A 69,625-nucleotide genomic window follows, 5' to 3' on the forward strand; every position below is an offset into this window, starting at 1 on the left:
AGAAAACTGAGTTTTGGACAGAACCAAAGTATTGTATGGTCCTCGGACTCAAACCTATGGGGAAATCAACTACTTAGATGAGAAAACTGAGTTTTGGACAGAACCAAGGTATTGTATGGTCCTCGGACTCAAACGTATGGGGAAACCAACTACTTATATGAGAAAACTGAGTTTTGGACAGAACCAAGGTATTGTATGGTCCTCGGACTCAAGCCTATGGGGAAACCAACTACTTAGATGAGAAAACTGAGTTTTGGACAGAACCAAGGTATTGTATGGTCCTCGGACTCAAGTCTATGGGGAAACCAACTACTTAGATGAGAAAACTGAGTTTTGGACAGAACCAAGGTATTGTATGGTCCTCGGACTCAAACCTATGGTAAGGTCGGCTACTGAATAAAGATTCTAAGTTGCTCAATCCTCAGCTCAAATACCATAAAAGGTTAAAGCTATTAAAGTTGTTAGGAAGATGGTAAAACACCCTATTACTCAGCAACCTAGATGGGCTGTTCATTTCCGGGTTATATGTTTTCGGATGATTACCTCCTGCATCGCACCTAGCATTCAGTTGTCATCTCGGCTATTTTGGGGTAAGTGTTGTTTTCACAGGTCGGTAGTGTTGTGCCAAGCAACTTTGTTAAATTCATGATAATATCTTTTCCTTAGCAAAAGTTTTTGACCCTAAGTGTCATTAGTTCAAGTCTGTATTATTGTGCCGAACAGCACTCGTAAGTTCATAATAGCGCATTTTTCCTTGATAAGGGATTTCAGCCCTAAGTATTGTGCTCTAAGGTCGGCGGTATTGTGCCAGGCTGATTCAATAAGCTCATCATAATGTCCTTTCTTTTTCTTCCTAATAGGGGTTTCAGCCCTAAGTATCACTTGTTCGATTCAGTATTATTAAGTCGGATAGTTTCTATAAACACAGAGCAAGATCTTTTTATTAACTAGGATGTCGGTCCTAGACGTCGGTCAAAGTGTAAAAATAAAAAGAATTTACAAGATTGTATGTTTATTCACGGCGTAATCATTTCGGAAATAAAGAGATAGAACATGTGAAATAAAACAATAACAACTTTTATTAATACAAAGAGGTATTACAACGTACAAATAAAGGCTTAAACAAGCCTATACAGAAGGTGGATTACAAAAATAATAAAAGGAAAACAACAACAATATAACAAATAAACAGTCCGATGTCTTTTTAAACTCGTCTCCGAAATCCTTCCAAACTCTGCCCCAGTAGTGCCCATATTGAGAGGAGGACCTTCTTCAGAAGAAGATGGAGGAGATGAAGAGAAAGAAGGAGGAGAAGAAGAGGAAGAAAGAAAAGCGTCAGGATGGATCTGGCGGTGGAAAGAAGAAGAAAGAGAGGCAAAAGGAGGCACCAGTGAAGGAAGAGAGAAAGAAGCAGGGACACTTTATCCCTGCGTCAGTCCTGACTCCTAACACGCTGGTCCATGTTAGTTATGCTCATAAGAGAGCGGCTGATACTGATAATAGGTGACCCCAGCTCAGTCGCGCCGAAAGTTTGACGTGACGAGCCCCTGCTTCGGATTTTGGCTGAAAGGAAGGTAAGAAAGATCTTGAGTCTCCACCATCCCTGCCCTGACCGAGCCATTTTGAGCTTCATAACAATATAGTGTTTCTGGGAGAGGTATGGCTCCTTCATTACTTATTACCATCTCAAACGTATCACGATTTAGGGTGTAACTAGCGAGTAAAGTAAACTCTGAAGGAGGATAAGGGTATCAGATTTCAGAAGGGTGAAAAGGGTCTCTGTATAAGAGAAATAGCCTCCTGCTTTTCTTTTTATATGAAGGGCGAAACAGAAGATATTTAATCTGTTCAGATTTCCAAGAAAATCTGTAACGAGAATATACCCGTTCCACTTCCCCACATCGTCAAACAAACCGTCGAATTTAAATAGTCTCGTAAATGGAAGTCATTAAAGGCGCGTTTCGGATAATCAGACGGCGAGAACGCGTCATGAGTGAGTTCAGAGGAATGTCTTCTAGACCGGTACATTTCCTGGGCAGATGAAGAACTGCCAACATTAATGAAAGGCTAAATTAAATGAGTCGTAATAAAAGTTTGGTGTTACCAAAACCCCCCTCTCCGACCAAGAGGTCAGACAGCAGGGTTTTGAGGGGCTATTGTAGAGCCCAATAATTTGTGGGCCAGGTCCATTTATTCGTGGGGGTCCAAAGGCCCAAGCCGAGGAGGGTTATGGTCCAAACTCGATAATATAAGTACGAAATAGCCTTGGGATACAGCCGAGGACGATTCAGTCCTCGGCATGTCCGAGGTCTCACAGGAAGGAGGGACAAAAACGACATAGAGACAGCTTGGGGAAAAAATCTAAAATATCTGCGTCAATAGAAAAGGGTACGCTGGAAAGTATAACGACCAGGGAAAGCTGCCCTTACTGTCATTCAATACTCTGCACCTAACAAAGCCATACTCTCAGGTTTTTACAACCACCCCCAACCACTCTGGGTATGGGCTGATGGGACAAGTATCCGCCTTGGAATGTCAATCCTACACGTGGACGATGGATAAAAAAACACAGGCTAGTATAAAAGGAAAAGAAAGCAATTCAAAGAGGAGGCTGGGAGAAATGGCCAAAAACCAGAGCCTCCCAGCCCACCTCCAGGAGAAAGACTCCTAGGGCGAAGACGACTTAACCATGTATGGATATCACGAAAAACCCACCGTTTGGCGATCAAGGTCTAGCCTTTCAAACCCACGCTTTACAAATGATGTTGTTTGGGCCTTTTTACGTGCGAACCCAACACTGTTACGGTTCGTCACGAATCGTGTCCTTACAATAACTATTGAGAGCTTTGCTTTATTAATTTAAGAATTGTAAATTACTTTGTAAGTTTCGGTAACTATGCATTTGCAACTTAATAATGTTCAATGTTAGACAACACTTCTAAACTATGGAAAAGTATAGAAGTTAAATATATATATTTTTTTTTTCAAAGTCATTAGCTATTCCGTGCATCGCACATTATTATTATTATATATATAACATCGAAACCTTTGAAATTTCCACAATTTTCCACGTCAGCATTTAAAAAAAAAAAAAAACTGATTTAAAAATATAAAATTTCATCCGACTGAAACTGTAAGGCCGCAAAGCCTACTCCTCTCACACTTCTATTGAGAATTATAGTCGGAAACAAAAACTTGGTTCTCTCTTCCCTATTTGCAGTTTTTTCATCCGACTGAAACTATAAAGCCTACTCCTCATTGCTTTTGTTGATATCTAATTATGTATTATGCAGTTATGATTACGATGCAATTCAAATCTTAGTGCATGGTTTGTATCAGTTTTATATAATTATTTGTAGTTGTGATATAGGAATTTGAGTTAGGGAACATGCAATCCTTTAATTTGAAGTTAGGAATTTGCTTTTGATAATTATCAAGTGTGCTATTCATAAATCACAGTTGAATTTCCAATAAATCTCTACAAATTCTGAAGCACAATTATTTCTTATGATAATCCCCCTTTGGTTCTTAAATCTTTTGGTATGTGGTTATATATTTTCCACAAATTAAATTCATATACAAACTAAGGCACATTTATTTCTTATGATAATCCCCTTTTGGTTCTTAAAATCTTTGCTATGTGGTTATATATCTTGACAAGTTCTAAAATTATCTTGAGCTTCTTCAGTTTATGAATCTTTGTTTTCATGGTTGATTGATTTTTTTTCCCCTTTACAGGAAGGATTTTGCCTTGAACGTTGTTGGTGTAATGCTAGATGAACTACTTTGAATTTCTTCTTCAATTAATAGGTATGATTTTATGTTTTACGGTTACAGATATCAATCTAATTTTTATGCATGGTTTTGTGCCTGTGCTAGCATCGGGATGGCTCTTTGCATGAGGACATGTTACATCAATGGAAATAAATGAGGGTATTTTTGTTGGAACAAACTAAATTTAACTACTCTATTTATTTTTAGTTATATAGTGTCATATAGGAATTCAGTTTCTATGACTAATTTGATTTTAGACTTTTAGTTTATTCCCCAAGTTCGCAATTGCCTCCAAAATTATTAATCTATCATACCAGAAGAAAAATGAAAAACAATTTGGAGATTGGAGGTAAAACGATATATTTTTACCTTTCAAATACAGCATAGAAGAGCCTTGCTTGGATCTACTAAGATTTCAAAGCTTCCCCTTGATCCTAACTATTTAGTAGTCCTTACAAGCCATAATTGTGTTTGCATGTTGAGTTCTCTTTCTACTACAGATTACTATTTGCACATGTATTTGCACATGTATGACTTCTTGCGGGAGCATCCAAAATTTGGTCTTTAGGAATATTGATTATGACAAACGGCAAAAAAAAAAGAAAAAAAAAGAAGATTATTCAATTTTGGATTTTGCGAAAGCTTTTATGGAAGAATGGATGACAATGGCGATAGACATGGGATGAGTACTAGTTGTTTATCATTTGGAAGCCAAGTCCCCTAAGCTTCTAAAACTCTTAAAGCTTTTGCTTATAAATAATTAAATATAGGAACCATTCAGAAGGAGGGGTAAAACAAAACACTTTTGCATTCCATTATTATGCCAAATTTTTTCCAATTAAAACACCCCACAGCCACGAAATTTCCAAAGAGAAACTTCCAATTTAGCACAATACATCACAGCAGCAGCATTGTCACTTCGTGAAAGTCATGAGGTCGGCAAATGAATTAGCCATTTCGATTTGTTATACTCTAAAGCCATCCACAGTTAACATAAAAGGAAAAAGAAAAAGCCATCCACAGTTCCATACACACTCGAAAAAGTCCAAAGCCCCCATCTCATTCTCATGTGCCAAAGTCAAACAATAGTTCTTCCTTACCTGCTACTGCCCAATAGTCTCCAAAACACAAAACAACACCGAAATTCATAGGATTTCTAACCCTACACCCTATTTGTCAACCGATCAACAACAAAGCAATAAGGCACCAACCAATCACATTTCCTCTTGAAATTCAAGGAAGAAATTTGAAGAAAATAAATGATATGTTTTCCAATCTGTAGTGGCTTAAATGATCAACAAGTGTAGGGTCAAGATCATCAAAAGGGAACTATATAATGTAAGAGACCCTCCATGAAGAAGGAACGGGAAATTAGAGAGAGAAATCTAAAGAGAAACACTGTAACAGTCAGGAAATAATCGTGTAATCATACTTAAGATAAATATACAAGAACTGATCTCATCGGACCTGTCCTCGGACGACTTTCTTCAGTTGAAATCCATCTACCTTTCTGTTCTTGTCATTTGAGTCCACATTGTTTGCCATTCAACTCATTCTAGCCCAGTTTTCCAACTCACTATTTACAAATTTATTGTTTTGGACTTTTTAGGCCCGAGCCTATTCATTTTTTGAGCTTGGGATTCAAACTTAGTCCTTACACATTATATTAAAACAGTGTTCACTGGTATTATTTTTTTCGTCTGTATTTTGTACTCATGGTTTTTCTTTCTTTTTTTGGAAACCTATTTTCTTACTCATAGCTATGGTTCCCTTTTTCACATTGATCTATTTTCATAACTTTTTTTGTCAAAAAAAAAAAAATCTATTTTCATAAATTTTTTTAATTTAAAATTATTACATATGATATCTTTCTTCCCTCCGCTTTAATTAAATTGGTTATTTAATAGTACTATAGCAAGACCCACTTAGCTTCTCTATTGCATGCATTGGATACTACAAACTTCATCACAGAAAAGTTATTGCTGAGTTATTAAGTCACACATATTGTAGGTTTCTCCCAAAAAAAAAAGGTCACACATATTGTAGGAGCCACGCACCGCCAATTTAGGGTGCTGAATGCACAATCAGTACCTTATAACAAAAGGTACACTTAACATTAACACCACTGCAAATAGTTAAGTCGACCTATCCAAAAAAAAAAAAAAAAAATAGTTAAGTCGAGTTCTAAAATAATATTAGTAAAAGTTGAACTATATCAAGCATCACTAGTACATATTTGATAGTATTAGAATTTTGTCCTTTTTCCCAATTAAAAAAAATTGTCTTTCATTCATTTTTTTAGTCATAGTTAATCTCATTCGACACTTAAAAATTACATTATATTAGATTTAATAGAAATCAATAATTTAAAATTTCTCTTTTCTCTTAAAACCACTTTATCTAATTCCTTATATAAAATGATTCTCCCAAAAAACAAAATCCTTATATAATACAATTTTAGAAAAATGCTAAAATACAAGCAATTTCACACTTTCACTGTAAAATACTTAAAATTTGATATGACAATAATTGTGATTAGTGTTGTAAGGACGTGTTTTGGACCTTAGACCCAAAGTATGATTGGATCCAAGTCCAATAAGCCTAATACAATGAATGTGTAGAGATTAGGTTTGAAAACTAAGCTCTAATGAATGGGATAATAGTTAGAATGAATTTTAAAAGATAATCAAACATAAATGGACTGGAGTTATCTAAGTAAATTTGTCTTCGGCACAATCCGAGGAGGTCTGTTCTAATATATATTGATTGAAAATGGTTACAGATGTGGTTCAAGCTACTACAGTGCTTTCTTTTACAAATTTCTGATCCTCTTCTCTCATTGCTTCCTTCTTCTTTTATACTTTTTTCTGTTTTCATCTCCACCCTCCACGTGTAGGCCAGATGGTTGGTCTTGATATTTGTCCCATCAGCACCCTCCTAAAGTCTTTAGGTAGTAGCTGTAAGGCTGAAAGCCACTATTTAGGTATTACATTCACATTAATATGGCCAGAGAGTTAGTTGTAGAGTAATTAATGCAGTGGTAGCAGCTTTCTCCTTAGATATTTTAGGACTCTCCGTTGTCCTTTGTTTTTGCAATGTTTATCCGTGCCAATAGAATTTCCTGGAACATCCTCTTAGACGGCAAACCACCTCTACGGACCTCAGCTTGGGTTAGCCGAGGAGGCACTTATTCGTGCCAGTAGAATTTCCTGGAACATCCTCTTGGACGGCAAACCACTTCTATGGACCTCGGCTTGGGTTAGCTGAGGAGGCACTTATCCTCGACCTAACCTCTAGGGCCATTGTGATCAAAACTAACTTCTTCAATCATTAATACGGGTTCCCTTGACAATATTTTCCCTCCCTCGAACGACTCTTTATCCTTGACTTGGGCCTGAAGGCCAATATATACATAGATAATGAGCTCCTGGGCCCAATACCCCTACAAGTGTCATTTACAATATAATAAATATTTTCTCTAAGAAAATATAATTAATTAATTTCTTAATTTCTTTTTTGTTTGAAAGCTGACACATCCATTTCTAAGATTAATATATAGTTAAAGTTGCGATGCCTTTAGCATCACTCAACAATCTTAAGGAAACTTTTAGTAATTCTTCAACAATTATTATTCTATATCATTATAATTTACTTAAAATGAATTTATAGTTCCATGTTAAAAAGTTAAATGGCATTTTAAGAACGCAATTTGAGTCATAAGCCCAAAAGTTAAAAGGATCTCGGCCTAACGAGCCCAATACAATGAATTTGTTGAGAGTGAGTTGGAAAACTAGACTCTAATGAATTAGGTCACGATTATAATGAATCCAGATGACAATAAAATAAAAATAGATGGATTTTATCTAAAGAGAATTGTCATTGGCACAGTTTGAGGAGATTAGTTCTGGTATATAATTCTTGAAGTTGATTACAAGTATAATTCTTATTGCTACAGTATTTCTCTCTTAATTCTCTGATATCCTTCCTTCAGGGTCTTCTTTCTATTTTATATTCTCTTCCTCCCTTCATCTCTACCCTTCACGTGTAGAGTAGATTGCTGGTGTTGATCCTTATCCTATCAGCACATTCCTGAAGTTTTTGGTAGTAGCTGTAAGATTGAAAATTACTGTTTAGATATCACTTCCTCATTAATGCGGCCAAAGAGTTAGTTACAGAGCATTCAATGCGGTGATAGTAGCTTTCTCTAGATATTTTAGGACTTCCCACTGTCCTACGCTTCAGTGATACTTATCCTTATCAATAGAATCTCTCGGAACGTTGCCCTGAATGGCAGATCACACCTTCGGACCTCGGCTTTACTCAGCCGAAGAGGCATTCATCCTCGAACCACCCTATTGGACTCTTATGACCAAGACTCGCCTCCTCACTCACTAACAAAGACCCCCATGACAATGTTTGCTCGTCTTCGGACTACTTCATGTTCTTGGATTGGGCTTCCGGTCCAATATATACATATAGTTATATACCACTGGGCCTACCAACCCTACAGGCATTAAAAAGAAAAACCCTCAAACAAATAACCAAGGGCAAAGATATGACATTTAAGTCCTTTTTTTAGCTATGAATCATTATTTTCTATCATTATTGGCAGATTTCAAATACACACACACACACACATATATATTGAATAAGAAGGAAAAAAATTTAAGTATAGTGTTTTAGGTGTTGTACATTAGGTACCCTAAACACATATAACTGCATTGACCAATTAAACAAATGCAATGTTATTTTTTCCAAAAAATAATAATAATATTCCAATAGGACCAATACAATTATGTGTTTAATATATTGTACTTGTAGGGTCACAGTTTGCAACCCAAGCCCAAGATGTATGAGATCTTGGCCCAATGAACCCAGTACAATAGATTTGTAGAGAGTGAGTCGAAGAACTAGGTCCTAATAAATTTGACAACAGCTAGTATAGATTTAAAAGATGATCAAGCAAGAACAAAGAGAATAAAGCTGAATGAATTCATTGTATGAGGAGGTATTTTGTCATACAAATCAATAACAATTGGATACAAGTATAACTTTGATTGCTACAGTATTCTTTCTCTATTTTTCTGATCCCTTCCTCATGGAAAGTCCCTTACATTATATAGTTCCCTTTGGATTATCTTGATCCTTCACTTGTTAGTCGTCTGAACCCTTACTTGAGTACCTGTCCCATCAGACACCTTCTTTGGCTTTCTGTGAGTTGTGGTGGCTAAGGCAGCACTATTTAGGAGTCTTCTCCACATAAATGCAGCCAGAAAAGTAGTTGCAGTGCATTCAATGCTATGGTAGCAGCTTTCCCTTAGATATTTTTGGGTTGCCCTCCTTTTCGTATATTCATGATGCACGTCCCTATCAATGAAGCTTCTTAAAAGGTCACCCTGATTGTTGGAATACATATTTGAGTTGTACTTATCGTATCCGAGGAATTATTCCACATCGGACCAACTTCCCATTCATATCTTGCTCATTAAATCTTAAGCCTAAATCATTCACTACCATTTGTTCTTCTTCGGACTGCTCATTCTCTCGGTCAAGACCCAAGGCCCAATATATAATTTGGGCCCTTAACCATACAGTACTTAAGAAACTATAATTAAGTTTTACTTAAACAATAAATTTTTTTCTGAAATGGACAATGAAGTGTAAATTTATGACCTTTCGAAAAAAGGACATTACAAAATTAATTATGCTAAATTACAAATTATGCCCTCTAACTTTAACCGGTTTTCTTTAAATTTTTGGCCTTATATATTCATTTCTTTAACTTACATCTATTTTCAACGAAATCCTTTCATCTATAACATACACTATTAAACCCCATAAATTGACTTAGTTTACTATTGGAAATCAATGGGGAGTTTAATTAATGATGCAGTCTGAATAGAGATGTACATGATTTTATTGAAAACTTAAATGAAAATTAATGGAGCTTAATGTAAATTAAAGAAATGAAATGAAAATATAAAAAAGAAACTACGAAGACAAAAATGAAAATATATCAAAATTTATGACTACTTAATACAAAAGTTTATTATGAAATTATTAGTAATAACCATTGCATTTATAACTAGATAGGCTGCTTAAGTTCTTAACATAATTCTCACTTCTCAATTCTCACTCTTGGCGTGACATTTTACAAGTACAAAGTTTATGTGAGGTGAAGAGGGTAAGAATTGGAGTTCAATCCTCCAAAAGGGAGTTTCAAACAACTATACTCTTAGATTAGGTTATATAGTAGAATTTTTTATTTTGTATATATATTAAAAAGAAAAAAAAAAGATTATATGAGTGTAATCTTAATAGTTGATTCCCCCACTATGTAAGAGAACTACAAGACAACTATCTGCCTTAACCTTAGCAAAAATAAAAAATAGAAAATTATCTACCTTAACAACTTGAAAGTCACTCTAGTTACAACTCCTTTTAATTAGAGAATGATCATTTTAAGCCTTTAAATCTAGTTAATATCCACACACACATATATATGTCCAAATAATACCTCAAAATTTTCATTATTCTTGTGTTCTATATATTATAAGTTATAACCTCAATATTTTCTATATATATATTTTTCTCTTTTATCCCCATAATCATGAGAAGGTAGATGGTGGTGTTACTATTGTCACTCTTCAAAGAATTAGCCGCTCATTCAAATCCCATAATTTAATCTGACTAACTCCGTCAAAGATGGGATATATAGATAGCACCACCACCCATTAATCTCTATGATGATGGTTAAAACAATAAAGCATTCTACCTACCGAGTAAAAGAAAGAAAATTTTGGACATACATTATTTGGTTAGCCCTTTAAAGTTGGGTATTGATTATATTTTTTTGCTGTAGTGTTATCATCATTACGTGATAATCAAGTTCTTCCTTTTGCTTTCTAAGAATTTACAGACACCAAGTTCGATGTTACAACAAGTGGCATTAAGGGAGACAATTTGCTATTTTCTCGTGTGCTTTAAACTTTTCTCTTCACATGTCTACTACTTTTGTCATCTAACTATGTTTTTTAAGTCGAAAATTGTAAAGTTGGTTTGGTTCTATATATAACGATTTTTCTGGGCAGTGATTGGTGGTCCCTATAACTAGTAAGTGTTTTATTTTTTTGAACAAACTAATTAATTTATAAAGGATTGTTAATATTTTTTATTGAATTTGAATCTCTGTCACTTTTTTGATAGGATGTTAACCCGTCCAAGCAGCTGCGCTACTCTACAAAAACAAAATATACTTTTTAAGGTTCAAATCTTATTGTGTCTTTTACATAAGAAAATAATAAGAAAAAGCATCATGAAGATGAGTCAACCTCCTGGCAAATTGAATGTGTATAAAGTATACTGTTAGCCTTTAATATAAATATCATATTGATGGAATTTCACTATTTTGTTTAAGTTGATATTATTTTCTTAGTGCATATTTATACTTTCATGCCTGACAGAGATTTTGTTGAGAAAGAGATCTCTTTTAATAAAAAAAGAATAAAAAAGAGAAAGCATAAAACAATGAATTAAGAGGACAAAGTATGAATTTATTTTAATCATCCAAAGGGTACGAAATAATTTAATAGAGTGAAGGAAAAGTAACAGAATCAGAAATATATAAGTTATGTTGACATCATTTAGGTCATCATATAATTAAGTAAATTATTCATTTAATCTATTAAAAAAATGTGATTCTATTACATAGTTAATTAAGAATGAGGAATTTCTGTGTGTGCGCAGCGCTGAAGTTTGAGATTGAAAAGTATGTGATGGTTTGTTTTACCAATTCTTGATAAAATTGTTTTACATAATTAGGAAAATTTGATTTCTCTTCCCCTATAAATTTAGTGTAAGTCACATGCCTAAACAGAACGATTAGACCCATAATGGAAGCAAATGTTGGCAAATTCTGAAGATAATTGATAACAGACAAAGTTAGAGCTGGTATGATTATGCTCCTTTCTTCTTTCTTCTTTCTTCATTCACTTTTGTGAAAAAGTGAGCTTCTCCCAAATTGTTTTTTGAATTCATTCTAGAGGATTCTTAATAAAAATCTAGCCTCAGTATTAAAATTTTGGGATCATTCATGGATGCTTAACAAACTAATCAGAATTAACTACATGTATTCTTTTTTAATGCTGTAATTATCATATCCAATTTATTCTTAGAGGATTGTCCATAAGGAAATATATCAAAATTCTGGGATCATTTATAAATTCTTAACAAACTAATTAACCAAAACCAATTATACTTGTATTATTTATCAATGTTTTAATTATCATATCCAATTCGTTTTTAGAGGATTGTCCATAAAGAAATATTTAAAACGAGAGAATTAATTTACACATTCAGGAAAAACTAGAAAGAGTTCATCTTCTGTAGCAAGTTAGGTGAGCTCTTCACTCAGAGATCATGTACAGCATCTACAAAGACTACAGTAACAGCATATCTTGGAACTTTTACTAGGTCAACAATGGTGCTCAATTAACTGCTTGTCAGCTTCCTTTCAGTGGAGTTGGGTGGCTTTATATTTTGTTGTATTGTTGCTGTCAATTACCAGACAATATATATTTTAAGGCTCTCTTGTTTCTTCAAGCAAAAAGAAAAACATAAAATTCAAGAAGGAAAAAGAAATTGCATATCCGGGAACAAAGTAATAAACACATTTTAAATACAAACCGTTGGGCCACATGGCATTTTTAAGCATCATGTTCACCTACAAAGACTGCTAATCTTAGGGTTCTCAATCAATTGGCATATATGGCAATCATAACTTCATATATATAGCCCTATTCAAACCCTAATAAAGAGAAACACACACCAGAGTTAGGTCCCAGGACTCAAGTTATATTTTGGGACATGTATTTAATTAATGTGTGACTTTGTTGCCAAGAGTCCATTGCGCTAATGGCATCAACATTGATCACTTTTTTCATGGGATGTTTATTGTTTAGGGTTTAAACCATACTAGACGCGTTTATATGTGATGGGAAAATTCAAGATACTTTTTTTTTTTGTTAAAATAAAAAGCTTTTTTGATTTATAATTAAGTACATCAATTGCTAATAAGGCAAACCTTCAAGCCAAAACAATAGTATCAACATATTCCTTAACATTCTCAATATATATATATATATATATATATATTCCTTAACATAATTAGCATTTAGCAATAGCAAAAGCAACTTGATTCTCTTCCTTAGCTACATAGAGAAATAAGATCATGATCATTCCATCGCACAAGAGAGCCAAGCCATCTCACCAAGACTGATTCTATGACCATAAAAAAAAGGTTGATACTTCAGTTTAACTCAAACCTGTTCAATACCAATCTCTGGGTGCCTTGTTTCTATAAACAACAAAACATTGGGAACCTTTTTCCTTTGTTAAAGAAAGGATTAATTAGGACATCACTAATTCAGGATTCAAGATACTTAAGTACAAATTGATACTGTAGAAAAGTGAGGGAGTAGAGAATATTGGAAATGAAAAGAAAAGTTAAGACACTTTTATTGGAAATTTGTAATTATAAGTGAAGAGAAGTGAAATCAACATGAAAGGTAAGAATTTTTTAGAAAGACATTTTTTTTAAAATATCCTAAATGCTGAGAGAGAGAGAGAGAGAGAGAGTAAAAAATAAGTAATGTCCACCTCAAGTTTTATTTCTTTTTTTGAGAAGGATGTCCACCTCAAGTTTGTTGTGAGATATATATATATATATATATCTCTCTTTCTAGCTTCTCCCCCCACCTGGTTTATAAAGGTTCAGCATAAGCTATTCCTTACATTTTTCCTAAACTCTGTCTATACTTTTAAATAGGAAGGGTGGACTTCAAAGAATGGTGTTTTTCTTTAAAAAAGAAAGAAAGAAAAAGGATTGTTGTTTTTCTCAATTCTCTTTTGTATATTGCCCCCCACCTTCCATTTCTCCTCTTTAAAATTTCAATTGTCTCTCGACTTCTTTCGATAAGAGGGCACAATATGTTAAAGAAATTTTGCAATTATCACAACCTAGAATTATATATTGTTACATAATAAATGATATATTGTTACCATATTAAGATGATTGAAAAATTATACAATCAACATTTTTGCAATTGAACCCAAATTTGGGGTTAAAACGTGAGCCGGCAAAGTCTAATAAGTTAATAACTTGATCTCTTCTCAAAACTCAAAACGATCTCCAAAATTTTTTTTAAAAAAAAAAAAAAAAAAAAAACATTCACTTTGGTAAATTTTACTTAAGTCACCTTCTTTATTTTTTTAAGCTATCAATTTTAAAAATACACCCTACACCATTTATCATTATATTTTTTTCTAACTCTATTTGGTTGCAAGGATAGAAAATATTAGTTTTCTATCATGTGTGTTACGTAGAGAGAATGGAAATATGAAATGATGAAAAATAAATATAAAACTAGTCGAAAACTCATGTAATGTAAGAGAGTTATTTTTCTCTCTTTTATTTTGTATATAAATATGAAATTAATAATTATGATAGTTATTAATAAACATTTATTTTGATTGTGTTTTTCTATTAAATATTAAATTTGATAATTATGGTATATTTTTTAATAGTTATTTATTATTATTGTATTTTTATAAAATATATTTATTATGATAATTATTATTAATATATATTTATCATAATAATTAATATTTATTAGTATAGTTATGATAATTGTGGGGACGCGACCCATATATGTATTGGGCTTTGGGCTTGTCCGAGGAGGCATAATGATTCGAGAATAGATCAACAGTAAGGAAGAAGTAAGACTAAGGATATTTAGGAAAAATATCTCCTCGGCTAAGTAAAGAAGGGGTCAAAAGGTGAGCTCTATTATTTAGAGTGACATTCTAGGAAGCTCTGGTGATAAGGATATGCACTGTGAATGTACGGGACAATGTGGGAGTTGAGAAATATCTAAGAAAAAACTGCTACCGCCGCATTAAATGCTTTACAGCTAACTCTCTGACCACATTTATGTGGAGAAGACCCCTGAAAAGTGCTGTCTTGATCACTCCAACTCACAGAGGGCCTATAAGGGTGTCCGATGGGACAAACACTTAAGTGATGGCTTGGACGATCGACAAGTGGAGGGCCAAGATCATTCAAAGGGAGATATATAATGTAAGAGATCCCTGAGAAAATGGAGGGATCGAAAAGAAAAAGGAAAACAGTGTAGCAACCAAGAACTGAACTTATAATCAAACTTGAGAATCAATTTACAAAAACTGATCTTCTCGGACTACACTGAAGATAGTTTTCTTTAGATTAAACTTGTCCATTTACATATTCTTGTGATTTGAATCCACTTCATTTGTGGACTGATTCATTAAAGCCTAATTTTCCAACTCACTCTCTACAAATTCATTGCATTGGGTCTTTAGGACCTAAGTCCATCCACCATTTGGGCGAGAAACCCAAATCCGGTCCTTACAATAATTATTAGTAGATATTTATTATGATTTTGTTTATATATGGTACTATCAATTTTATTAATTAAAGAAAATATGATGTGAAAAATATTTTAATTGATGGTTTGAATATATAATATAATTTAAAATAAATTAAAAAATATATGTTAGAATATTGATGCGTAAAATTGTGAGACCTCAAAAAATTTATGTGGCAAAATATTAAGAAATTAATAAAAAGTTAAAATTTTTTAGTATCCATGCAATGCATAGGAAAATATAATAATATGATTTTTTCTCTTTTAATTTTTTTAAAATATTAAATTTGATAATTATGATAGTTGCTGATATAACAATTGTTATGATTGCATTTTTATGTGGAACTATGTATTATAATATTAGCATTTATTATGATGATGATTGTATATGAAGCATATATTATATCATTTAAATAAAATAGGAATGATGTCAAGATTCCAATGGAGGGTTTAAATATAGAATAGAATTTAATATTAAAATTATGAGGTGTAAAATTATGAGATCTCAAAAACTTATGTGGCACAATATCATAAAGTTAACTAAATGCCAAATAACTTTGGTTATATATAAATCTATATTATAAATTATTTTGTTTTATTGGAAAGAAAAATGAGATAGCGAAAAATGTAGTATGGCTAAATTTGCTATAATGTTAATATTATATAAGAAATATTATTTTAATAGTATCTCAGAAGTAATTAATTCATCTCACCACCTCTTCTCTCCATCTGCCATTCCCTTTTATCATTTTTTCTATTTTTACTCCAACCAAACATGGGATAGAGAATAAAAGGAGGAGAGAGAAATTTTGAATAAAAGATTATAAAAAAAAAAAAGTTTTACAGAGCAATACAATACTTTCCTAACTTAATTTTAACGTTTTGTATAAATTTGAATAGTATCTGGAGAGCTGGATGAAGGACATTTTTTTACTTCTGTGAATCTTGACTAAAATACTCTTTGTCTTTCATTTTATCTAAAAAATATTAGATTATCAAAAAAATATTTTTAAAGAGTCAATGTTAATGCTTTAGCTTTAAGGGGAAACAAAAGAAAAAGAAGAAGAAGAAGAAGAAGCTATCGTTGTTCAAAAACAGAAGTTAAACAATATTTGTTTTTTAAGCTTCTTACAATTTATTTAAGAATTTGAGTTAAGAAATAAATTGAGTAAAAATATACTTCTTCCTTTTTTCTTTTTTTTTTAATAAAAAACTTTGACTTTAAAAAATTAATTAATAAATAAAAGAATAATTTGTAATTTACATTCTTTGACTTAAAGTTTGGGGTGATTTTAATTTTGCCCCTTAAAATTTAAAATTTTGGATCCATAAAACCAAGAAATTGTTAGATCCATTAGAAAAATTGTTGAAGTAGTCATCATGATCCTTCTAACCAATAAAAGCACTGCTATTTATGCAAATGTGACATTACCGAGTGATTTTTAATTTTTAATTTGTGCTGATTAAGAATCTGATTTACACATTTATATAAGTAACATTATTTCACTAGTTGGGACAGCAATCCTCTAATGCACCTAATAACTTCTCCCATAAAACCAGCTTTGTTTTTTTTTTTTTTTTTTGATGGGAAAACAAGCTTTGTTTTGAAATTAAATGATACTTAACAACGCCTCGTCACAGCACATAAATAAAATGGCTTAAATACAAACACTATGAAAAGTATTGGACACATATCTAAGTTTGTTAGAAAACCATTTAAGGAACTTTTCTACTGGAAAATATAAAAGTGATTAATTTTTTTCAAATTCTTATAAACAATTTCAAAAAATGGGTAGTTAATATACTAACCAGACCCAAATCAAAATTACACCAAACTAAAAATAATAAATTACAATTTTTTTGAAAGAGTTTCAATTTATAACATCGATTTTTAATGATAGCTCTTTATCATTAGACTAAGATACCAATCAATTTTTGGTATAAGCAAAAATTAAATTTTAAAAGTCTTATTTAACTATAAAAAACTTTACCCTTAATTGAAATTCATAAATTATAATTTAATTAAAACTTAAAACTTAAAACAAACTGACAATAAATTAAAGAGGAAAAAAATAAAACTGATAATGTGTACGAAATCTCAGAGTAACAGCAATTTGTCGTGGGACCGTGAATAGTGTAAGAGATCGATGACTCCAAATTAATAATATTATTATAAATTTATTATACTATACAAAAATGAATAATAAAAAAATGAAAATGAAACTCCCTCTTTCTTTTTGTGTATCTATGTCTGTGTCTATGAGTGATATTTTTTTCCTTTCCGCCATTTTGAGTCAGAGAGAAAGAAAGAAAGTGAGAGGAAAGAAACAGTAGCTGAAGCTTTGGAGCTATAGTACCAGCAATAGTTGTGACTCTCTGATATTTCTCGTGATTTGCATTTCAACCCTTTCTTTTTTTTTCTCTCTCTCTCTCTCTCTCTTTCTTCATTCACTGCTAGTGCTTTCTCAACCTCTAACCAAACCCACTTTGCTTTCTCTCGTTAGCTCTAACCAGTATCCATCTTCAACAAAAATCAAGACCCCAGAAGAAGAACAAGCTTTTTGTTTGTCTGTCCCTTCCAAAAAAGCCTGTCTTTTTTTTTTTCTATTGTTTTTGAAGCTTTCTTTGTTTCCACTGCTTATTGATCACTGTGTCTCTCAGGGCTGTTTTGGGACCACTCTCTTTGTTTCAGGTTTGCTTTGCTTTTCTCTCTCTCTCTATCTCTATCTCTCTGTGTCTCAAAAAGTCTGTTTTGTTTTTCTTCTTGGTTGTTTTTGATTGTGATGCATACATAGAGCTCAATTTTTAGCTGACACCTGGGATGATCATATGATTCTATTAGCCTTTTCTTTTTGGCTTTTTTTATTATTATTATTTTTTTGAAATTTTGAATTTTGATTGTTGGGTTTGCTGTGGTTTAGTTAATGAACCTGTCCAATTCTTATCAAAAAGTTAATTTTCTCAACTTTTTTACCTGCATTTTTCAAAATTTTATATGTAATGTTTTGTATTGTAAAGAAAGAATTTTTATTGATAAAAAATAGAAGATTGGAGTGGATCCATTATCATATACCTGATCCTAACTGATGGTTTAGGTTGTGATCTTTTTTTGGGTCTTGGATGAATTATTTAGTGGGAAATATGTGTGTGAAACTCTTTATGCTTGAAACTTTAGAGGCAGGAACATGGATGCCTAAGCATGTGTTTTTGGATTTATGAATCTTTTGATATGGTGTGGTGGATAAAGGTCACAGATTCAAAGATATACCAGTAATTGATTTGTATTTCCCTTTTAAAAATATATATATATATATATATTTTTTTTAATTTTATGATGGGTTCTGGAATTAAAAGAAAACAAGAAGAAAAGGTAGATTTCACATGTTAAAAGTATGTCCTGCAGGAAATTTTTTTGTTTTTTGTAACTTGTATTTATTTTGAGGGACCAAATGGGTGATGGATACAGTTGACATAAATTGTTGTGCTGAGAGGTGTTGGCTTTGATTGGTTAGATCAAATTGAAAAGTCTTTAGCCCTTTGGTTATATCTAGGAGTATTTAACCCTTTGTGGGAGGAAAAGTGCATAATTTTATTAAATAAATTTAAGGCCTGTACTTATCTGAAATGTGGCGATCATGACAGGTTTGGATGCTTCATTTTTGAATTAGTGAAGAGGATTTAACAAGCCATTTGAATCTGTAAATCACTATGATAGAAGGAAGCTTCAGAGTATATGTGGTGTGTTTTCTAGATTCTGTGCTGGTCCATGTTCAAAATTCTTCTCTAGAATTGGGTTAATTTTTGCAAGGCTGAAACTACTTTTTGTGGAATTTTTATGGAATCAGCAAAGATGGGGACTCTACCCGGTACTAGTGAAATTGTGGAATCAACAGAAGAATCGGATTCTCAATATAAAATGGATGAGAAAACTGTAAACCTCTGTATGCAGGAATTGGGAAATAGATATTCTATAGAGGATGATATTAATCGCCTTTTTCAGCAAATTGACATTAAAACTAAAGCTAGAAGATTGGGTCAGTCGCATGAAATTGGTAGAGACCCTTTGCGAAAGAGTGCTCAGAAAAGGCCGATGAGAGTTAGTTCGTCTCATTCATCAGGAATTGGAATAGCAGAGCCTGTGAGTTTGAAGCAAGCCCTAAGAGGACTCTGCATCTCGCAGGCATCTGAAATGGCTGCCATGAAGCGATTATCTAAGCCACCCAGTTCACCAGGAGTCTCAGAAGCGGGAACCATCAAAAGGTTGTATAGGGCAGTGGTTGTTGAGGCAAATGGAACTGGCATTCCAACAAAAGAAGGTAAGGGCAATTTGATGGAAATCTCTCTTGTACCAGAAAGAAGCATGTCAAGATTTTCTGATATGACACCTGAATCCATGCAAATGCCCAATGCAGATTTATCAAACCATAGTGCTCATCCCTCCACTCCTTCAGCTGGTGGAATGATGCCAGATGCAATGATGACCAGATTACCATCACAGGATCAGATTGTTCCTTTGCAGACAGATGTTGGGAGTGAAATGTTAAAGGCAGAGGTCAGAAAACTAAAATCTGCAGATTCTTCAATCACTAATGTCAGCGAGAAGGTTCTGGAGGTGGATGCAGCTGCTCCCACTTCAGTAGAAGTTCCAAGCAAAACTTTAATGCCAGATGGGGGGCAGAAAGGTAAGTTGCAGTCTCTGTCCTCCACATCTAGCTCCAGCAATGCTAGTAGGGTAAGCAAATGGGCTAGCAACAGTCAAAGTTTAATGAAGCCAGTCTTCAGGAACAAGAACTCTATCAAGACAAAAACAAAGCAGGATTCAAGTTCTGCCTCAAGCAGTTCTAATCCTTGTAATGAAAAACTTGATGATGATTTGGGTCCTAGTACAAGTAATGTGGACAATCAGACACAAAGTTGTACTATGAAGCCTGATAGGAAACAAAATGAGAAGGCTTCTTCAGCATCTAGCAGTATGAATGTTAGCATTGAAGCCAATTCAAGTACTTTGGACACGGGTTCAAGCAAACCAGGTTTCAGTTTGAATTGTAGTAACAGAAGTAAATCTCTTGTGACAAAGACTGATGAGAGATCAAGGTCTAGAGAAAAGGGGGAGTTCTCCCAAAGCTCAAAAAGTAGCATTGGTGACTATAGTACTAGCACAAGCAATAGTGAGGAAAGCAATGTGTGTGGGCCTAGTCGCAGTGGCAAGAGGCCTCACATGTCTAAAGACTTGAGATGGGAAGCCATCCATAGTGTTCAGAAGCAGCAAGGAAACTTAAGTTTGAGGCATTTCAAGATGCTTAGGAGGCTTGGTTGTGGAGACATTGGGACTGTTTATCTCGCTGAACTAACTAGTACAAACTGCCTATTTGCTTTGAAGGTGATGGATAATGATTTTTTGGTGAGCAGGAAAAAAATGCCCAGGGCCCAAACTGAAAAAGAGATATTACAAATGCTGGATCATCCTTTTCTTCCTACTCTGTATGCCCATATTGCAACGGATAAGCTGTCATGTTTGGTTATGGAGTATTGTCCAGGTGGAGATTTGCATGTGCTGCGGCAGAAGCAACCAAGCAGGTGTTTCTCAGAACAAGCTTCCAGGTAGCTTTTCATGTTAATTTTGTTTATATGATATGGTCCTGCAATGTCTTCTTCAATGGTTTCTTTATGATTGAAGTGGTCATTCTCTCTCTCTCTCTCTCTCTCTCTCTCTCTCTCTCTTTCAAAATAATTTTCCTTATGTTTTATCCCAGGTGACACTTTCTATTATATATATTGGTCAGGTTCAAGTTAAACATGGTGTAATACCTTATAAAAGTTACACCACTGCAGGACTAATTAATATATTGAAATTTCATCAAACCTACTGCCATATTACATTTTCTCTTCATACCTGTCAAACTTGCCAATAGGTGAATGGAGATTAAGCGATAACTAATTTATTATTAATTTTTTAAAAATGGTTTAGTAACATTATTTGCTATTTTCTTAAAACAAAATAAAAAGATGAGTTCATGCATAATAGATTGGATGGTAAATGATATCCAACAAATGTAAAATTTTACATGCAAGACAAGCATGAGAAGAACTTGTGTATCCAACCATTTGTTTTGGCAAAATTTTATTTTAATGAAAAGTTATGTATTGTGGTGTAATATTTACAAAGTTTGAAATGAAATGTTGTTTGATCCTACCCCCATATATACAATTTTCTTGGATTTTGCTACCTTTTCTATTAAGCATACAATTAAGCTGTTGTTTGGCTGAAATTCAGAGCTTTTGCCAGACATTAAAAGACTTGATGGTTATGAGTGAACTTGTTTTATTGATTTAACAGATTATTATATTTAATTGTTAACATTTAATTTTTTTAAGTGGGTAATATTATGGCGTAAACCTTAATCTGCAGTTCAAGGTCAGAAGAAATTTCCTTGCAATGATTTGTGGCCTTGTACCTGCCATTTTCCTTAGGTTAATATGCCTTAGCAAATCAGTGAAGCTATGCTCCTGTACTTACATCGGATGGACTGGAGTCAAGAGCTTGGAGCCAAATAATTAGACAATAGGTAAAAAGGTCTTAAGCTCACACTCTAGAATTGAAACTTCGTTTTTTAATTGATGAGTGGATGAAAATAAAAGTATGGTCTATACTTTAGGACTTGGGATGGCAAAAGTTTAGGTGCTAGTGTAGCACCAGAGCAAATGAGAGGAAAGTGAGTGGCTCCCAGATGTTTTGGATGTATTGATTAACCCTCAGCTCTGTAAGATTGTGTTTATGGCCAAAGTTGAATTATTTGCACTTCCAGCTCATACTTACTAGGTAGATATTGGGTTCCTATCAACTTATGTATGACACTGACTTCTGGGTATCCCTTACTAGGTCGATTGGACGCATGTAGTGTCAATCAGAATTAAAATGAGTCGGCAAAGTGGCATGTATGCTAATTGTTTGTTTTTGTTTGTTATCTTCTCTTGGCAAAAACTGTGCTGGAATTTTTATGATAAATCAAATTAGGTGAAGGAGAATCAAATTCCATTAATAAAAAAATCTAGGGGGATTTGCTACATCATCTGTCTTCCATAATTGTTACTCAGACAGTTCAATATTCTTTAGAATAATTCAAGCCATCACACATGCAGGTTTTATGTTGCTGAAGTTCTCCTCGCACTGGAGTATTTACATATGCTTGGAGTTGTGTACAGAGACTTGAAACCAGAAAATATCCTGGTCAGAGAAGATGGTCACATCATGCTCTCAGATTTTGACTTATCACTGAGATGTGCTGTCAATCCGATGGTGGTTAAATCTTCTTCTCCCATCCTGGAACCCGTGAAAAAGATGTCAAGTCCATGTACCGAATCTAGCTGCATCGATCCTTTTTGTCTCCAACCATCTTGGCAAGTCCCATGCTTCACTCCTAGACTTATATCTGCTGCAGCAAAAGCTCGGAAGATAAAAGCTGATCTAGCTGCCCAGGTCAGCCCACTCCCACAGCTTGTCGTGGAGCCAACAAGTGCTCGATCAAACTCCTTTGTAGGAACCCATGAATACCTTGCTCCTGAGATCATCAAAGGGGAGGGTCACGGGAGTGCTGTTGATTGGTGGACGTTTGGAATTTTTCTGTTTGAACTGTTATATGGTAAGACACCCTTCAAGGGTTCAGGAAATGAGGAAACACTATCGAACGTAGTGTCACGGAGCCTCAAGTTTCCAAATAGCCCTATAGTTAGCTTTCATGCAAGAGATTTGATAAGAGGCCTTCTCATAAAGGACCCCGAAAATCGGTTAGGATCTGTGAAAGGGGCTGCAGAGATCAAGCAGCACCCTTTCTTTGAAGGCCTTAATTGGGCTCTAATACGGTGTGCAGTACCACCGGAGCTGCCAAAGTTCTCTGATATTGAAAGTGCTGCAACAGCCGCACAGAAAAAGGAGAGTGCTAAGTGTAATGAGCTTGAGACTACAGGAGGAGAGTATGTGGAGTTTGAGCTATTCTAATTAGAAGAGGGTTTTCTTTTCTTAACTTTTTCTTCCTTGTTGCAACTGATAATATAGTTTATAATGTAAATGTTATACAATACTATGGCGGCATATTATAGAGTTTTACATATAAAATATGAATCAGTAGCTGAGAGTCCAAATGGGAACCAAGGGGAGCCTTTTTCTCTACCCTTGTTGGTAGGTTTTATTTCATGCACTTGTACCTTAATTGGCCAAGCTCGTGGGACATTATACATTAAACATATTCACTTTCATGGTCTTTTATGGCTACTCAGAGAGTTGTCTTCCATTCCATTCCATTCTACCTATTATTACAATGTCAAGCTCAAATTCAAAGGCATTTTTACTTTTTACTAAGCTTCTTGGACAGTGTCGTCCATGCATTCATTAAACCAAAATGTGTTTTCCTTTTTTGTTGTCATATCTCAACCTATCACCACCACATATCATATCAGCGAGACTACATCAGACATAGGAAGAAGGATGTGACGTAACGTACAACATGATAATGGAACAGATCTTATTTTGAAGGGACATGGCATAGAATTTTAAGCACAATTAATGTTCTACTATGTTCTTGCTGGCATCCATGTCCGCTGATGTCTGAGAATCTTGGAATCTAGTTACTCACAAACAAATGGATTCCTTTTAACAATTTGCAGCCATATATAAGCTCAAAAATCCTTTTAAAATTTCCGAAAATCTTATAATGTAATGTCTAATCATATGACTAGAAGTAATTATATGGCAGTGAAAGGTTTCATAACATATTGTCCAGTTCCCTCCATAAAGAAAATTTTAGTGTGCATTTCCTGCTCAATAATCAACTTTACTAAAAGTAAAAAAAGATGAATTTAAACTTAAAAGAGTTCAAGTCAAAACTTATAAGTATAAGGACTAAAATCAAAATGAAAATTGAAAAGTACAATCAATAAAGAAAATTTTAGTGTACATTTCCTACTCAATAATTAACTTTACTAAAAGTAGAAAAGATGAATTTAAACTGGAAGGAATTCAAATCAAAACTTTTAAATACGAGAACCAAAATGAAAATGAAAATTGAAAAGTTTTACTTGCACATGCACTCTGTAAGGACGCGATTCGTGGCGGACCGTAACAGTGTCGGGTTCGCACGTGAAAAGGCCCCTAACAATATCATTTGTAGAGCGTGGGTTTGGAAGGCTAGGCCTTGGTTGATAGGCGGTGGGTTTTTCACGGTGTTCGTACCAGTTTCAGTTTTCCTACACCCCTGGAGTCTTTTTCCTAGAGGTGGGCTGGGAGGCTCTGGTTTCTGGCCATTTTTCCCAGCCCCTTCTCTAGTTTACTTATCTTTCCTTTTATATCTCCTTGCGTTCATTGTCCTTCGTCCACGTATAGGGTCAACTTTTCCAAGACTGATACTTGTCCCATCAGCCCATACCCAAAGTCGTTGGGGATGGTTGTAAAAGCCAAAGAATGCGGCTCTGTCGGGTTCAGAACATTAAATGGCAATAACAGCAGCTTTCCCTGGATATTTTAGATCTTTCTTCCATGTTCCAGTCCTATACCGTTTTTACCCTTCCCTTTGGAGGTACTGTGGGTCTGCCGAGGACTGAACTACCCTCGGCGGTACCCAAAGGCTATTTCGTTGAACTTGGGCCATAATCCTCCTCGGCTGGGCCTTTGGATCTCCCTGGGTAGAGGGGCCTGGCCCATAAATCATTTGCGCCCCACACACTCATTACCGGTTGTTGAAGTGCATTTATTAAGTAGAGAATTTGACAGGTTCTATTACATTGAAAAGTAACAAAAATTAATAAATAAATACTTCTTTAACTAAAAGTGGTTTGTCTGTGTCTTAAATAAAAATAAAAAATAAAAAAACTATTAGATTGCAAAAAAATCACAATTTTAACCAATGTGCTTCAATACTTGTATTTGATTAGTTTGAATTAAAAAAATAAAAAAAAAAAAAAAAAAAAAAAAAAAAACCCAACCCGAGCCCGACCCACAGTCAACCAGGTCCATGTCAAAGCTCCATCTCCAAAATGTTTGGAGCCAAATCCAATGGACCAATTCACACAAATCCTCCACGCTCACAGCCACAGGCTCACAGCACAGCCAGCGAGGATGAGAGTAGTGCAAAGTAGATTGTTAATCCCTCCAAATTTACAATGTTGCCACTCTTCCCACCCCATCTCTCTAAACCCTCCATTTCTTGTTCTTCTTCCACCAAACCAATACCCATCTCTCAAAAACCAAACTTTTCCTCCAATTCCCCACAAACCCACTTCCTCTTTTCCATTTGGGTCTCTGATAAGGGCATCAATGGCTTCATCTACCACACCATCCACAGCCACAGAGACAGAAACCAAACCCTTCTCTGTGCTTTTTGTGTGCTTGGGCAACATTTGCAGAAGCCCAGCTGCTGAAGGGGTCTTTAGAGACTTGGTCAAGAAAAGGGGTTTTGATTCTAAGTTTAACATTGATTCTGCTGGCACCATTGATTACCATGAGGTTGGTACCTTATTGCCCCATTATTTGTTTGGTTACTGAGAAAACAGGGGAAAAATTGGGATAGTAATAGTATTGACAAAATTTGTTTTTTTTAATTGTTGTAAAAGGGAAATGAAGCTGACCCAAGAATGAGGGCGGCCTCTAAAAGGCGTGGGATTGAGATTACATCTATATCAAGGCCAATCAGGCTGTCGGATTTTCGGGATTTTGATCTTATTCTTGCAATGGACAGGCAAAACAGAGGTAGGAATTTGATAATCTTAAGCATTGTAGTGAGTTTTATTCTTTTTTACTTGAATTTTGATCATTTGGATTTATTTTATTAGTAGTGTTATGGGAAAAAAAAAAGAACATTTTTTACAACGGCTAACATAATTTGTTGGAACTGTAGCAACATCACTTTCACCTTAATTCATAATTGACACCACTCTTATATATAACACTAATCACAACTGGCCATGTCAACAGTTGTGAAGAATGTTTTTATTTGCCACACATGCAAACTTATACCAATGTATAAATATGCAATAATAAACTTATTTTGTGGGTGTTGATATTGTTTGTAGAGGATATATTGGAGGCTTTTAATAGGTGGAAATTTAGAGAAACCCTACCTGACGATGCACATAAAAAGGTTAGCGTGAGCCTTTTTTTCTTTCTTTTTTTCTATGTTAAATTAACTCAAACACCCATACACAAGCGGGATTTTACCTGCAGACAGGAGCCACCAGCAAGGGTGGAAAGCCAATTGGGCTCTTAGCCCATTGGTGGTTAGTATGAGATTGTTGTCATGGTATGGTGTGGTTTTGATTTTGTGGTATCTTGGTGTTTTGATGATGCAGGTGAAGTTAATGTGCTCCTATTGTAAGAAACATGATGAAACTGAAGTCCCGGATCCTTACTATGGTGGACCACAAGGTTTTGAGAAGGTAATATAATGATTAAATCATCTAGGTAAGTTGTCATTAACAATATGAACTGTGAGATGGAGGACTAAATGCCTATGTTGTTTGTGCATGTTTTTGAGTTGAAATTCTTACATGCAGTGTACTGTACTATATGCAGTAATGTTTGTAATTCTTAACCAACCCTTTTTTGCCAAGCTTTATAAAGCTTTAAGAGAGAATAGGGACATTGTTGCATTTGTGAGAACTTGAACTAAACATTTATGTTCAGTGTATGACACGGGGTAACGATGGTCTTGATGCTGTTGCATTTGTGAGAACTTTAATTAAATTTCAAGATTCGAGACATGGTAACTTTATTATGGCATATAGATAGAATGTCAAATATTTGCAGGCCTTCCCCAATTCTCTGATTCAAACTGGTAATCATGGTTAGAATTTCAGTACATTTAGTTCATAGTTGGTTTACGCAACCTTATTTTATGACAGGTTTTAGATTTACTTGAAGATGCTTGTGAATCATTGTTGGATAGCATCTTGGCAGAAAACAAACACATTCTGGATTCTTAGCCCCTGGTCAAAAGCCAGTTGATCATCTCCTGCAAAAAATTGAGGAACAAACTATATTCTTCAGTGTAATGCTTTTTATTAGTAATGTAAAGTATTTACATCCAATTTTTATTACTAATGTAAAGTATTTACATCCAATCCATGGCAGTCTCATTATGGAATTTTTAATCCATCAGTTGGCTTATGGTACTTGAACTATTTCTGTGGAATTGGATTTATGATGTCACTTTTATAAGCTGAATAATTGAAATCCTCATTGCTTTTTACCTTGTTTGAGTGGTCTTGGGTTTGGGGTTTTACTCATTGTACCTCTCTGTCTTTGAGTCTTACAGCTCTCTTAGATTTGCTTTGTAATTTTTTGGACTCTGCATTCATCATCGTGAGCATAAAGTGTTTTTAATTGCAATAAATCTACTCTACTTATTATCTCAAAAAAAAAAAAAAAATACCCCACATAGCGCATGGAGGCAGCAATTTAGTGTGCTGGACACTTGATCAAGCTAGATTCTGCATTTTCAGGTAATGGCTTAATATACATAAGTTCGCCGGTGATTTTTTTAATAATTATATTCAGATTTCTTAAGTGTTTTGTGATGTTTACATTGTTGAAGGTACTAAAAGAAAGAAGGCAATGTACAAAGCTCTCACAGATATACTTTTTTTTTTAGGCTGATTGTTACACTTAAGCCCATGATGTGTTGCTTTTGCTTTAGGTTGAAGGTAATTATCATTGCACAAAGACCCAACCACTACGTTGTTGAGCATACTATAGCAACAATTGTCTTCCCAACTGAAAATTTTCAGCCCAAAATTTTCAGGACTTTCTTCAAAAAAGATTTCCACATCACTAAATGCGTGATAAAAGGCTTTTTATCTTAAATATATTTTCTCCGTTATGCCTTTCTCCAACTTTTTCAAATGTACGAGAGACAAATTTTCACATTCTTTAAAAGCTTTATAATGTATTGCAGAGGTAGTTATTTTTTCTTGGCATGCATACTATAGAATTTGGGCCATACCATCCTGTTCCATAATTTTATCTTGCCATTAGACTGATGCACCAAAAGTTAGAGCTCTCTGTTCATATTTCTTATTTCTCTTTCCTTTAACTTATATACTCTTTTCTTGTCCATAGAACTTGACATAAAACCATGAAGGAAAAACTTAGCCAAAACCCAGTAGACATGATGGCACCTGTTGAGTTGTTTAAGTCTTCAATGAAATGGCATTATGTGAAAATGAAGTGTTCTCTAAGTCAGAAATAATTAATTTGGCATTATATCCTTCACTTGCCTATCATGATTCAGATGTTGGAGGTTTATATCAGTCTCGCCAAAATCAACCTCACGAATGACCAACCACTCTGTAGCACCAGAACAACCAAATAATTATGCAATGTTAAACCAAAAAGTGTAACTTCATTCATCCCACCAGGTCATTCACAACTTAATCAGAAGCAGACTCAACTAACGTGACACACTCAGAAACACATGGCCTGTCCAATTCCGTCATTAAGAGGTTCAACAACCCACAAATGCTCGCCAAGAAGTACGGTAAAGACTACTAAATAAGTAACTGAAGAACACACTAGTCTTCCAGACGTACGCATTATGTGCACTAGTACCATGCTTCAATGCAATAGTTGAACCTTTTTTCCAAAGAAAATCTGATGAACCACTTGAAAGAAACTGACAAAGTGATCAACAAGAGCAACTAATTCATGCTTTTATTACATCAATTTTCTGTTGCCAAAATATGTCACAAGCAACTCCACAAGATCTCGCTTACAGCTGAACAAGTACTCCAGAAAAGGGATGGGAGGAGAGACACCTACACTCTTCAATTCTCAAGAAACCATGTCTTGATACATCACCATAAAACATAAGTGGTCAGCATGTGAACTATCTCAGGAAATAACACTTTCCAAACCAAAATAAAAGGATATACAGGTTACAATTTCTGACACCATAACAGTATTTTACAAGACTGTTCATTAGAAAAGCTAGCTAGAAATATAGTCAAAACCTTTCTTTCTCAGAAGAAAACTATTTTGAATCAAATGTATAGGATTTAAATATTGAACTGCACTTGGTTTGCCAAAACTAAGACTTTGTCATCTGAATCCCTCCTCTCAACTTGACTTCAAAACTTCAAACTCATACTATGAAGCTCTGCCTCCTTCGACCCCTTTTCCTCCTTGGGTTCCCACTGATCATGCTAGAAAAGGCATTTACAAGCTCTGAATCCTCTTCATTTACAAGGCTCTTTGCTGCACTTGGGTTGGCAAGGAGGAGCTTTGCCACCAGATATCCTGCAATTGACCAGGTTTGGTACAGTTGTGCCTGCTTTCCAATAAATCTTGCTCGCTTGGTGTCATAATATTCAGGCCACTTATCTTGAGAAATGCGTCTCTCAGCTACCTTGACAGCTTTTAAGGCAACTTCTGGTCTGTTCATCTTTATGCATGCAACAGTGAGCTGAAAAACAAGCCCCATATCATGTTAATTTCAGAATATATACTTCCAGTCATTGGGCTGTATGCTGCCCAAAAAAAGGCGGAAAACTTTACAGTTCCTACTTCCCTTGTCTACCGCTACATGATTTAGTAGCAAAGAACATTCCAAAATTTTCTAAACCTATCAAATCAACCAAAAACATTCCATGCCTATCAGATTCTTAATATAGTCAAAGCCATATGGAAGAGGCTCCAACATACATAGGAACATAATCGTTAGCCAATATTTTTTGATAACCTTTCAACAAATAGGCATCTTATATATATACTCAACTGTCTCAACAAAAAAAAATAGAGAATCCAAAACTCCAAAAATAGGCATCTTATATGTATACTCAACTGTTTCAACAAAAAATTAGAGAATCCAAAAATCCAAAACAGTAGGGGGACTACATTCATTGAAATACATTCAAGAAAACAACGTATTAATAAACAAAAAATTCTACAGGAGGTCTAATTAAGAGGGCTGAAATGTCCAGATTAAAGATAAGGTGGTTTCTATCATGGCTGAACAGAAGGACAAGCTTGCCTCTTCAAAAAACTTAACAACTACGTACCAAGCATGGGACATAGAACTTTCAGTCTGAAAAATGACCTCTTGTAGTTGGACAAAGAAAGAATTTAACCTTTCACCTTTTTGAAATGTCCTTAGGTAAATATTGATAGGAAGAAAGTTATCTTGACATTATATCTAGTTGAGCATAGTCTTGGTTATCTTCAAGCATGCACAAACACACAAGAAGAGAGAGAATGCAAATGTGACAGGAGGGGGCAATATAAAAAGCCAATAGATACTGGCATTCATGTCAAATGCAGTGGCACACACTTATAACTAGCTTGGAAAATTACAAGTGGCATCACATGAGCACAGCAACAAAGCTGTTCTCTTTTGTGAAAACTTTAAATTTTTTTTTTTTTTGGAAGTAACTTTAAAACTGGTATAAATTGGAAAAAAATTTAAGGATCCATTTGTTTCGACATAGGTACAAAATATTTTCAAGCATTATTTTTGGTTGAAACACAATAATTTTCTAAACGTTTGGTTGCACTAAAAATCTATGTTAAAAACAATAAAGTGTAGGAAGGGAGGTAGTGATGGTGCAAGTTGGTGGTAGCGTGAGAGGGGTGGCGGGGGAAGGGTGTTACTGATGGTATGGGGAGTGAGGGGGAGGAAGGTGGTGATGCCACAAAGGAGTGGTGAGGGGAGGGAGGTGATAGTAAAAACACAGGGGAGTTGGGAGTGGGAGGTAGTAGTGGCCATGCCAGCAGCATGGAGGGAGGAAGGTGGTATAGACTTGGTCCAGAAAATGGTTTAAGCTTTTAAAAAACATAAATCATTTCTGCTTTTTTGTTATAGTTTTCTGTTGACCATGAAAATATTTTCCATTGATAGTAATTTTTGGTTGCACTAAACACTGATAAATATGCATCTTCTTCTAGAAAATATCTTACGCCAAAGTAAATGGAGCCTAACTTATTGGTGCACTTTGAAATCAAGCTCCAAGACAAAAATGAGCTCTAGCTCAAATGACACCTCCTCCCCCCATAAGATAAGGTGGAGGGTAAGGTCATGAGTTTAAAACACAAATGGATGTGTGTGTAAACTTATCAATAAATAAATATATACACACACACACACACACACATATATATATATATATAATTCAAACTCCAAAACATAGGCAATAAACCTAAATTAAAATGTAACACCAAACTAACCTGCCAAAGTAAAGTGGGCCAAGAACCTCCATTGTGGTAAGACCAAGGACTGCAACAAAGAACAAGGTTAAAGGGAAGAGGTATAAAATAGGAATAGGAACTTCCTAAAAATCAACATAGAAGCATTACGTGTTCTTGGGATCACTGCCTGTGATAATTTGCCATTCCTGGCCTTCAAGAGCAGGATAACATATTTTGAATGGCATATCAGCAACTAATTCATCCCATTTTGCTTCTATAAGGTCCAATATGGCATGTGACTGATCCACTGTGGCAAGACTGCTTACAATAGACCATAAATTTCCAAGAGAAAAGAAACGGAAGTCCATGTGAGCTGGCTGCAGGTTTCCAATCAAATAACCTCCTTTACTGGGCATAAACTCCACCAGCCAGGAAGGAATCTGATCAGGGTAGATATTGAACTTATTAACAGCATCATATGAGTATTCCTCTGTCTTGTACCGGTAGATCTCATTGATTTTTCTCATATCTATCCAGTAATATTCCCTTACGTGGAAAGATAATGCAATTAGACGATTATTAAGTGCTCGTATAAGGTCAGCTGATGCATCCTCAGGAGCAAGCATCTCACGTGCAGAAAGTAATGCTGAATAAAACAGTGCCTGCAAGGACATGCAATATTGTGTGCAAAGTTAAGCCATTCATCTTTTCTCATAAACAGCAAGAATGCTCATCAACATGAATCAGAAGCTTCAGCTTCTGCAAGGAAAGGCACAGATGGCTTCTAAAGAGTCAAAACTCAAATCTCAGTTTCCCTTTATGCCTCTAATATTCTCTTATAGTAATTTAGCAGAATTTTTTACTTGAGTTCAGCATTACAAAATATACGACCATATTGCTTCATAGTTAAAATCTACACTGCGTGTCAACTTATCAGCTTCTTAAGTAATCAAAAGGTTTAGCTTATAATAGCTCTAAGCAACGGGCAATAGAATCTATCCTTCCAAGCATGGGTCCTAATCATTATTAAAAGAAAGTGGGAAAAAAAAAAGAATAGTCATATGAAGGATCAATTTAAAGTGAGTAAACATGAGAACCTGAATCTCCAAAGGGTGACCATGAATTCCCATGCGACGATCTATCATGCAAGAACCATCGGTCACCAACAAAGTAGGAAACATATCAAAACCATCAGCAAGGCACAACTTTAAAATCATTTTGATCCCAGTTTGTACATCAATTCTCTCTTGCAAGGACAAATCTCCAGAGCATTTTCCATATGCTCGTAACAATATAATCCACCACAATCCTGAGAGTAAAATTAGGATTGTTAGAATTATGGTTAAGTGAGAAACTCATCATTTCCTAATAACTTAAGCTTTTGGAACAATCGGTAATTTAACATGGTATTAGAGCATGAGATCTTGAGTTCGATCCCTGTCTTCACTCTACCTCCCATTTAAAATGTTAAATTCTCACTTATTGGGACCCCACTTATTAAGGGGAAGTTTAGGCCCACAAGTGAGGGGGAGTATTAGAATTATTGTTAAGTGATTAAACTCATCATTTCCTAATAGCTTAAGTTTTTGGGACAATTGGTAATTTAACAAGTATTATAAATTAAAATTCATAAAATCACACATAGTTGATATTTTCAAAGAGAAATTATTAGCCACAAGAAATTTCTTACCAGAATCAACTGGTGCAACACGGCCAATTGCTGCTTCACCAAAGTCAGGATCCAATACATCTTCAGTTGCAGAATCATCACCATCTAGAGGAACAGTACGCACCTTGAAACTGGCAGGCATCAGTCCTTGACCAGGACTATAGCAATCCATGGTTTTCTCCCAGCTCTGTTAAGATGAGTGTTAGTTGCTCACTAATGAGGAATTAACATAGTACTTCTTAGAGAGAGCACCTGTGTCAAGAAAGATTCTTGCTTCAAGAGAGCTTTTCAATAGACATGACATAAAAAACAGTTCAGAACTCTCACATTTGGAATATAGTCCATAAGAAAATTCCCTATGTTAAAATGTTTAGAAGCAACAGTTGTTTTTACCAGATCGCTTACTACTAGGTTGGATTGGCTGTCAAGGCTTAGGCTTTTTGTTTTATTTTTTTGGGTTTCATTTCTCCACAGAGGATTTACAAACATTCAAAATCAGATAACCAATTACTGCTTTCCTAAGCTTATATTTATAGGAAAAAAAAACAGGGAGAAGGATTTCTAGTTCAGAACTGACATTAGTATTTGTTAGTTGAGATTATAGAAAACCCAAGCCTAAGTATAGACTTGGGCTTTCAAAAATTAAAAAATAAAATGAAATACTTCATTGTAAGAGAATTGTCTTCAGTAAGCGAGAGGTGATTTATTAAAACGCTCAATGAAGAGCAGTCATATTACCTGCAACTGAAGGGTGTGCAGAATGAAATTCCGTACAATGTCATACTCCCCCTTCAAAAGGAAGGCGATCCCAGAAGGTATGAAATCCCGAATAAAAACCTGATCATAGTTCAGAATACTACTGCTGCTTGGGTCATTAGCAGCAATTGTTCCAACTTGATTATTACAATAATAAACAATGGAGTCCCTCAGCAAGTTCCAAGCTTCATCCTCGATTACATTCACCCTTCCCTTATCCAATTTATCTTTAGTTGTCCCTGCAACAGCGGCCTTTCCATTTCTAACATGATCTTGCTTTTCATGTTTCAACTGTTGACCCACCTCATATCCTTGAATGCTTGGTGCACTGCCTGTCCCATTAATGGGATTTGATGTTGGCCTCCTTGTTTTCCCCTTGAACCGGGTCTCATTTTGATCCTCTGTAAAGCCACTAACACCTTCAGCCTGTTGGCATTGGCAACCCATAGATTCCAACCTACCAACATCAGTCTTCTCATGAAAAACACTGTCTCTACTCCGTAATGCATAAACCCTCCTCCTGCAATTCTGTGATTTTCTCGAGCAGCTATGCACTTGCATTGACAATGGAATTTTTATCCTTCCATTATTGACATTGGCTTTAATTGTGTGCGCCGAGTTTAAACTGTTGGTACATAGATCAGAGTGATGCAAGCGAGGTAATAGAACTTGTAGAATTGCTTCTGAAGTAGCCATTGGCAAACTATATACTAATTTCCAACTCTATAGCTCTGAAAATTACTACTTGACTTAGAGAAGGCACCTATGCAAAAAATAAAAAAAACAGAATATGCCTAAAATCATCAAAGCTGTGAAACATACATAAAAATTAAGAGATAGATAATAGTTTCACATTGCAAAACATTCTGTTACAATACATTCTTGAAAAATTATACCACATAAAAGTTGATAAAAAATAGTCCACACAATGAAACTTGTAATGAATTAATCTAGACAAGGAACTTGGAATAATTCAAATACAAAATAGGTATTATACCACTCTGGTCTTTCAAGGACAACAAGGCATGTATTATTTTCCTCCATTCTATTCTATTCGAAACCACTCTTTATTTTTACTACTTCCATTAATGCTATTTTTAATCTTCCTCCAAATTTTTTTTTTCCCTTCCCTATTACCTTATTCCCTCCAAAATTTCAAGGAAAACTCGAGATTAATTAAAACCAAGATTCTCATAAATTTAAAGACTGGATTTTTATCTTGGTTTTCAAAGGTTTGTGAATTTTAGAAGAAACTAGTCATGGAAAAGTTTTCTAAAAAAAAAGAAAAGATACCCAAAAGTTCCTTACTGTTTTCCTAGCGAACCAATACAATATTTGACAGGGATTTGAATTCCATCCTAGAAATTAATTTCACATAAATTCTGGTTACACAAACAAGCCAACAAAAACAATAACAATAACAACAACAACAAAGTAGTACAAAGTATAAGTGGTCGAGTGTGAAGTAAACACAGTGATCCATGTGCATACAAGAGAAGTGGAGAGGTCTTGGTTTTGCTTACCTATTTGTTGTCATCAGCTATATAGAACTAAACATAGACTTTACTGTCATCAATTGCTTGCCACTTGGACCTGATTTTTCTTCCCAGTAAACAGGAAAAAAAAAATGGAGGAGTTTTGAATCTTTTGACGAGAGTTGGAATTTATTGCAAAAGGGTTTCAAATCTTTTGTCCTTGTAGTTTGGAAAAACAGAGGATGAGAACCATGAGAACGGAACAGAACAGCACAGAACAGAACAGAAGTGTAAAGAATCTTCGGTGTCGTCTGATGTGAACAATGTCCCTGTTTTTGTGTTTGATTTTTGTTTTTGTCTTTGTTTTTTTACCTTTTCTTCTTGAAGTAAAAAGTAACTCACACAGTATCCACCGCAACCTCACACTACCGCTTATGAATGAATGCCATTTGGATTGGATTTCGGAGTTATCAATATAACGAGCTTGTTTTCTGTGAGAATTTTTATTTATTTATTTATTTATGTGATTGCTTATATGACATTGTTCTGTATATTAATTATTATTAGTGTTTATATGAAAATATATATGATCATTCTTATTAGAAAATTGAGAAAACAATAAATTTATTTATAAAATAATTTCTGTCATGATATGTTATATATCTATATACATTGTAAGGTGAGTTTTACATGTTAATAAAAAAAATTAAAAAAAAAAAAATCATATGCAAAAAGTGAATCATTTAAAGGTCAATTAGTAAATCTCCTAATTTACATACGACTTAAACTTGTTGTCCCATTCTATGTTTTTTTTAAAGTCAATTAGTAAATCATTGAGTTAATATAGTGAATGGCATGAAAATAAAATGATAAATAGTTAAATAAAATTAGGTACTTCAAAAATTTGAAAAATTCATTCGTTCATATTGAAGTCCCTCACCAAGTTCTAAGCTTCAAAGTGGACAGAAGTGGATTGAGTGAACCGTATGAACCAAATAGATTAATGTGGACCAAATTGGATGGAATTATATTGAATGAACTGAATTGGACCAAAATCAATTAAAAAATCTTAATCTTGATGATTTATTTTATCATTTTACTTTGCATTTACCCTTTTTCTAAGTCACCAAAGGGATTGGTTAAATCCTTAACTCATACTCTGAAGTTTGAGCATGATTTGAGTAATTACATTTTCTTTTTGGACTTCAAAATTTATTTGAATTTGCCTTCAAAATTTAATTGAAATTAAACCGTGCATTCTAACGTGTAGAACTCGACAGCACTAAGCACTAAGCACTAAGCATATGCACCTTCTCCCTCTCCCATTATTAAAACTAGTAAGTTGTCTGTGCGATCCACGGATAATATTGTAATGTTTTATGTAATTTAAATAAATAAAAAAATGTTATACATATATTATAGCATATCTATCTATATATATCTAAAAACTGAAGCGTAGTATTTATAGTTGTTATGCTCCTGTTAAGTCACATTAGCAGTCATATCATCTACTTTTTTTCTATATTTTCTTCTCTATTCAAACTTTTCTTCTCCCTATTCTTAAAAAAATAAATCAAAAAAAATTTAAAAAAAAAAAAAAACTCTTTTTCTCCCTAATAGTTCACACTTACAATTACACTTTTTTCAACATTTCCCCTTCTTTTTTGTCTTTTTATCTCCCCACTACTCTCTATTTTATAGTTAAACTTTCTTATTCTTTCTTTTGTTTTGACTCTTCTTCTCCCCATTTTATTTTTTATATATTTGATATCATTTTCCCAATTCAATCCATATTTTTCCCACAGAAAACTCTCTCTCTCTTGGTGGATCTTTATTATTTCTTATAACTCTAAATTAAGGTTAATGGTTCTTTTTTCTTTCCTTTTTTAATATATGTTTTGGTATTATGTGTGTGTGTGTGTTTTTTTTTTTTTAATTTCCCATCAGAAAATCTTCTCTTTTCCTTTTATAATTTTGGTTAAATTTTGGTTTGAGTTAATATTTATTTTTATTTTTTAGATAGGAATTTGAATATGACTACCAATTGTTTGAGTAATAAATTATTATGAAGTCTATTTTTATTCATTTAATTTCATTTTACTTTTGGCTAAGATAACATTGTAATTTTGTGATAATTTTTTATTATTATGCTAATTTCCTTATTTCTTAAGAGATGAAAATTTTGAATAATAAATTTGAAACTTATAAAATTTATTTGTATATTAAGCAAATATAATACACTACAACAAAAGTTAGAATAATAAAATGATATATTTGCAAAGATAAAAAGGAAAAAAATATTTGTAGAATTCTTAAAAAAAAAAAAAAGACAATAATTGAAGTAATTTTTACTTTTTATATATTATACCTCATTATATTATATTTATATTCTCACATATCACGTGGGTTTGTTGCTTGTTTATTATAAAATTTTGTTAGTAATGAGTTCATCATCATAAAAAGTAACAATTATAAATTGCACACACATATCTTTCACAAAGCACGCATGAAGTGTAATACGAACTCATTGTTGTATCAATGTTACTTATTGTTGCAATACCCTAGCAGTTCGCATCTTGCAATGAACTTTGAAATTAATTTGTATTTTTTTTAATGTAAATAATATGTTGAATTATTATCTTTTTATGTAAATGATGAGTATAATTTGAAATGATTAATGAACCTATTTCGTAGGATCTCATTCAATGCATTTTATTTTTACTATTGTCATCATATTCTTTAAGGATAAATCCTCATATGAAAATTGTTTTACATATATTTTTGGTATTTCTTGTATAGGATCATGTTTTTTACCATTCCTATCATTGAATTTTTTTAAAGAAAATATTAAGTAAATGGCATTTTGTGAGATAATATATGCTATTTATTAGACTTTTTTGTTATTATAAATTTTAGAAATATGCGCTTGTCAATTATTTCAGCAATCTCAGGGATCTTAAGATTTATATTTATTTTTGTTGCACTGGTTGATGACAAAAACAGTTTGTCTGCATATATTGCATAGAACATTATTAATAGACAAAAGCGTATTGAATTGAAATTGGGGGAAAATGAAGACATGATTTCATGAGAATGTGATTTTTTAGAAGTATCATCTGTACAAAATGAAGACACGATTTCATGAGAATGAAATTTTCTAAAAGTATCATCTTTACGTGGGGGAGGAGGAAGAGAGTTTGTAAGTAGGTAAGAATTTTGGCTTTGATTTACACATGAGAAGGGTCAAACTTGGGTCATAATATGTAAGGTAATTACTGAGCTTGGATTTTTCATAAGGTTTTGAATATTTTTAAAAGAGCAAGACTTAGGTACAGTACTTAGGTGTTGTTCCTTAGGTTCTCTTTTTAAGATTCTACCATGTGGATTTTTTTTCATGGGATGGAAGTGTATTTTTTAATTAAATAACCACATGGCTAAATCTTAAAAACGAAACTTAAGGAACAGCACCTAAAGTATTGTACCTAAATTTTGTCATTTTTAAAAGGTAATCCATTTTGTAGAGAAAAACTTTTGGTCTAATTGTCAAGAGCAGCTCATATTTTATATAATATTCTATCCGTCCCAAATTGTTTAGCCTAATTAGAAAAACCCAATTATTTAGGGAAACATCATTAACTGCCTTATCTCTTTAAAAAAAAAAAATTAGAAATTTTCTAAATTACCCTTAAACAAATTTATCATTAACTGTCTTATCTCTGAAGGTTTTTTTTTTTTTTTTTTAATTAAATTTGAATAAAGATGGTATGTATAATGGATTTCAAAATTTAGGTTTTTAATTTTTAATTATAACAAATGCTCCCACAAATCAATTATAGGCATAAAGGGAATGTTAGTAAATTAATGGTGTTTGACTTTTTAAATATGACATAATTTTGAAATATCCCAAAAAGGAATACAGGCCAAACAATTTGAGACGGAGGGAGTAAAAAGATGTTACTATGATTTATTGGGTAACAGTAAAATAAATTTAATAAAAAGTGGTAAAAAAGTCTAAATTTATATAATAGTAAAAAAAAAAAGTTACTATAATTTATTGGGTAACAGTAAAAAAAAAAAAAAAAAACTTAATGAAAAAAGGTAAAAAATGCTAAATGAAACATTAAAGCGCCACATGAGAGGACTTCATGCACTCTCGCTTAAAATTTCTACTTTTATATATATATATATATATATTTATTTATTTATTGATTACGGAGCAAAGATAATACCAAAATGTTAAGGCATAATTTGCTTTATAGCACAATTTTAGAAAAATTTTAGGAAAATAGCACTTAAACAAAGTTATTTAGTTATATAGCACATTTTTTGGAATTCGAGTTCAACACCCAAACGAAGTTGTTTAGTTATATAGCACATTTTTTGGAACTTGAGTTCCAAAAAATGTGTTGCATAACTAAATAACTTCGTTTAGGGTGTGCAGAAAACCCGTCAACCCGTCAAATCCGACCCGACCCAACCCAACCCACCGGGTTGGGTCGGTTTTTAGGGCTTGGTGGGTTGGGTTGGGTTACAAAATTTTTTTTTATAGCGGGTTAGGTTGGATTTGGGTCATAAAATTACAAACCCGACCCAACCCACCCATATTTTAATATATGTTTAAAATATATTATATATTTAATAATTTTTATAATAAAAAAAACTAGCTGTAGAGCAATTCCTCGATTCCTACTATCATATATCATATAAAATCCTATTAGTTTTTTTAATATATATTTAAATATATTATATAATTAATAAAAAAAATTTAGATATATTTTGTTTATAACTGAGTTAGGAACTCATGTATATTTTGTTTATAAATGAATTAGGATACTAGTTCATTTATATTTTGTTTATCAACTCAGTTGAATACTAAACATATTTTGTTTATAATTAAGTTGGAATATTAGTTTATATATTAATGCATATTTTATTTATCAACTCAAGTAGCAAGTGTGATATATTTTTTTTACTCAATTTAATAACAATAGTAATAAAAAAAAATTGTCCAACCCATGGGTTGGATTGGGTTAGACTTATGTGATGGGTTGGGTTGAATTGAATTTTTTTTGACCCACCATGGTGGGTTAGGTTAAAAAATCCTCTCAATCTGACCCATGCACACCCCTAACTTCGTTTGGGTGCTATTTTCCTTGAGTTCCAAAAAAATATGCTACATAACTAAATAACATCGTTTGGATGCTATTCTCCTAAAAAATTTCTGAAAATGTGCTATTTGGCAAATTTTGCCAAAATGTTACTATTGCATCCTTTTATGTGCTTAAGTAATTTGACAATTTTAACCTGACATACTCATATAATGCGCTCCCTGCCTATTAACTTTACATAACAGACACCACTTCCATTGTAGTAGAAAATAAAAGTATTCTTCTTGCTGCCAATGCATTTTACAACAATATTAAGAAATCTAATAGCAATATGAATAGGTACATCGCTAGTCCTTTTCAGCCATTTCTTTAATAAGGAGGGACCGCACAATTTAGAATCTAGTTAGTAATTACATCTTTCCTTTCTAACTAAAAGCTACCCTTCCCTCAAAGTATGCATAGTGATCAGTGCTCAGTGTCAACTCATACATCTTCCATGTTCTGATCATTATCATGGTCTCCTTCATAATATTCATCATCACGCTGGATGTGCTTGTCTTGGGTGTGCTCTGAAAAGACAGTTTTAATAACCAAAAAAAAAAAAAAAAAAAACTATAATAATAGAAGCATAACAATCTGAAAGAATTTTCTTGTTAAATTTCAATTGGCAAACATCATGTTTAGGCACAATGCATGCTGGCATGATAGTTCCACTGGGGTGCATTATGCATATATGATTTTTATTTTACTTACGATCCATGCGCTCATCAGGGTTCTGCTCATCTTCGTCAAAATCAGGAATATAAAAGTCAGGTGGAACCTGAAACAGAGGAAACATTGCTATCAGTTCAATAATTTTGATACATCCATCCAAAACCAATGTCTGATTTCAGAAAAGCTGGAAAGATAAGATGTCATCAATAAGGCGGCACTAAGGACCTGATGGACCATTGAAACCATCCCATTAACAAATTTCCACAGTTTAAGGTGTCTCGTGCAAACATAGCTCTTTCATGTTTTATATGGTCCCAAATATGAACCTTCTTTCACTTTTCATAGTTTAAAACATAAAACTTCATAATGGGAAAATCATTGTAAGTCAAAACTCAACAAAAGCATTCTGGCCCAGATAATTGACACCAGACTGCCAGCCTAACTTCTGGGGCAATGGCTATCCCAAGGGAATCCACCAATTGGTAACAAAGTTTGTTGGACATATCAGTGTGAGTGCCAGATGACCAGCATTTATAAAAATGCCAAATCCAATAAACAAGACTCCCTAAAATTATGCCATTAACTCAAATATAGTTATCAAAGGCTGCTCAAGAGTTTAGCAACTTAGCATAGCAAGTAAACAACAGTATAACTCAATCTTTTAATATATTTCACTTCCCAGGATAACATGGGCTTTGACAATATTTGCATTCCACTGACCTCTTGCATTTGTACTCCTGGGGCGTGCTGGATGCAACGAAGATTTTCGAAGACTTGCATTTTGATTGTGCTAAGGTACGATTTGCTATTTAAGTTCTCCTGCTCAACCAATAGGGAGAAAAGGAGTAAAACACACCAAAAACAATAAAGACACTGGGGAGAGAGAGTACATACTATGTGCCCATTTGGAAATAACTGATTAAGCAATCAAATTGCTGTATGGATGAAGTAAAATGCACTAGTAACATAAGATTTCTGAGAAAGTACATACTATGTGCCCATTTGGAATCCTCAATGAATATTCTGGACCAAAATATTTAATATACTCATTTTCTGGGATCTCTGCAAGAAAGATAAATTGATACTGAAACTTATACTCAAACTAGATAGAAATGGAATATTGATTATAGCAAGGGGAAAAAAAAAGGCTTAACATGCATCATTTTTTTTTTTGATAAAAAGCCTTAACATGCATCATAATCTGCGGTTTCTCATTATAAACAAGGAAAATAGTCACAACAAGCAGTCAGCACAAAGCATATGGTATAAGAAAAAGCTGAAGTTATGCCCAAGAAATATGAAGATAAAGGGTTATTATTTCAGATAATAGGTCAGACAACTGTTTGCAAGCTTCAAATATATAACAAGGTCAACATTGGGAAAACTAATGTTTTGCAGATAGTATATAAGTACATATCAGTTCATATCAACCCGCCTGATGCGGACACCAGTGATTGATTGTTTTAATTAGATCTAAATTGATGTTGAGTTATTTTGGGAATTGATTTTATTTGGGAGCCTAATCAAAGGTCCCAGAGAAAACATTATGGACACGTATGATCAATGAATAAATACATATCAGTTCATATCAACCTGCCTGATGTGGACACCAGTTTGATCGATTGATTCAATTGGACCAGAATTGATGCTGAGTTATTTTGGGAATTGATTTTATTTAGGAGCCTATTTAAAGGCCCCAGAGAAAACATTACGGAAACGTATGAATAATGAATAAAAATAAATGTTGTAATTTGCCAATGGCTTGGTGTTGATTCCAAACAACCTAAGCCTCCCCACTTGGTATTGATTCCAAGCAACCCAATGTACTTATTCCCAGGTGTATACTCCCTTTTCTAGTTCTATTTGTTTTCTCCAATTTCTTTTGGATTTTCTGCTGCATCAAATTTCATTGTTCTGCATCACCGCAACCCATTTTTCCATTTCAACATGAAACTGAAGACAATGTCTATAAGAGCGATCCTTTAAAAAAATTTAGCTATAGAAGGCTAACTATGCAAACTTGGATATATTAAGCAAAAGGTCCAAAACAACCAGAACACTGCAATCTAGATAAAAGCAAGAACAATATCATGAATATGTTGCATGTCTTTTGCCCCTTTACTACACATTAATCAGGAAAAAAAGATGTAGATAGAATTCAACAATTAATGTTGGCATGCTAAAAGTGACATTTTATTTTATGATTTGGACATTGCTTTATGGAGCTGAGATTAAGTACAATACATCACACCAACTTTGAAAATCAATTGCACTTACAATGACAAAGATTAGTAATAGTAAATATATAATTAAAAATTAAAATATATCCAGTGCATCATGGCATATCTTCAATCAAACATTATAAGAAAGATCATCATGCATACCATTGGGAAGCTCTGTATCCAGAAGAACTCCAGTTTCAACGGCCCAACACCGAGCAACATTCTCTTTGGTATATCCTCCGCCTCCAGTTACCTGCACAAAGAAGTTTCTCTCTGTATGTCTGATGTATGATACTAATGAACTAAAAGTTTTGGTCAAATTAAAAACATACCAGTAAGGGCAAATTAAACTTCTTCACAAACCTAACACATTCAGCATGCCCTGTAAGAAGCATCAGAATGTCACCACAGAGTAAACTTTGCAATCAAAGGTTAAGCCATTGGGAACTAATTCAAGACCAATCCAAAATCATTGACCAAAAAAAGAGGGGGAGGGGGGGCGTATTGGAAATTATCTTCATAGGGGAAGAGAAAAAAGCTTAATTACAAGGAGTATGCACCATCAATGGAGAGATTGAAGCAGCCCAAGCGGTCCCCAGCAAGTGAGTCTGCCCCACATTGGAGAACTATTGCACCTGGAACATATGTTTCAACAACCTTGGAAATAATCTACAAAATGGAAATTTGAAAGCAGAAATTAACACTTGACAGGATCAAGCCAGAAATAAAGGCATTAATCTTGAAATTAGTTGGTTATTGCTAGAACTTACGCTCTTAAAAAGTCGAGTGAAGCTAGTGTCATCTATTCCATCCTTGAGTGGCACATTGATGGCATAATATTTGCCTTCTCTTTCTCCTGTTTCCTTCAGTATAAACAATAGCAATGCACATTACTCAACTTTCAACTACATAACATTCTCATGTTCTCAAGATAAATAAACAATGAGGACAGAGGGAATGATAGCAGTTGAGCATGCAAATCTGAGACTAAGCAGTTGCATGCATGTCTTCTCAGGATGCATGAAATGTCTGTGTGGAGCAAACAACTAACAAAGTAGGAATCCCAACGGAATTAACTCACACAAACTGAAATTTGTAAATTGTCTTCATTATTGGAAATACTACCCAAAAAACAAACAACACAGCATTAAAGAATCACCTTAACATCACCAGTTCCTGGAAAAAACATATCTCCATACTTGTGAAAACTAACAGTCATCACCCTGTCACGTCCAACTTCACAGATTTAGTGAGGAGTATAAAGAAAGCACAATAAGTGTATTAACAATAAACAATTCAATCTACTGGATTGGTCACAAAAAAACAATCATATATCTTTACTAAGATATGAAATTTAGAAGTAACAGCAAAGTGGAAAGAATGCATAGAAAAGAGTTCTCATGGTTTGACAGATTAAACCAGCATGACTGAAGGTCAGCTTTTTTTATTCTCAAAAATATTTTAACAAGTTATAAAGGCCTAATTTACTGATTGCTAGAACAACAAATCTATTTTTTACGTGTAAAAGAGTTCTGGTAACATAATTTTTGGGCCACATGAAGAGCTAGAAATTCCCTTTTTGGGGGGGGGGGGGGGTGTGGTCAGGTATACAATATGATAACTTTGAGGTGGCCAAGTGCAAAATGAATGTTTCACCATAGAACTAAAAAAAAATATACATATATATAAGGGTGTTCTGAAAATCTTTGAGGGCCATAGCTTCATACAGTACTCTACTTTTATCACCCATGTCGAGCCCATATTTTCTTGATTCAAGCTGGGGTCTAATTTCCCAAGTAATTTCTCATAAGCAAGCTGTGGTCTAGTTCCTATCAACATATGATTTTAACATCATAGATGTAACAGTTTACACTTGTTACTTTTCAAGCAAGGCAAAACCTACACCTAGCAGGTCATATCGACAGAGTGAGAGACTGATCACATATCACTGCATAAAGAATTTAGAAGAAATCTAATCATTTAGCATTGTTAGCAGTTAGCTATAATGTGTAAATTAATCATTCAACTAAATTCAATGTTCCCAATAGCTTTAGTATACCTTTCCTAATCCAAATTCATCAACTAATAAGATGGTTATCCTACCTGTCAGTGAAATAAAAGGCTTCTTCTACACCATCCCCATGATGGACGTCTATATCTATATACAAAACACGGGCTTGATGTTTGAGAAGCTCCAAGATCCCCAAAACCAAGTCATTGATGTAACAAAATCCAGATGCCTCGCACTTCTTGGCATGATGTAATCCACCGGCCCAATTTATGGCAATGTCACAAAGTTGATTGTTCAATCTGCGTGCAGCATCTGCTAGCTAATGTCAGTTTCTATACAAGGCTTAACAGGCATAACCCAAACTTCTAAGAACAACACTCTAGTAGTTAAATTACCTATCGTTCCACCAGCATATATTTGACAAAACTCAAACAAGTTTTCAAAGACAGGGCAATCTTCTCCGAGATTATCTGGTTCAAAAACAAAGAGCAAAGGTATAAGCATAGCTTGATATTAATCAACCCAAAGGAATTAAATTCATTTAAGAAGTGCCAGTCAATGACACATCCAAATTAGAGTTAAATTATAGAGTTTGCATCAAAAGTTAAAATCCACTACTCAAAGAGACTTTATTTTAGTTTACTATTTCGGCAGTAGGCTGAGAGAAAGAGCCGTATTATTTTTGTGAGAGAGAGAGGTGATAATTACATGTTGAAAAACTTATCAAAATTTAAAACCCACTCAACAATGAGTTATTGATGATAGTGATAAAACAAAAAGGTTAAAACTATAACCTGGACCAAGTACCATACAATGTACTAAATTACACCATAACAAACCAATATATTACTGCAACGCATATGGTTATTTAATTTCAAAATTATAATAAAAGTGCATCAACAATTCTAAAGGAGTCATTGACTTGTTGCATACTTGCATGTTATGGTTCACTGGCCATGGAATGGAAATCACAACTGAAAACAAGGATTCATATTATGCCACAAATCCGTGCAATAATTTCAAGATTCTCAAGAATATTAGCACATATCAATATACAAAAAACACTGTCATACATTTTGCCAATTCATTTGAGAACAAGTGTTGAGTGTCGGGTTTAATCCGGTGCAAAAATTCAACATAATCAGCCGAATGGAACTGTGCAAGCTCAACAGGATACGCCTTGTGAGGTCGCTGCATTACACAGAACCAACCACTTTAATCCACAAAAACTAAAAAAAAGGAATGAAATTCAATGAATTCAAAAAAAAAAAAAAAAAAAAACAGCTTCCAGATTCAGTAACTAACATAAATTTCCATCTTCTTGTGGAGATCGTAGGAGAGTACAAGATGATGTGTCATACAAAGCCGGTGCGGTTTCATCGGATGGTTCGGCCCAAAATAAACACCACCCACATCCCCTGCAACACCCATTTTCACATGAGTAAACAATTAACAACATTTTTCACAACATATTATTACTGATTCTCATATGGCCCACCACTAACGCCACTTTATATCATCTACTATTATTAACAACATGCCACGTAAACAATTGTGAAATTTGTTGAGACTCTTGGCTTATAGCATCAAATTTTTCAATGTCTATAGACACAAAAAATTTGACGAAAAATTTCACACCCGGAAGTGATGTCAGTAATAACCAGTAAAATCTAGCCAACTCAACTGTTATGAAAAATATTTGTCAACTTTTTTTTTTCTTTTTTTTTTTTGTGTGTGTGTGTACTACTACAAGCAAAAAATGAGCTCATTTTGACATTGAAGATTTGAAGATGGATTGTAGAAATTGTTGTTCTGTTCTGGTTTAGCATTATGATCGCATCCAAACAGAGTACGAGATGGTATATACAAGGAGATAGAGAAATTGGCCATGTTCGAATACAGCTAGGGTTTTGGTTTTTGATAATTAAAAAAATTTGAAGGATTTAAATAAGAAAATAAAAGAGACATAGAAATAAGAAATCGGTGAATGGGAGAGAGAGAGAGAGAGAGAGAGAGAGAGAAGTGTACCGTCGTAGTAGTAGGCGATCTTGTCCTTGGAGCGCATTTTAGCTAGCAGCGCAGTGGCGCATGAAAACTCTCTGAGAGAGAGAGAGAGAGAGAGATAGAGGTGTTTTAATGAACTAGACGTGTAATTTCATTTGATTGGAGTTGGTGAAATCTGGACCCTTTGTTTATAATGAACGGTTTAGATAATGACACGTCATCATATTTTTAATTAATAAAACGACACCGTTCGGACGTAATTATTTCAAGTTATAAAATTAACTTAGATTATGGATTTAAGTTTTATTTATTTATTTAGTCTTCAATTAAGACTTAAAAATTTCTCAAACAAAAAAAATTAAGACTTAACAATCAACATGTTTACAAATCCATTCTCAAAAAAAAAAAAAAAAAAAAAACATGTTTACAAATTAATTAATTAATTAAAAAAAAACATGTTTACAAATTGCTTGATTGCTTTAGTTGTTCCTTAATAAAACATCTTTCCTTTTTCCTCTCTCTTTCTTTTTGTTATTGTTATTGTAATTTAGAAAAAATTCAACCATGAAAACCATTCCTACAAAATGAAAGAGAAATACTATATCCATAATATTTTTACAACAAATTCTATGTGGCAGATTGTTACTTATTGTTACTGGTGGATAAGAAAATAATTTTAATAGTAGATTCAAATTAAAAACATTTAATAACTTGCCAATTAAAATTTATTGTAAAAATATTGTGAACATAACATTTTTTAATATAAAAACTTCACATTATGAGGATAGTGTTAATTATTAGTTGAGGTGTGTAAATAGACTCTCGACTAAAAGGCAATATCCTATAAGATACTGAAAAAGTTTTGAAAATTTTTTTTTTTTTTGTGGCAAATAAGTTGTAATTGGAATGATTGTCATTTTAAGAGAATCAAAACTAGTTTTGATATGATTGAAAAAACTACTTGCATGTTTGTGGATTATTCTCGGAGTTTGAAAATGTGTGCTAATTATTCATTAAAAAAAAAAAAAAACAAACAAACAAACAAATACATGCTAACTGATTGAGTTACTAGAGTTATATATATATATATATACACACACACATAAACACCCTCAAGTAATGGTATTCTATTCTAGAGACAAAACTCTCTAAAATTTGAGGTTTCAAAGAAAATGACTAATTCAACTACAATGGTATCATTCTCGTCCACACAAGAAGAAAAAAAATAAATAATAAAAATCTTTGGATTCCACTTTTAATCATTTCTATGTATTCTCAATCCGGTTCAAAATGTGCATAATTTGGTTGAATTCCAAAGAATCTTTGGATTCCACTTTTAGAAACTATAATTTTAAGAAATGGATTAAGTTTAGCCAACCAAAATGTAAGCTATAAAGTAGGTTCTAGTTAACTTAATTAATAAAGTTCGTTGTCAATAAATAAGGGATTTGGAGTTTGAATTCCACCTCAATAAAAAATTAATTAGTGTGTTAGCCTAATGATAAGGGCAATCATTATGGAGTGAACTTCATAAGTTAAAATTCTATCGTATCTGTCAAAAAATAAATAAATAAATGAAGGCTATATGAAAATTTTTAATAGGAGCTTTTTATGTGCAGATTACTAAAAAGTCATTTTGATTTATGAATTAATTAAAATTGATTGAATCCATCAATCTCATATTTATAACAATTTTTATTTTATTTTTTATTTTTACAATTAAATAGAAACTCATTTTGATTTATAAACTACTAAAAATTAAACCCATTGGCCTCATATTTAGAAGACATTCATTTTTTTCTTTTTCTTTTTTGTTATTGTTATTGTGCTTACCCAAATTCTACTATATGGACTGGGCTTAGAATTGGGCTCACAATGTACTTATATAGTGGGCCTAGCATTTCCTACTAAGGGTAGTTCCACCTCAAATCACTCTATAGCTTCCCTTAATCCTAGTGAACACCCTTACCCTCATCTCTGTGTTAGTCACTCCTGGGTTTCGTTTATCTACTCTCTCTCTCTCTCTCTTTCCAGAATTGCCAACCCCCTCTTTCTCATTCTATTCTCCTTTTTATAGCTTTAGGTTGGTGGAGGCGTTATGATTATTCCCTCAGCTCACTCATGTGGGTGGGGTCCAGTTTAATTATTCCTGATGAAAATACGCTCTAATCGAAACGGTGGTAATGGCATTGAAACTGGCTCCTGCCTCCAAAAGACCGCTCGGTAGCGATATCCCTTAAGGCAATACTGGACTGCCAAGAACTTGGATATCCCCGAGCAATCACACTCCCGACCAAGTTAAAATTGATTGGCAGGGGCTTGCTTTTGACATGTTCAAGACAAGATGGACTCATTGTAGTTTTTGGGCTCAGATTGAGCCTTAAAATGTGTTCAAATCAAGGCCATAGGTCCAATGGGGATGGGGTCATGTATTGTACCACAAGGCCAAGGCCCAATTGGCCTGGGGCCCTATCTCATACAGTTATTGTTACTATAAGTATGCAAATGCAATTCAACCATGAAAACTGTAGGGATAAAGGGCCCAAGAGTATATATTGGGCCGTGGGCCTTGTCCGAGGATGCTTAGTAGTCCGAGGACAGATAAATGATAGTGAAGACGTAAGAATCAAAGCTTTGCGAGCAAGTTATGACTGAGAAGAATAGGGAAGGTGGGCCAAGGAGGAATGCCTCTTCGGCTAAGCAAGGCAAAGGTCAGAAGGTGTGGTCTATCATCCAGAGTAATGTTCCGGGATATTTTATTGATAAGAATACACATCATGAAAGTACAAGACAAAGGGAAGCTATGAAATATCTAAGAGAAAACTGCCACCACTGCATTAAATGCTCAGCAGCTAACCTTTTGGTCGCATTAATGTGAAAGTGATACCTGAACAGTAATTTTCAGTCTTACAGTTATTCCCAAAGACTTTAGGAAGGTGCTGATAGGACAAGAATCAACACCAGCGACCTAATCTACACGTGGAGGGTGGAGATGAAAGAAAGAAGATAATATAAAATAGAAATGAGACCCTAAGGGAAAGGGATCGAGAATTAAGAGAAAAAGATTGTAGGAATAAGAACTGGGCTTGTAACCAAATTCAAAAGAGATATATACAAGAACTGATCTCCTCGGATTATGTCGATGATGATTTTATTTGGAAAAACTAGTCTACCTTTGGGCCTAGATCCTGTTACCTTTTGGGTTTGGGAATCAAATCATGCCCTTACAAAAACCAAATCCTATGAAATGAATCCTGCATATTGTTGGAGACCAAAGGGCTAAATAATGAAAGAGAAAAGATATTTAATGGAACAAACAATGAAATTTTAGATGTTTGGAGGCTTGAAATCTCTTTCCCTAAACAATATTTGCCCCTACTTGAGTTACCAAAGGGTTATTACAAACTTGTTCATAAAATACAACTTAGTTTATTGGGTTACAAATAACAATTTTGAGGAAAATCTACAAAATTTCTAAAAGTTTCGTGATTTTACAAGAGAAATCAATTTTTATATAATTTATGAGAGTTTAAATTATATATATAGACCATGAAAGTCACAAATAAATGCTATAATTGTTAGAAAACCAACTTGATATTATTGCATGATTAATTTAAAGATATTTATGTTTCAACATTTATCTATTCAGTTTCTCAAAAGAAAAAAAAACATGTTTTCTATTCATTATTACCTCTTCACAACAACTCCACCAAATAGATCCAATTATTTGAAACTATCTAAAAGTCTACAACTATAGAACATTTTTTTTTCTCCTAATAATTCAATAGCTAGGGAGGGGATTTAAATTTTGGATATCTATGTTGGAAATACTAGAAAATATCCATTCAGTTATAAAGCTCTTAACACCACTTTAAAAGTCTACATCATTGATTCAATTCTTGTAGAAGAACTACTCCACCTCCTATCCTTTCTCTCGTTATCCTCTATTGGTGTGTAACCTCTAGTAGATGGGACATGTGATTTGGATTAGAGATAATTAGACTTGGAACCTTCGATTTTTATAATCAATAATTCACTTGGTATAAAAATTAAAAATTAGATAGGACATGTAGCACAAAATTGTGAGTCCAATTGAAATCTAATTGTTTTTTTTTCTTCTTCTGAATTTTAGCTTTTAGCAAAATATACGTGTGTGAGTATATATATATAACACATTTTATAACAATATAATATAAGTGATTTTCTATTTTTCTATAGAGTTTAAGTATATGAATGGTGAAAATGCGGGTAAATTATTCATTAATAATGTAGTAATAATAAATTATTTGTTTCAGCAAGAAAATCAATAAAGTTAACTACCCTATCGTACATGTGTAGAGTTATTGATTTCTTCCAATTAAAGATTCATGCATGTGTTTAGTGAATTTATGCATTTGCCAATGATTGAAATAGTCCTTGCTGTTATGAGATATAGGGGAAAAAAATGAACACACCCACACTCAATAATCACTTCTATACTACTTGGGTAATCATACTTTTTCTTTTGTGTTTGGTCTAATAAAAAAAATTGAAGAAGAGATATATAAAAATACTAGCCTCTTTGCACAGGAGTTGTGTGTACTATAAAGTTTTTTTTTTTTTTTTTTTTTGGGGTTTAATGTCATAATTTTTCATTCATCTCAAATTTTGAATTATAACACAATCCAAAAATTAAATAAAAGAAACCAATGAGTCTTGATAAAAAAAAAAAAAAAAGGTTGGAACATGGTCTTGAAGGAAATATTCAAAGTGGACTGAGAAGTTTTTTTTTTTTGGATAAATTTGTTTTGAAGACATGAATTAGTCGGAGAGTGTTTTATTTTGTAGGCATTTTAAATGAAGTTAGAGATATATTTTTACTAGGTTATTCTAAAGTTTTATTCCAATTAAACGTAAGGTCTAAGAGTATTTCTGAACTATATAAAAGTCCAATTAAAAGAGAAAAAAATATGTTATAAATAGTATAGGTTAATATATATTTGCACAAATAATATATTAATATAAATATTCAGCAAAAATAAAATAATATGGAAAAAGTTTATTCAACAAAAAAAAAAAAAAAATTGTAACTATTGCATGTGATTTCTATTTTCCATTCAATTGTTCAATTTGTTTTATTGTACTTTTGAGACTTTGACAAAACAAGCTCACCGTAGTCACATTCACATTAACTAAAAATGAGTAAAGCTAGAGAGTAGAGATACATTATTTACTATAATTTTGATCACGTGACGAGTTGTAATTCGTAAAGATATGATAGTGGATTATGTAGGAATACACATTTACCAATTATAACTCATAATGTGACGACGAGTTGTGCCACAAAATTGTGGCAAATTATGTCATCCTAGCATTACTCATAAAAAATGAAAATTGGTTTAAAATAGGAATATACTCACGGTGACGTGGCAGTACATTGATACTGTAGAAACATGACCGAACCGGAGAGAACCCAGCCCAACCCGTTACCCCTTAAAATCAGCCAAGCAAAGCGCCCTTACTCCTTACTCCTTTCATTTCCATCCCCTCTCTCTCGCTCGCCATTCGCAACTCGCTGTTATCGCTGAATAATTCATCAAATCCCAAATCCCAAATCTCAGCAGGTAATTCGTTTTTTTTTTTTTTTTTTCAATTCCCTTAGCTGAAATTAGAATTGTGAATCATCTCTGATTAGTTTTTGTGATGTTTTGAGATCTAGGGTTTGTGATATTGATAAATCTGTTTTTGTTAATTTCTCGGATATTTGATTTTCTGATTTGTTTGTATAATTTTGGCTTTTGATTGGATCTAGCTCTGTTAACTGTTAGGTCTCTCTATTCGGGTGTTTAGGTTTTGTGGCCATTGTAATTGGAACAATACTGGCTGGTTTTTAAGTGTTTGGTTTATGTCTAGAGTGGGCTAAATTGCTATGTAATTTTCGTTTAGAACATTCTTTATCATTATTATTAACACCGATTTGTGTGAAAAGTTTGGCTCCAGACCTAAGAAGCACGAACACTTCATTTGGGGGGCCGAACCCGTGTCCTACCGGTATTGTATTCGCCATGTAATGTTATATTTTTTCAAAAATTGTTCATGTCATTGTGTTGAACCCATACCCGGACCTGTGTCTGTGCTTTCTAGCTATCTCCTCAAACCCACTACGTCGCTATTTATGAGATTATTTATGTGTATCATTTAAACAAGTCACGTACCTCAATAAAAATAACCACGTTATCAAAAGTACACATGAATGGTCTTTTCAATAGCTAGAGAGTGGGTTAGAGGAAGACAGCTGCAAACTGGTCTGGAGTTAAAAAATTTTCTATAAAAATCTAGAGAGAGAGGCCGAGGTCTTTACCCGGTATTTGCTATGTGTTTCCTCAGTCAATGGGAGCATACTGGGTTGTAGAGTGTTGGGATATTTTAGAGTACTTATCATGTAAAGCAAGTGTGATTTTGAACCTTTTGTTATAGATTTCATATGATAAATTCCATGGATTTCTGGTCATGACTGGAGGGTTTTATCATGTCTTTATTCACACCTGAGATCCTCTTTTTGCTGGGTGATAACATGCAACCATGACTGAGGTGCTAAACCTTGGTTTCTGTTACTTCATTCCCTTTTAGTGGACCATCGGTGCCCTCAATTGAATGTTGCCTTTGAAGCATGTATCTATGTTTTCTTTGTGGATGTTGGAGGAGAGCTCTTCCATGAGATATGGTTGTTTGTTTGTGGGAAGTTGTGCTCCTAATCTCCTTAGCTTATTTACTGTAGAATTGGTGAGGTGGGAAGGCAAGGGACATGAAGTTACAACTATTAAGTTCTACGCCTTTGGAGAAAAAATTACTTATAACTGGCATTGGCAAATAGGATAATTGAGGGATGAAGCTTGGAGATAAAAAGGATGGATTTTTGGTTTACTTAGTGGGGTAGTGAGAACAAAGACTACAGGTTTTCTGTGATGATAGTTTCATCACTTGGGGAACATCATATATAATATTTTTTGATAACGTTGGGAATATCATTATATAATTAAATTGATCATTTCAAAATTCATAATGCAGCATGACAGAAGTCACAGAACAACCATTTCGACCACGGGAGAAGCTTATTGAGAAGCAAAAATACTACCAAAACATCCGCAAACACACATACCTGAAAGGACCATTTGATAAGATAACCTCAGTTGCCATTCCAGCTGCTTTGGCTGCCACTTCGCTTTTTCTTATTGTGAGTTTCAATATATACTTGTCTTATGAATAACTTATGGAGAAAATTAGAATTTATCCTATTTGCATGTCATGGATGAATCTTTAACATTTTACATTTTACATTTATCCAGGGACGAGGGATCTATAATATGGCTAATGGCATTGGAAAGAAAGAATGAGGCAGCAATCTCTATTTGATGATAGAGATGGACCAAGTGTTTGGCAGCTCAAATTTCATAGTTTAGAAGTCCTGGGTTGGACCAATGATTTTCTCTAAGTATTTTATTTGTACCCTGTAATAATGGCTTAGTGGCAGCTTGTTGCTACCAATGGAAATTGGAACTTTATCATTATTGGCTTTTTATCTGTTTGTTTTCACAATGCATGATTAAATCTCAGGCGTCTTCTTTTTTGATACAACATTTTGATATGACATTACAACTTGCCCTTGGGCTTCATGTGTGCATTTCTCTAGATTTGATGGAGGGAATTGCGGGATTTATACGGGGTGGGATTTTATCTCAAAGGATATGTGCACATGTATGCTTTGACCTATGCAAGCAACAAACAGACTTTTTATTATTATTACTACTATTATTATCGTCTATCGGTAATCTACAATTTTGAGACAGAAAAAAATGTACTGAGAGGCAATGGCGTGTTTGACGAACTTATGCATCTTGTTTGTTTGGAGAAAGAGGTGCAACTAATATCATTTCTTTGTACATTTACTTTTATGTACATGCACATCAAGTAGATACTGGTAAAGCTAATGAGCTTTAGTTCAAAATGGTTTCTTTTCTCCCATTTATGAATAGGGTAGAATGTGAGGTTGTGGTTAAAAACCCATGGGTAGCACTGTAGCAGTTCTAATTACCAAGATAAAAAGGCATAGTACTATAGTAGGCAGTAGGCAGTAGCTAATAATTAGTAGAGATTGTTGTCACTATAACACTATTGGTTTTTTGGGTTCTGATTAATTGATTTACAAGGCCCTTAACACCACAATTGCATTATAGTTTAGGGTGTATCTCTGTTAGGTTATCGATGGGTTTTGTCCAAGATATTTATTCATTTGATTAAAACTTTTATCATACTTAACAGACTCCAATGGTTCAAGTTTGAATCCAATTCTTTAGTTTGGTTATAACTGGATTGATCTAAAGACAACAATCGGGAAAGCTACCAGGTAAAAAACCAAGATATGCATTAGTTCAGCTATTTTCCTGCCAATTCTTGACAGTTTTTCCATGCGATTGGGACTACAAATTCAGTCCTTTTATGGTAATTTAGCAAGGTATGAGTAGAAGATTTTTATCTTCTAACCCATGGGGAGGGGAACGACTTGTGTTCAGTGGCTAGTTCCATTATACACGTTGGGATATGGATACATATCCAATCTAACTCATAGGAAGGGGAACGACTTGTGTCCAGTGGCCAGTTCCACTGGACACGTTGGGATACGGACATATGTCCAAGATTGGACATGTGTCCGTATCCTAACGTGTCCAATGGAACTAGACACGTGTCCGCATCACAACGTGTCCAGTGGAACTGGCCACTGGACACAAACGCCACCTTATGGGGAGACCACTTTTTGATATATGAGATTCTAAGGATAAGGACTTGGAAGCTTGGGGTAACCCAAAAAACGACCAAATGTACGATTTATTATGAATCACACAAATAATTCATAGGAAAAAACAAAGAAGAAGAATGAGTGTCAAAATGAATGAGATAAGGTCATCTATATTATGTTATTTCTTACTACACAAATCAAATTAAAAAGTTGAAGATTCATTAGAAGACATAGTCACAACAAATAATCTTGATATGCCATATGTTTTTATTAGCATATGGCAAAAAAAAGAAAAAAAAGAAAAAAAAAAAAGCTACTTTATGTAAAGCGGTAAAGCCACTTTAGTAAGTTATGAAATGTAATGATCTCCTCTTATTTATATCTTTAATTTATTCCAACTGTAATCTAGACAAAAGATTTTGATTTTGATTTTCTTTTTTTTTTAAAGATGTAACTATTTAAAAAATTCAATGGTCTTAAAAATATTTATGTAAATTACATAAAATCAAATAAAGACCATATGATTTACATATGACTAAAAATTGAATGGAATTAGAAGATTTAAAGAGGAGGGGATTTCATCTCGTTAACAATGCATTTGTCCTTATCTTTTTATAAGCTAACAGTTACTTTATATTTTTGTCTTCCTTTACTAATCTTGCTTATGAAAGTAGAACAACTATTCTTGTAAAGATCAACAAGTGTAAGAGTAGACTCATATTTTAATTTATGATGTTCAAGTAATAGAATATTAAGGAGTTAACTTATTTTTAAGTGATCATGCTATTTATTTATGATGGAATTGTAGATAAAATGACAAAAAGTGGGTGGAATTCATTCTCATCCCCCCTCCCCCCCCCCCCAAAAGAAAGTCTATAACTCTATATTTTATATGTAAATAATTATACTTTTAAAATAAAAAATGAAAATTTTTTTCTTCAGAGTTTCAACCTTTAGGTTTCTAATGATAGCTTTTTATTAGAAGATCAAGACACTAAATAATTTTTGGTGTAGACAGAGATCGAATCTTAGATTTTTTATACAATCATTAGAGATTTTACCAGTTGAGCTAAATGAAACCCACAAAAAAAAATGTAAAGTTTCAAAAATAAATAAATAAATAATGAAAATTTGAAAACTATACATAAAAAAAAAAAAAAAACCCTACTAAGGAAAAAAGGAGAAGAAGAAGAAGGAAAATAATTTGGTAAATACTCTCTTCTCTTCTCTTCACTTCTCTTCACAGCTGCTCAATTCACTCTACCCATACGTACGCAGATTCCAGCGACAAAAGTGGGCTTGCAGTTGAAGGTGTGCTCTCTCTCTGTTTCATAGTTCTCTTCATTCAAGTTTTAATTAGGGTTCCGCGTTTTAATAGATCCGACACAACACCCAATCATCTTACTTTTGTTGTTGTCTTCGTATTTCACTTTCATTTACCATCTACAGAGGTTAATTTTGGTACCACATAAACTATATGTTTTTTTTTTGTTTTTCCTTAAAATTCTTCAAATGTTAGGTTATGGCTTAATAGTTTTGAGAGATCTTCAATGCTCAATTCCATCTGTAATGTTACTGTGATATGTAGGAAAGATGAGAGTGACTGATTAATTTTCTTTTGCTTTTGGAAAAAAAAAAACAAATTGAACATTCTGGGCTTGTTGATAATGCAAAACCTTTATTGAAGGTGCACCGTTTGTATAAAGTTTCAACGTTTGGGAAAGTTAAGCTGAAGAGTAAATTTAATTGAGTTTCTGAAACTTCTTAGGTGATTCAGTTTCTAATTTAATTTTCTTGGTCTGAAGTGATTTTGTAGTTGAGAGATTTGAGTCTATTTTGATATAGAAATGGGCAATGTATGTTGGACATTTTAACAAATTTAGATAGCTAATGGTAATATTTTAATCGGCGGAACAGGTTAGGTCGATGAGTAATTAATACAAATTATATGTTTCCTGGTCAAGCATTAAGAAGTTCTAGGGGTGTATTGCAGTGTAAACAGTGGTTATTGACAATAATGATGGTTGCACGGCGCCATGAGAGTGAGTGCATGCCAGTTTCAGAATGGTTGCTGACCAATGGTGTGTTGTAATTTAATATCATTAGGGAATTAGAGCAAGCTTTATAGGAAAATAAAATGTCTTGGATGGTTTTGTAATATGCATATGAGAATAGATGGATCCGTGGCTGAAACAGATGTAAAGTTTCCCGAATAACCTCAATTCATGTTGTTATGCCCATGGAAGTGCTGAAACTAATTGTTGGCATGGTTTTGTTTACGAGGATTTGGAACCTATGGAATGTGGATATATGATGTCGTATGGAAGCTTGATTGGGTGTATAAAGTTGGGACTAGTTGGTTACTTGGTTTAGCCCATCGCATGTATGAAAAAAAAAAAAAAAAAAGAATGCATGAAGGAAGTCTTGTTAGTTGTTACCAAAACTTTTAATTCAGAAACAGTCGGTTGCTTTTCAGTTGCTTCTAATCCAATATCCTGACAAATAAAGTTTGTGGTAGCCTTTAATTTTTGTTACAATTGATTTATTTATCATTACAAATGAAATAGATATATTTTAATAAGTATATACATCAAGGTTAATTGGATGTGCAAAATATTTAATAATAAGTAATAAATATTCAATTGAATGGCATTTAACTGTGAGGTAGTAGGTGGAAGAATGCCAAAGGTTAAGACCAACCGTATCAAGTACCCAGCTGGGTGGGAGTTGATTGAGCCTACTCTTCGTGAACTAGATGCTAAGATGAGAGAAGGTTGATGACATGTTTGATGCTGTTATCATCTTGATCTAGTAAAGTTGTTTCCATTCTTTTTAAACCTTTTTGTTCTAAAGGTGCTCTAATCTTTTGTTGGTTTGGCAGCTGAACTTGATCCACATGATGGCAAGAGAAAGTGTGAAGCATTATGGCCAATTTTCAAAATTGCCCATCAAAAGAGCCGCTACGTTTTTGATCTTTACCACAAAAGGACTGACATATCTAAAGAGCTGTATGAGTTCTGCTTGGATCAAGGTTATGCAGACCGCAATCTAATTGCAAAGTGGAAAAAGGTTTGCTACAGAAATTCAATATGAAAAATGTAGTATATAGGGCATTTTTGTAATGCTGAATATAATCTATATTTCCTAGGGCTGGACATTTTAAACTATTATGTTTGAAACAGTGAGTTGAAAATTGAAAAAATGTTCCCTGTTTTGTAATGTAAATCAAATAAAGATCTTATATTTGGATTTTTTTTTTTTTTTTTTCTTTCAAATTAGTTAATGTCTTTATAAATGTCTGAGCAAAGTAGATAAGCTAGGAATATTTGCTTTACTTTTGACTTGGTAATTGTTAATGTTTTAGTGGAAATGAGTGGCGCCTATTTAGTCCATTATTATTTAGAAATACTCTTAATCGGTTTTTGCTCTGAACTGCAGCCAGGATATGAACGTCTTTGCTGCCTACGTTGCATACAGCCAAGGGATCACAACTTTGCCACGACTTGTGTGTGCCGAGTTCCGAAGCATTTGAGGGAAGAGAAAGATGTGGAGTGTGTGCATTGTGGATGTATGGGTTGTGCAAGTGGGGATTGAGTGTTTATATGGCATTCAAAGTTATGAGTTTTCCCCTTGCCACAGCCTAGTTGCAACTGTTGTAGCTAAACTATTTATGTTCCTGAATGTATGCCAAACTTATTATGGTAGCTGAAATTAATGACTCTTTAACTTGTGACTCTGGCCAACATGAAGCAAACGTGTGAATGCTATCTAAAGCTGGTTTGACAAAAATCATAGTCCTATTATCCAAGTTCTTTATATGTATGGTCAAATTAAGCATTCTTGTACCAACTCAGTATTTCAAGCACTGTCCCCATCAGTTTCTCCTTCCAACTTCCAAGCTATCAGGTAGCCCAATTATATAAGGGTAATGCTAAAAAGACAACATTTTTTCACAACTGTTCTCGACTGAGTTGGTAAGTTGTTACTGACCTCATAATGAATTAGGTGGCCTGATATCTTGAGGGACTTAAAAGATAGGTTTGAAGTTTGATGGATTGATATATTATATAGTTGAATTATAATTAAATATATTGCTATTTAGAACTAGCTTATTTTCTTTCATTATTTCTACATATTCTTCAAGAATTATGATCTATTGACTATACAGTTAAATCTCCAATTTTGACCTCTGACTTTGCTTAAATACTCTTCTTGTTATTGCACTTGTTACTAACCTGTCTCAGTCCCCAATCAATTTTGTTAGTGTGCCTTTTTATTTCTCGGTGTGGGGGCTTGGGAGGATTGATTTAACCCTAGTCAAGTGTTGGGTCGTTGTCACTCAAGCCTCTTTATTTTGATTAGCTTGGAACAAGGGAATTGAGAGATATGGATACCTCATAGTTGGTTGCTATAACGTGCTAAGTATCCACTGTTTCCCAATATCAATGGGGCTAGACTTGAGGTAACCTATCCTGTGGATTGGTCCAGTTTGCATTAATAAGTGGGTCAAATTACCTAAGCCAAAATAACAGTGACAAAGTAAAGAATCTGTGAGGAAAGTAATGCTTACGGTAGACATTTTGATGCTGAAATATGGGCATCCTTGCCTTTATTTTCAAAGTTACCTACTTTCCATGGCATTTATATATGATGAAGACATGTTGTGAAAGAAAGATTTAGGAGACAGACTAATATACAAATTTCATATAATTTTTTATTTTGAAATTTTGGTGTGAGGGTGCCGGTCGTTTTGGGGTTGCCAATTTCTGCAATAATCAAATAAAACCCAGATTGAGCAGCTGACAATTTTGGACAATAAATTCTGTTGACAATTTGATCACTCCAATTTTTAGGATTGACATGAGTAGTGTGGTCACAGTTTGGACATCTTCAACGTCTAGAAGAGAATTGCTGCTACTTGCATGCATAGCCTTGCGTGGACTACTATTCCGTGGTGTGTATATAGAATAGGAAATTGCATGATACAGATTGATGTTGATTCATGCTAGATGATGCTTATGGACATGTTAATTAAGATAATGTTCACTTGGTTGCTGGGCTAGGAGAAATAAAATTTTGAAATTTATTGGTAATTGCTTATGAATATTGATGAATAACATCTTTTTTTTTTTTTTTGATGAAGTGATGAATAACATCTTTTCTCTTATTCTAGTTGTATGCATTATAATTTTTGTTTTTGTTTCATGGTTTTAGTTTTGCTTTCACTCCTTTACTTTTTTATTCTTTTTATCCGTATATTTTCTACTTCAGCTTTCTTGGTTCATGATGAAGTGAGAAATGCCCTTGACCTTGAATAGTATTTCTTTTTGTCCTTCTTTTTGGGTTCATAAACAATATGGGGAGAATGAGATCAAGACGTTACTCCATAAATCCATGATTTTTGTTTATCAATAAAAATGCCGGATCTTGCAGGCAAAAGAAGTCCTTGAATGCACTCAGTGGTGCCTGTCTATATTCAAAATGATATACTTGAAGAAGTGAGTGAGTCTTGTGTCTAAGAGTCGGTAAAGTTTGTTAGTTGAGCTGGTTAAAAAAATGTCTCCAATCCATAATTATTGATAAAAATTCTGGTCTTGCAATCAAAAGTCCTTGCATGCATTGTCACAAAGTGTTTGTATACATCAAAATGATCTACATTTTGCAATCAAAATGACCTCCTTTTAAAGTGCAAGTTTGGTTTTGTTTCGCAATTAACAAACTTTGATAAGTTAATCAGTTGTTTAAAAATATCTCAAAACTCACAGAATCAAGGACAGGGATATCTCCACATTAGATATTTCCAGCATGTTATTTCAATGGGATAAGTTTTATAATCATAAAAACATAACTTCCTAGGACTTAGCTTACCTCTAGTGCTCTTGTGCCCTACAAAAGACATATGTATGAAATGTATCCCGAAGCAACCATGTGTCAACTTAATGTCTTGTCCAGTGCACTCTTTTTTTTTTTCTATGAACACTAGATAGGAAATTGCATGATACAAATTGATATTGATTGCTCATGCCTCATGCTAGATGATGCTTATGGACATATTAATTAAGATAATGTTCACTTGGTTGCTGGGCTAGGAGAAATAAAATTTTGAAATTTATTGGTAATTGCTTATGAATATTGATGAATAACATCTTTTCTCTTATTCTAGTTGTATGCATTATAGTTTTTGTTTTTGCTATCACTCATTTACATTTTTGTTCTTTTTACCAGCATATTTTCTACTTCAGCTTTCTTGGTTCATAATGAAGTGAGAAATGCCCTTGACCTTCAATAGTATTTCTTTACATTTTTGTTCTTTTTACCAGTATATTTTCTACTTCAGCTTTCTTGTTTCATGATGATGTGAGAAATGCCCTTGACCTTGAATAGTATTTCTTTTTTGGGTTCATAAACAATAAGGGGAGAATGAGATCATGACGATACTCCATAAATCCATGATTTTTGTTTATCAATAAAAATGCCTGATCTTGTAGGCAAAAGAAGTCCTTGAATGCACTCTTTGCCTATCTATATCAAAATGATATCCTTGAAGAAGTAAGTCTGTGTATAAGAGTCAGTAAAGTTTGTCAGCTGAGATGGTTTAAAAAATTTCTCCAAACCTTAATTATTGAGAAAAAACTCTGGTCTTGCAACCAAAAGTCCTTGCGTGGATTGTCACAGAGTGCTTGTCTACATCAAAATGATCTACATTTTGCACTCAAAATGACCTCCTTTTAAAGAAGCAAGTTTGGTCTTGCTTCACAATTAACAAACTTTGATAAGTTAATCAGTTGCTTAAAAATATCTCAAAACTAAATATTTCAGAACTCCCAGAATCAAGGACAGGGATTTCTCCACATTAGATATTTTGAGCATGTTGTTATTTAAATGAGACAAGCTTTATAATCATAAAAATATAACATTTTAGGACTTAGCTTACCTCCAGTATTCTTATGTCCTACATAAGACATATGTATGACACGTATCCTAAAGTAAATATGTGTCGACTCAGTGTTTCGTCCGGTGCACATAAACACTTGATAAAAGCTTAACTTACCTCCAATTTTTACGCTTGTACTTTTCCATTATTTGAACAATTCAAGTTACTTTGTGTTTGAGCTTCAACGCTTCAAAAAAAAAAAAAAAGCATATACTGCACTTGCCGGGCCGAGTTGGTTAAAGTTGCTACATAAGGAAGCTGTGATATCAAATATATTTATTTTTAATGAAGTTTATCTGAATTTCAGGTTCATCTCACTGTTTCTTTGACAAAATCACTTGGACAGAGTAGAGCTCTTAAGGTTTAGCCTTTGTTGACTTGATAAAAATATTGGAGCTCTTGATTAATCTTGGAAATGCATTGTAGAACTGAGTACCATATATATCATATATTATTATTAATCAATGAAGAGAGGTCATGGTACCAAGCTCAATGGCCCGGCCCAACTGGAACCTAGTCAACCTATGACAACGCGGTGCAAACTACAGAGGCAAAGATCAAAATAAAGACCTTCTAGATTGGACTAAAAATAATGGGTTTTGGCTAAGTTATTAATTTTCCAAGTCAAAGTTGGTGTAATAGCATCTCTCCTTTAAACAAATGTGAAATTCTAATGGGAAATTTTGAAGCAATTGCATGAGTTCCCACCATCACTTGGTTAGTGATTACAATTAAAATATTATGGTGATAATAAAATAAGTTTCTATGACTTTGTGTCTAGTGTGAGAAAAAAGGCTACGTGATATATTTTATATATATTTATTTTCTCCTTGACCTGGGACAATCAATGTTTCTAGACAGGAATTTTTTTTTTTTTTTTTTTTGGCCCCTCAAATTTTCAAACCAGTAGTTAGCAGTTACTCACAATAAATAAGTAATAATCATGGTCCACGACATTTTCCCCCATTCATCCTTGAAATAATCATTTTCATTTGAAATGAATCTATTTATTAGTTTAAATTAAATTTTACAAATTTAAAGGGGTGCGATTATAATATTATTTAAAATTTTAAATAAAGTGATAGCTTGTAGCCTTGTTAAATCAACTAATAAAATCTGTTGTGGTAAAATAAATGATTTGAAGTTGAATCCGGCCTATAAAAAATTTGGAATTGAATTTGGCCTATATTAAAAATAGACTCACTGATATCTTAGCCTAAAAAATAAAAAGCAATAAGCTTAAAGTGGACCATGATTCATAAGTTTAAAATCAATTAAAAAAAAATACTCATTGCTTTTAAGATTTCTTAGGTTGGCCCACTTTGCAATTTCTTTGGCAAAGGCAATACTGCAAAGATTAATGTTTGAATTTTCTTGCAAAACTTCTTGTTGAGGAGACACTGACATTTTAAGCTGATTACTTTCTAGAATTGATATATTGATATGAATGTCCAAATTATTCTTCCTTCCATGGACATTATTTTTTTTTTGGGTGAGAAAAACCTTCCATGTACCCAGATTCCAAGTCTGGAGACAATTTATGATTATGTAATCTTCCCCCTACGTTACCTAAGTTTATAAACCAGGAGTTACTCACAAGTAACAAGGACCACGGTCCACTCTGGTTTTTATTTTTAAAATGTAAATGCTCTTTTAATTGCATGGTAATTTTTTTATAGTTTAAAGTTTAAACCATCTCCTTTGTTTTTACATATAGGTAGTGAAGTTTTTTTTCCTCACTTCACTAGAGACTTTGTTAAAAACTTGAGATCTTATTGAAAAAGTTTATCAACCATTCCACACCTACATCAAGGTTTTTAAATCCGGACTGTTCATTGAACCATAAAAGGGAGAGGTTCAAGGTTTTTGAGGTTGAACCGGGGTCGAACCATGATGACGTCATAATTAATTTAATAATTAATTAATGCCTAAATATAGATATTAAATTTATAAAACTAGCAAAATTGACTAATATATCTATATATGTGAGGGAAATTTAATGATTTTCAAGCATATATTTAATAATTAAATAAGAAAGTTAATAAAATAAAATAATAATCATGAAAATATTAAAATTTATGATTAATTTTTGAAGTAAAGTTGAACATCTTTGAAGGATTTTTGTAAGGACACGATTCCTTTGCGGCCCATTAACATTTTTGGACTCACACACGAAACATCCCTCACAATGTGATTTGTAGAGAGTGGGCTTGAAAAGCTTGGGTTTGGTCGCGAGGCGATGTTCCGATCCTGATTTTGGAGGGATTCCTATAGGAAAAGGAGTTGGGCTTGAACATTTAAGCCCTAAGGCGTCGCACCCTATGGGATGGGACTCCTCGGAGTTGATCCGAGGACCATTGAGGCCTTATCCCAGTTACCCAACGACGGACTTTCTTCAGTGAGGTCCGGCGTTGTTGAAAGGTTCTCCCCCATGTAGTCTTTTTTTTTCGGAGGTGGGATGGGGTTCCCCTTAGATTTACTTACTTTCTTCTTTTATACTCGTCTGCGTTAATTGTCCTTCGTCCACGTGTAGGGTCAATCTTTACAAAACTGATATTTGTCCCATCAGTCTAATTCCAGAATTGTTGGGGATGGTTGATAAGGCTGCAGAGTACGACTCTGTCAGGTGTTGGGTCTTATCTGGAAGGGTAGTAAGGATAACTTCCCCAAGATATTTTGGATCTCTTTACAAATTCGTTCCTATAACAGTTTTACCCCTTTATTCCGGTGGGATTCAGGATCTGCTGAGGACTGAACTGTCCTCGGCTGCCTCCCAAAATTGTTTTGTGCTCTGTATTGTAGAGCTTGGGCCACAGTTCTCCTCGGCTCGGGCCTTTGGACTCTCTAAGGGCAAATGGGCCTGGTCCATGAATTATTGGGCCCCACAATTTTAATTATAATTTTTTTTTATTCCTTGTAAGAGATGGATAATTTAATTAAGTAGAATAAAATTGTGTTAAGTTGTTTTTATAAAAAAAAAAAAAATTGCTAAGGGGTTGGACCGCATGGTTCTTGCCACCGGTTCATGCGGTTCAACCCCGGTTTTAGGGGTTCACGGAATTAACTAAAAATCTGGTTCTTTATGCTTAAAAAATCGGTTTTCATCCCAGTTTTCACGGTCCGACCTCCCGGTCCGGGTCTAAGAACCTTAACCTACATCACCCAATCAAAAGTTACTTGAAATTTTATGTTACATATTTTTTCCTAAAAAAAAAATGTTATATATTGTTAAATATATTAACAACGTGATATGTTATACCATGTTATATATGTTAGAGTGGATGCAGAAGGGGAAACATAGAATAGAAATACTAAGAATACGAGAGTTACGTGGTTCAGCCTTGTTAGCCTATATTTATGGAGGAAATTCGTAAGGGTTACATCTTTATTATGTAAGAGTGTAGTACAAAACTTATGTTATAATGAATCACATATAACATGAGTATATATAGGAGACTAAATCATAGATTACTAGTACAAGTAGGAGTGAGTTTGGGCCTATTACATTGAGCTAATATGTCTAATATATCTCTAACATATATTTTGTGTTACATATTTTTTCCTAAAAAAATGTTATATATTTTTTACTCAAAACTTACCCCTCTAACTTGACTATTAAAGTGGTCTCTACTCTTCTAGGTCATACTTCCTCAAAGGGTCATGTTTTAGTTGCCACAATCCATAAGAGCATCTGTTTTAGCTAGAGTTTTGATGGTGATTCCCGCTTAAATTTTTCATTCACCTACAAACTCCATGTCTTTTGGGGGAAGAACTACCATCAAGAACCATAACAATGTCCATCCCACCATAGCATAACGAGAAGGAATCACAAATTACACCCTTATCAATAAGTTGGCCCATGACATTGATATTACAAACGACCAAAGTCACCAAAGTCATGATTCCACCATGTTGGACTATAAAGGTCACCGTTATATTCATTGTAGCAACTGAAAGTAGGACTACGGCTTAGGTGGGGGAAATTGGGCTTTTGCCTCCTAATTTACAAACTATACAACAAAATACCGTTGTTTCGAAACTATATAGCAAAATGCCCATATTTTTGAAACTTGATTTTAATAAAATCGAGTTATATCTAAAACTTGATATTCTCAAAATCGAGTTTTATATATATTTTTAAGTGGAACTCAACATTAGCAATGTCAAGTTCCACTTAAATTTTCAAAAAAAAAAAAAAAAAATTAAGTGGCAAAATATGCATAGAAATTGAGTAGTGAGAGAGTGAAGGGGAAGAGAGAAGAAAGAAAAAGAAGAGTGGAGAGTGACATAATGGGTTGAATTTGATGGAAGATTATGATTTTGGTGTTAGCAAAAGATAAGAGGAAATGGGGAGATGTTTGATGAAGATGAGAAATAAGGCTAGCCATGAGTATAATGGTTGGGTTTTGCTTATCAATTCTAATTTTTTTAATTTTTTAATTATTTAATTATTTAATTTTTTTAATTTTTTTTTTAGGTTTAGAAAAATGAAGATGAATTTTGATGATACACAAAAAATCATCAGTGAGTAGACTGTCCAGAGAGAGAGTTTCGGAAGACTTGCAATTGCAAGGATGAACACACTCTTAGAGAGCATTAGAGTCTGGCCAGCTTATTAGCCAACGACCCCTTAATGCTTAAGTCAGTACCTCATAATAATCTCTAAGAGCTCTAGAAGTGTGAGAGTAAGAGAATTTTACTCATGTCTTAGAATGGAGAAGGTCAGGTGTTTATCTAAAGCTAATTGCGTTTCCAAGAATTTTAGGCATTTACCTTGTAAGGTGTGTATTGGGGAAAGTGGGGTTAGTAGGTACAAATTTGTAGGAGGATCTTTAGCCATGATGTGTGAGCCTTTCTAAGTGGAGATGATGGACCGGAGGACATGTGCAAAGGTTGGGGAGTTTAGCCCTCGTTTGGGAGGAGGGAATAGAATGGAATGGAAATGAATGAAAAGAATAATTTTAAAATATTCTTCCCTTCTTTTATTTAAGAGTTTAAGTGAGAGAGAATAAAATAGGTAGGAGGGAACTAATTTATTTATACTTGAGTTGACCTTTTTTTTTTTATCTTGCAGAAATATTACCTATGAAATTTATTTATTTTCCTTAAAGATGAACTAATTTACTTGACTTGATAATCATTATTTTGCATGTGAATATAGAGATTATAGACCACATTTCCTTCTTTCTTGGTTCCATTTCCCTCTGTTGCAAACGACTAAGAGGGCTAGAAAATTCCAAGTTGTTGAAATTGAGCTTGATGCTAAGAGCATCTTCAGCAGAATTAGCAAATTTTTATACTATTTGGAGAATGAATAATGACTTTTATCTTTATCTACTCACTTTTTCAAATATACTTTCCAACAGACTTTCTATCTCATTTAAATATTATTTCTTTATTTATTATTTATTATTTTTTTAATAACTACACATCTTCCAACATTTTTTATTTTAACACCTAATTATTATAATAGAAAAAAAGATTTGAAGAATGAACAGTAGCTCATCAAACTTGATGAGCTACTGTTCATTAGCAAAAAATAATTTGAGTTTTAGAGAGGCTATTGAAGCCCTCTTTTCTTGTTTTTTCTGGTTTCACTCTCCAAATTTTGCCTATCCATATCCGGTTGGAGATGCTCTAAATCCGTGATCTATCTTCCGTCAAACAATGGTGTATCTTTTGCAGACCGTGCACCTATTATTGATAACTGTAGGAACCTTCTGAATAGGCTACCCCTCTGGAAAATCCAACACTACTATAGGGAGATGAATTGCCTATGCTGACAAGCTGTATCCCTTCAACAAGTTTTTTGTATCTTAAACTCTCCATGTGGAGTTGTCTTATCTTTTAATGCATGACCTCTCTAATCTTTTTTTTTTAATATATATCCTTTTAACCCAAAAAAAAAAAAAAAAAAAAAATCAAAGGGATGAATTGGACCCACAAAATTAATAGTAGATTGCGAATCGCCGCATTTCATGCCAGGTTTTCAATCTTTTGATCCTTGTACATTTACCATTGATCGATGAATGTAAAATTGGATTGGGGGTGTGATTGGCTAGTCTCACTAGCCAATCAAGAAATTTGTCTTCGCTGGCTTTGTTTTTCTAGAAGGCGTTGAAAGTAGTAGTTTGGATTTGCACCTTCACATTCACACTCGTACACGGAATTGGAAGTCCCACAAAGTCATATTCTGCGCTACTCTTTTTGGGGTCAAGTTTTGCAAAGTCAAACATGCAAAATAGTAGATATTAACGTTTCCCTACTTTTTTGTTTTTTATTTTTATTTTCTACACACTCCCCCCAAAAGGGCAAGGATTGAATGTAATACTCATTTTGATCCAATGTATTTATCACTTGGGTTAAAGATGAAGGAAAATAAAATAATTCTCATTTTTATTAAATATTTGGAAGTAATTATTATTTTTTGACCATCTAATTTGAAACCTATGATGTCCAATCTATACTAATTGTTTTTTTAAAAAAAAAAAAAAAATTTTATTGAGTCCATATACAATAATTACTCTTTACCAGTATAAGAATTGATATATTTCTTTT

General features: G+C 33.6%; 6 protein-coding genes across 9 annotated transcripts; 4 read left to right on the plus strand and 2 right to left on the minus strand.

The window, feature by feature from the left end:
• Window positions 1-17,461: 17,461 nt before the first annotated feature.
• Window positions 17,462-23,505, plus strand: LOC115979836 (serine/threonine-protein kinase D6PKL1-like). Of its 3 annotated transcripts, none has more exons than XM_031101916.1 (4): window positions 17,462-17,928; window positions 18,879-19,552; window positions 19,649-20,837; window positions 22,377-23,505. In XM_031101916.1, the coding sequence occupies exons 2-4, from the start codon at window positions 19,072-19,074 to the stop codon at window positions 23,230-23,232; spliced, it is 2,526 nt and encodes an 841-aa protein (XP_030957776.1). In that variant the 5' UTR covers window positions 17,462-17,928; window positions 18,879-19,071; the 3' UTR covers window positions 23,233-23,505. The 3 variants fall into 3 exon arrangements, with proteins under 3 accessions (XP_030957776.1, XP_030957767.1, XP_030957758.1); XM_031101907.1 differs by having other exon boundaries at window positions 18,879-18,974; window positions 19,082-20,837; XM_031101898.1 differs by having other exon boundaries at window positions 18,879-20,837.
• Window positions 23,506-25,282: 1,777 nt separating this feature from the next.
• Window positions 25,283-27,465, plus strand: LOC115979854 (putative low molecular weight protein-tyrosine-phosphatase slr0328). The gene is made up of 5 exons (XM_031101924.1): window positions 25,283-25,731; window positions 25,839-25,974; window positions 26,298-26,365; window positions 26,574-26,660; window positions 27,126-27,465. The coding sequence occupies exons 1-5, from the start codon at window positions 25,345-25,347 to the stop codon at window positions 27,204-27,206; spliced, it is 759 nt and encodes a 252-aa protein (XP_030957784.1). The 5' UTR covers window positions 25,283-25,344; the 3' UTR covers window positions 27,207-27,465.
• A 1,584-nt stretch (window positions 27,466-29,049) lies between these two features.
• LOC115979861 (alkaline/neutral invertase E, chloroplastic-like) lies at window positions 29,050-35,643 on the minus strand. The gene is made up of 7 exons (XM_031101932.1): window positions 35,350-35,643; window positions 33,809-34,589; window positions 33,092-33,257; window positions 32,499-32,710; window positions 31,570-32,063; window positions 31,441-31,489; window positions 29,050-29,683 (listed from the first exon to the last, which is right to left on the minus strand). The coding sequence occupies exons 2-7, from the start codon at window positions 34,520-34,522 to the stop codon at window positions 29,363-29,365; spliced, it is 1,956 nt and encodes a 651-aa protein (XP_030957792.1). The 5' UTR covers window positions 34,523-34,589; window positions 35,350-35,643; the 3' UTR covers window positions 29,050-29,362.
• A 4,988-nt stretch (window positions 35,644-40,631) lies between these two features.
• Window positions 40,632-47,492, minus strand: LOC115979871 (histone deacetylase 9). The gene is made up of 14 exons (XM_031101945.1): window positions 47,385-47,492; window positions 46,662-46,774; window positions 46,430-46,547; window positions 45,752-45,826; window positions 45,449-45,668; window positions 44,505-44,568; window positions 44,116-44,208; window positions 43,906-44,014; window positions 43,678-43,727; window positions 43,508-43,598; window positions 42,115-42,185; window positions 41,844-41,942; window positions 41,163-41,229; window positions 40,632-40,978 (listed from the first exon to the last, which is right to left on the minus strand). The coding sequence occupies exons 1-14, from the start codon at window positions 47,419-47,421 to the stop codon at window positions 40,893-40,895; spliced, it is 1,293 nt and encodes a 430-aa protein (XP_030957805.1). The 5' UTR covers window positions 47,422-47,492; the 3' UTR covers window positions 40,632-40,892.
• Window positions 47,493-52,841: 5,349 nt separating this feature from the next.
• LOC115979875 lies at window positions 52,842-55,010 on the plus strand. The gene is made up of 3 exons (XM_031101955.1): window positions 52,842-52,963; window positions 54,408-54,573; window positions 54,686-55,010. Exons 2-3 carry the CDS (start codon window positions 54,409-54,411, stop codon window positions 54,731-54,733), a joined length of 213 nt encoding a protein of 70 aa, XP_030957815.1. The 5' UTR covers window positions 52,842-52,963; window position 54,408; the 3' UTR covers window positions 54,734-55,010.
• A 2,285-nt stretch (window positions 55,011-57,295) lies between these two features.
• On the plus strand, window positions 57,296-59,927 carry LOC115979884 (protein BUD31 homolog 1-like). 2 transcript variants are annotated; one of them, XM_031101969.1, is made up of 4 exons: window positions 57,296-57,444; window positions 58,805-58,906; window positions 59,015-59,202; window positions 59,572-59,927. In XM_031101969.1, exons 2-4 carry the CDS (start codon window positions 58,813-58,815, stop codon window positions 59,725-59,727), a joined length of 438 nt encoding a protein of 145 aa, XP_030957829.1. In that variant the 5' UTR covers window positions 57,296-57,444; window positions 58,805-58,812; the 3' UTR covers window positions 59,728-59,927. The 2 variants fall into 2 exon arrangements, with proteins under 2 accessions (XP_030957829.1, XP_030957834.1); XM_031101974.1 differs by having other exon boundaries at window positions 57,308-57,444; window positions 58,802-58,906.
• The last annotated feature ends 9,698 nt before the right edge of the window (window positions 59,928-69,625 follow it).

This window comes from Quercus lobata, chromosome 1, assembly GCF_001633185.2.
Source record: "Quercus lobata isolate SW786 chromosome 1, ValleyOak3.0 Primary Assembly, whole genome shotgun sequence".
Taxonomy (NCBI): Eukaryota; Viridiplantae; Streptophyta; class Magnoliopsida; order Fagales; family Fagaceae; genus Quercus; species Quercus lobata.

What these genes read in the sequence shown, in the direction of transcription:
- LOC115979836 (XM_031101898.1), top strand. Translation starts at nt 19,072, where the DNA reads ATGGAATCAGCAAAGATGGGGACTCTACCCGGTACTAGTGAAATTGTG. An exon ending in TTCTCAGAACAAGCTTCCAG is followed by an intron (nt 20,838 to 22,376) that starts GTAGCTTTTCAT and finishes TCACACATGCAG; the next exon opens with GTTTTATGTTGCTGAAGTTC.
- LOC115979854 (XM_031101924.1), top strand. Translation starts at nt 25,345, where the DNA reads ATGAGAGTAGTGCAAAGTAGATTGTTAATCCCTCCAAATTTACAATGT. An exon ending in AATGGACAGGCAAAACAGAG is followed by an intron (nt 25,975 to 26,297) that starts GTAGGAATTTGA and finishes TATTGTTTGTAG; the next exon opens with AGGATATATTGGAGGCTTTT. An exon ending in CTGACGATGCACATAAAAAG is followed by an intron (nt 26,366 to 26,573) that starts GTTAGCGTGAGC and finishes TTGATGATGCAG; the next exon opens with GTGAAGTTAATGTGCTCCTA.
- LOC115979861 (XM_031101932.1), bottom strand. Translation starts at nt 34,522, where the DNA reads ATGGCTACTTCAGAAGCAATTCTACAAGTTCTATTACCTCGCTTGCAT. An exon ending in TGCACACCCTTCAGTTGCAG is followed by an intron (nt 33,258 to 33,808) that starts GTAATATGACTG and finishes TCATCTTAACAG; the next exon opens with AGCTGGGAGAAAACCATGGA. An exon ending in GTCACCCTTTGGAGATTCAG is followed by an intron (nt 32,064 to 32,498) that starts GTTCTCATGTTT and finishes ATGTCCTTGCAG; the next exon opens with GCACTGTTTTATTCAGCATT.
- LOC115979871 (XM_031101945.1), bottom strand. Translation starts at nt 47,421, where the DNA reads ATGCGCTCCAAGGACAAGATCGCCTACTACTACGACG. An exon ending in ATATGCTGGTGGAACGATAG is followed by an intron (nt 45,669 to 45,751) that starts GTAATTTAACTA and finishes ATTAGCTAGCAG; the next exon opens with ATGCTGCACGCAGATTGAAC. An exon ending in CAGGAGTACAAATGCAAGAG is followed by an intron (nt 41,230 to 41,843) that starts GTCAGTGGAATG and finishes CCTCTGTTTCAG; the next exon opens with GTTCCACCTGACTTTTATAT.
- LOC115979875 (XM_031101955.1), top strand. Translation starts at nt 54,409, where the DNA reads ATGACAGAAGTCACAGAACAACCATTTCGACCACGGGAGAAGCTTATT. An exon ending in CCACTTCGCTTTTTCTTATT is followed by an intron (nt 54,574 to 54,685) that starts GTGAGTTTCAAT and finishes ACATTTATCCAG; the next exon opens with GGACGAGGGATCTATAATAT.
- LOC115979884 (XM_031101969.1), top strand. Translation starts at nt 58,813, where the DNA reads ATGCCAAAGGTTAAGACCAACCGTATCAAGTACCCAGCTGGGTGGGAG. An exon ending in AGATGCTAAGATGAGAGAAG is followed by an intron (nt 58,907 to 59,014) that starts GTTGATGACATG and finishes TTGGTTTGGCAG; the next exon opens with CTGAACTTGATCCACATGAT. An exon ending in TAATTGCAAAGTGGAAAAAG is followed by an intron (nt 59,203 to 59,571) that starts GTTTGCTACAGA and finishes TCTGAACTGCAG; the next exon opens with CCAGGATATGAACGTCTTTG.